Genomic DNA, 55066 nt, shown 5'->3' on the forward strand with positions numbered 1-55066 from the left:
AAACGCCGGGAATTCTGAAGCTGATTTGCAACGCCGGTTTGGGCCATCAAATCTCGGGCAAAGTATGGACTATTATACATTACTGGAAAGCCCAGGATGTCTACTTTCCAACGCCGTTGAGAGTGCGCCAATTGGGCTTCTGTAGCTCCAGAAAATCCACTTCGAGTGCAGGGAGGTCAGAATCCAACAGCATCTGCAGTCCTTTTCAGCCTCTGAATCAGATTTTTGCTCAGGTCCCTCAATTTCAGCCAGAAAATCCCTGAAATCATAGAAAAACACACAAACTCATAGTAAAGCCCAGAAAAGTGAATTTTAACTAAAAACTAATAAAAATATAATAAAAACTAACTAAAATATACTAAAAACATACTAAAAACAATGCCAAAAAGCGTATAAATTATCCGCTCATCACTCATTAAGAAACTATGACCCTACAAAGTGCAACTCAATAGCTGCAACACTAACCAAGTCTGGAAACAGCTGACTCGAGCTCGTGTATGTCTGCCTCCCCTTACCGTCTATATAACTACTAGACCCTCCAACAAAATAATCCCCACCTCCACCACCATCAGCTCCACCAAAACCATCTCCTCCACCAAAATTAGCTCCACCAAAATCATATCCTCTACCACTATTAACTCTGCTTCTACCATTAGCACCACTACCGTCATCTCTGCCTCCGCTATTATCTCCACCCCTACCATCATCTCCACTTCCACCATCTCCGCCTCCACCTTGACCTCCACGACAACCTCTACCTTTACCTCCACCTCTACCTCCATGTTGGCCTTGACCCCTACCTCATCTAAGGGGTCAACCCCTCCCCTCTAGCGCAGCAAGCTCATCCTTGACCTACTTCTACTTACGATCACTCGCTCGTATCTCAACACAACATTTCCGCTCAACATGACACATGTCTGGAACATCAGACACCTACTCCATAGGAGGTGCTTGTCCTGGATCTCTTTGTGTCATCTCGGCCGAGATTGCAACTACTCTAGGCTCACCGAGGAAGAGCTTTGGTGACAAGAACCTCCGCCCATGTTCATGCCACCATTCCAATTATAACTATGGTGGTCCTAAATCCAGAATGGCATCAAACTGAAGTACATGCTGGCCTTGTGAGTCCAATGGAGTTACAAAGACTATAACGTAATATGAAACTAATGATCACCACCCCTACCTTCCTTCAACATAAAAAAATTTATGTCGAGTACTACATGAGGTCGATGTTGTACTCCACCTGGCTGTGGTAGCACCCTATCCACCTGATGCCACTCTATCTCACTAAGTATTGCTAAGATTTCTAATCTAACTTGTTGAAAAAAATTCATTTACTAACCTCTTCATTGATGCTACCAACAATGTGAAAAACTCTATCCAATCGGTAGATACGATTCGGATTGTCCACCATGTCCGTAATTTTGAACCTTGTCATTTGGAAACTTGAGATTTCTCTCTCGTGTGGCGTATGGTGGGAGGAGTGAAATGTGGTTGTAAATCGTATCAAACTAATTTGATTCTTATATAGAGTATGATAACACTAAATCGAATCAACTGATTTCGATTTATATAGAGAGGTTTCCTACTAATTCGAATCTATTTGATTCGATTTACCTTGCATTTCTTTCTTATAAATCAAATTCAATAGCTTCAATTTACTATGGGTTGTATCAAGGGTAAATTGAGTTTACTTGTTCGATTTACCATGTGCTACCAACCTGTACTAAATCAAATTTAATTTATTCAATTTACATTGAAAAAGTGTAAATCAAAGTTAATTGATTCGATTTATATAGTAAGTCAAACGAGCATGCATGTAACTAAATTTAGTTTATGATATCTGTGTAATTTTTATCCTCACTCAATTTATCTATGTGATTTATACATATTATTATGAAGTTTATAAATCGCTTTTACTAAAAGAGTAAACTACTAAAATGGTACATGAAAGTTTGCATCGCTAACAAAACAAATACTAAAAGATGCTAACGACAAATAAGCCACCGAAAGATTTAAAAATATGACAAAAAGAACTAGATATTAAATATATATTCTAAAAAATAACTATAGAGGTCAAATTTTTTATGCAACTTTTTGCAATCATTATTACAAAAATAAGATATTTTCATCCTTAAAATTTAGTAATTTTTTGTCAAGTGATTTTTTTTTAAAAAAAATATTATTGTAAATGACCATATTTTTTCGAAAAATAAAAAGAAAAATTTTTGTTTCAAATTCTTTTGTACACTTTTTAAATATTTATTCAAATATTGTCACAAAAATTTAAATCTAATGGATAAGCCGTTTTTTTAAATATGAAAGTTTTTTTACTTACAAAAAACATAATATTTGTTAGTTCTATTTCTCATATTTTTAAATCATTTAGCAATTGTTTTGTCAATATCCTCTTTTGTCAACAATTAAATCTTTCGGATACCAAATTAATAGTTAAACCTTACTAAAATGTTTATTTCTCAAGACAACATGATGTGAAGAATGTTACCTTAAAATATATTCTAGGTCATATATGTAGTAGTTATTTAGATGTATTTTTTTATGTCTTGTATATTTTGTTTGGTTTTGGGATTTTACTATATGTAGTGGATAATATATTGTATCTAGACTTATGTTGTTTGAACAAAACATTTTTAGCCTATAATATAAATTTTATTATTTGGTTGAGTTGTATTTATTTATATTGTCTTTTTTTAACTTATTTTGTAATAGATCATGTTATTAAATAAAAAAGTTTAACAAAACTCATAGTAATGAAAGAAAAATTTCATATGTCACCTTTATAATTTTTGGATGTGATTATGTTTAAAAAAAAATAAAGAGTAAACATTCACTCTGGTCTCTGACCTTTACCTCGACGGACAAAGTGATTCCTGAAAAATTGAAAATCTCAAATCGGTTCCCATCTTTGCAACTTTTGCATTGGGTCAACGCAATTCTTTCATTGAGTCCAACATTAAAGGCTAACAAAGAATGCCTATATGAATTGTTAAGTGAGTGAGTTGTCTGTTTTGTGCTATGCTAGTAACCCCGAATTGGATGGAGACCGATACGAGGTATAGTAAAATTGGATAAGAACTTATTCGTCCAAAGTTGTTAAAAGAATCTGCCAACCTTGCAGCACGTAACCTATAGGTTTTGGCGAGGCGGGTCAGCCCATCGGGTCAAAAGTTATTTTATTTATTTTTTATTAAATAAAAAAGTGATTAGTACTATAAAAATTAATAATTATATAATTTTCAAATGCGTGTTTTTCATTTTATTTTTTTATTCTTTTGTTAGTTATTAACTCTATTTATTAGAGTTAACTACCAAATTAGTATTCAAAAGTTTCTGGTACTGACAAAAACATCCTTAAAAGACGCAAAAGACCAATTAACTCTCGAAAGATTTAAAAGTTTGACAAAAATATCCAAATGTTAAGTCAAAGGATTGACCAACGCAGTTCTATTCTATTCCTTGAGACTTCAGGTCGCGGTGAGGTCTTTTAAAGGGTTTGACCAACGTGGACAAAAAATCATCAACGATGGAATTCACATCTTGATCAATCTCCCTCAACTCTCCCTTTCTCTCTATTCTCTCCTCTTCACTACAATCTTTAGTTGACCCTTCATATTCTTCAAGAGGAATGCCTTGATCGGATGAGCGAAGTAGGACCAAGTGGCTCACCACTTCGGCTATGGTGGCCATGAATTGCCCTTGTGTTCTTCGGAACCCTTCTTGCTCTTTGAAGAATGCTTGAAGGTCTTGATGGTCTTGGGCCAAGGGTAGAAAAACTTCACATTGTGGTGAAAGATGGGTTTCATTGATTGGGAGGAAGGTTGTATATGTGGGAGGTAGTTCATGTTGATGAGTATCTTGAGGTAGTATGTAAGAATATGGTTGTTGGTATTGGTGTGGTGTTTGAAAATGTGGTGATTGAGGATTATGTTGGGGCCTTGGGGGTATGAGTCATAGGTATATGGTGGTGGAGGTGCATAATCAAAGTGAAATCCACCATATCCTTGGTTTGGGTATGCATATTGGGGAGGGTTTTGCTCATTGTAGTATAGAGGAGGTTGCTCCTTCAAAAATTAGTGCTCCAATCCCATGATGCGATCCAAAATTGAAGTTATCAAACCCTACAAAATGATCACAACCATACTCCAAACCAAGAGGGTGATAACTCATAGAGAAAAATAGAAAATAAAAACAAAAGACATCAATTAACAAAAGAAACAAAAATCATCTATTCACACTATTCACATATTCACAACAACCAAAATTATGGCATTCAATTGCACTAAGTTCCCCAGCAACGGCGCCAAAAACTTGATAGAAAGGATTTTGCACCGGTTCGGAATTTCTCAAAAACAAGAATCACTTTGTCGGTAGCATAGTCCAAACCGGCAATTAAATCCCATCAATCAAAGTTTAAAATTTCTAATTCAAATTAACCGAGAGTAATTAAACCTCGAATCATTTTCCCTATGAACTAATGCCTAAGAGCGCACAATTTTGGTTGTGGAAAGCAAAGGGGTTTTCGATGATGAAAGCAAACAATTAAGAGATAAAAGAACGATTCAAAATTGCAATTAATAAACTAATAAAGGAATAAAAAAAACTATGTAATATGGACAAGTAAGACTCAAAATTGAGAAAATTGTGGTTCAAAACATAAATGGAACCTTGACTTGGGATGAGTTATGGAATTTCTTCCTTACCATAACCATAACTATGATAATTATGATAGATTAATCTCACTAAGTCTACCCTTAACATTGAAGAGTAAGTCAAGTGAGTATAATTGTTATTAATCCACAAATCCTAGCTAACTTACTAATTACCTTAGTAAGAAGCTAGCGTTAGTGGACACAATAACAACTAACGACCCAAGAATTATCACTAAATGTCGAACATTATGACTCTAGTAATCCATATACTCATTTCCCCAAGCCAAAGGGTGAAAATCTGCCCCATAATCAAAATTGGCATTTCATCAAATACATAGTGGACATAATCAATAAAACATGACAAAATTAGGACAATGATAAAAAAATGAACCACAAATGATCAAAATCAACAAAGGTAACTCAAACAAACATATAATAATCATGGATCATCAAATTCATCAACTAAAAATTCAAAATTGTAAAACTATATATGTATTGATAAAGGAAATTAAAATATAAGAAAGTGTAGAACAAGTAATGTAATAAAAGAGAAATTAAAGAAATACTTACAATGGAAAATGGCTAGAATCAAAGATCAAAACTTGAACTATAAAATTCTACAAAACCCTAATTAATTTTGAGAAAACCTAAGGAAAACTAACCTAAAAACTACCCTAAAAACTAACTAAGTGTGTAATATAATGTATGGTAGTGTATTGTCCTATATGGGTGTGTTGCTAGCCTCCTTATAAGCTCCAAAGGCATCAGAAAAATGGGCCAAAAAGCCCCTCAACGTGCAGGGACTTGTGCGTACACACACCTTCTGATTTTTCTCTTGTATGTACGCACAGAGAGTTGTGTGCACTCACACATGGCTGTGTGCTTCTCTTTTATTTTCTTCATGTTTCCTCCCACTTACATGCTTCTCTTCCACTCTTATCAAGCCATTCCTACCTCTTACACCTGAAATCACTCATCAAAAGCATCAAGACTTCGAATGGAATAAAAGTGGAATAAAATTAGTTAAATTAAGCATAAAATAGCATGTTTTCACAATTAAGCTCAACTTAGGGAGAGAACACAAAAGTATGCTACTTGGATGAATAAATGTGGGTTTATATGATGAAATCCACTCAAATCAATCCAAAATTTATCGTTAAATATGGATTCATCATTCTTCATCTGAAAATGTGGAGCTATATCCTGATTGGTTTAAGTTTGATTTGCATTTTCCATAGAATTGTTGGCTCCATCATCATCCCGATCATCTTCCAAATCCAATTGATCTAATGTTTCACAAATCAACATAAAAAATAATATAAAACATGTTATAAAGCATACTAAAATCTTAGTTGATCATAATTCATAAATAAATAAAAGCATACCTAAATCATCTAAAGGTGATTGAAGAGACATATTTGCTAGATCATTTCGTAAAGATCAACTTCTTCAGGAGTTAAAAAATGTGGTGAATCTTCCAATATCTTCCGAATGATTCTCAAATGCATCAAGACAAATTGGATCATAAACTTGCTTTCTCATTTGATCTTCCAATATACTTTGTCACTCTTGTGGTGATTAAAATTTTAAAATAATGCTTTCAACTTAAAATAATCAAGAAAGTACCTTTGTGGTAACCTTAAGTTGTAATGAACATAAACAAGATCATTAATTTTTGATGCTCTAACCGCTTCCTCTTCTTTGAGTGAATGTGTTCAAAAATACTCCAGTTACACTCACAACCTGAAGAACTACAAGTTTGGCTTAAAATACGAATCATCAACTTTTTGCAAATTTGGCGCTCCACAACCATAAGATTTCCACCATTGATCTTAACATAAAAAACAAAAAATAATTTATCACAATCATAAATATCAAATCATAAATACATCACAATCGTAAAGGACCAAAATTTATGAAGAAATTCACCTGGCATAACAGTGTTTCGTTCACGGATTGCAGACAGTCTTCCCAAATTTTGTTCAGCATTCTTAAAGATCCTCATCTCACTTGTCACCTTAGAATTCAAATTAGGATCACCATAAGCATATTTGTCAATGACATCAAACAAGCCAGAAGTCGTTTGCCTGTGCTTTTCAAATTCTTCAGCATTAAATCGAAAAGCTCGATTTAACCAATAACCAGCGGCATGAATATTTTTCTTAAGTTGTGCATCCCAACGGGTATCTAAAATCTTCAAATAAGGATCAGCAACCTTCTTTCTTTTTTGAAACCTCTTCACCATTTCTCCTTTAGCCTTATAAATTTCTTGATAAAGAAAATCCATGGCATCTCTGTCTTCATTATCCACAATACGTAAAACACGAACAAGTGGCTCAGTAAGCTTAACAATATCAGTGCATTGACTCCAAAATTCAGAATCCAATACTTGATCCACAAATATCTTAGCTTTGGCTTCTTTGGAGTAAGTTGAGCTTGTCCATTCTTTAGAGGTCACCATAGCTCTCAAAGGATCCTTTTGAGCCAAAATACTTAACAAAGCAATGAAAATAGTGGCAAATTGAGTTGGAGCCGGATGCAGTATTTCCCGCCGACCTGTAAACTTTCTCATCAAGAACAGCGGATAGCAATGATTATAGATATACTTGGTGATTATTGAAGCTTGTGATACAGTTTCACTCACTTCTTGTAACTTTCCAATATATTGAAACATCAGATTAACAGAATGAGCTGCACAAGGAGACCAATACAATTTAGGAAACTCAGCCTCCAACAACCTTTTCGCAGCAACATAGTTTGCAGCATTCTCTGTTACAATATGCACAACATTCTCAAGACCAACAAACAATACGGCATCCCTAAACAACTTAAACAAAGCATCAGCAGTTTTTGAGACATTAAAAGCATCAACTGACTTTAGAAAAATAGTTCCTTTAGGACAATAAACTAAAAAATTAATCAAAGTACGCCTACAATGATCAGTTCATCCATCGGCCATAATAGTACATCCAGTTTGTTTCCAAATCTCACGATAACCATCAATTATTTTCCTCACATCCTCAACCAATTTACTCAACAAATACCCACAGACTTTTGGATAATTTAGCCCTTTATACCCTGCACCCATGCTTGCAATAGCATCAATCATTGGCTGATAATAAGCTGAATTAACCGCATTAAATGGAACAAAGGCATCCATCATCCATTTCGCAATAGCAATATCACACTTCTCCACAATTTCTTTGCTTTGAAGAACGTTTTTGATAGTTGGTTGAGCTCTGGGTGTTGTTGCTGATGGAAAATAGGATTGTAATCCTTTGACTTGTTTTCCTTTTCTAGAGCTAGGTGCTGGAACTCCGGATTTTTGTTGTTGTTGCTGTATCTCATTACGTTCGATCTCGTCAAATTCTCTTTCAACTTCATCAAAAGCATTATAACTTTTTGCATATTGTTCTTGAGTTTTTCTTTTCTTGCTTCGAAGCTCTTCAATGCTTTGATGGAATCGGTGTCTCACTACAGCTGGCACCTTTCGACATGACTCAATATCTCCTCCTTTTTCAGCCAAATGAAGCTTAAACCGATGAATTCCTCCACCCCTAATAAGCTTCTCACAATATATGCATAACAGAATGGTTTTTCCAGATTCCACAACTTGTTTACAATGACCCCATACATGATCGATTTTTGCTCTATTATTGTTTTTTAGGGTTCCAATTGATGCATCAGGAGTTGATCATTGTTCTTGCGAAGATGGTGTATTCGCAGAAGCCATTCTAAAACAATATGGAGTAGCAAAAGTATAAAACAACAGTAACCTTAAATTTCCTATTTCTTATTCCCTATTCAGCAAGACAACATTATTCATAACAGCTTCATAATTTCAAGTTTTAACAAACAACTATTTCAACAACAAAAATGTCACCTATTCATCCTAGAAATTTCAAGTTTTCATAACAGAACAGAACAACAGAACAACATAACAACATTATTCATAAATCATAACAGCTTCATAATTTCAAGTTTTCAACAAGCATTAGAAGAACAGAGTAGAACAAAGGAGAACAATATTCAACTAATTTGTTTGACAGAGTAGGCAGCAGAGGACGAAGACGACGGCGGTGGCGCGGCGGCGGCGACGACAAATATGAGAGACATGGACGAAGGTGAGACGAAGCACTGAAGCAGAGTTGCGGTTCTATTCTATTCCTTGAGTGACGTCGCAATGTGAGGAGGTGGAGGAAGGTTAGCCGTTGTGGATTTGTGGTTATTGGTTAGGGAATTAGGGTTGGGGACTTGGGGAAACAGGAATTTTAGGGGGGGGTTATTCCTTCGAGCTTCGAGTCTCTTTTTCTTCTTTTTTTTTTAACCAAAACGACGTCGTTTTGGCAAGTGAATAAAAAAAAGTCTTTTAAACCGGCCGGTTGAACAAAAACCACAAATTCTCTAATTTTTATCAGAATTGGTTAGTTTAAACCGATTCTCAACGATTCTATTCTTTGTCCGGTCATATTCATTAACCGGATCAGTCAAAAATTCGGTTCATCGATTTTTCGATCGAACCGGCCGATTCAATCCGGTTCTTATAACTATGTTTAAAATTGTGACTATAGAATAAGTTTTGGATACAGCTTTAAACGTAATTATAAAGTAGGCTAATATCACCATTTAAAATCGTAACCACAAAGCAAGCTAAAATCACGGTTTAAAATCGTAGTCTAAAATATTTGATAGAAAAAACGACAATCGAGATAAAAAAGAAAAAAGAAAAAACCTGTAACCTTAGACTAAAAACTGTGGCAAAGGATAAAAAAATATTACATTGCAATAATTAAACTAATATATATAGCGATCATAAAGGGTCACCTGGCCTTTTATTCACTCAAAGGGCATATTTTGATACAATCCTTTGGCCTAAGTCCACCTTCAAATAATCGAAGTCATGCTAATTATTATATAACACGATAGTCATTATCATTTATCAAACATAATATATATCTGCAGCGAATTAATTAGGCGTGTTTCTTAATGTATCACAATATCGTATCGAATAAATGTTCACATTGGTCCCACAAAAATTTAGATAGAATATTTTAGTTTTTAATAAATTTTTTATTTTTCAGAAATTTTTAATAATTATTTTTGTTGGATATTTGATCTTTTTATTATTTTAAAGAGAAATTAATTTATCTTATAATAATATTTTTTCGAATCAAATTATCTTTTAATAAAATTTATTATTAAAATTTATTAGAGAATTATTTATTCAATACACATATTAAAATTTTAATTAAAAGCAAAAAAGAGACTAATATATCTAATAAAAATAATTCTTAAAAATTTTAGGATATAAAATTTGTTAAAAATTAAAATATCTAATCTAAAAAAATGTTGGGACTAATTTGAATATAAATACATTTTTTTCATTTAAGATTCTAAAAACTAAACTATTCATTAAATTGTAAAGTTACTAAGTTAGATGTTCAAAAATTTAAAGATTCGCCTTGTGTTGATAGATCAGGATTGGAACCGGAATGTCCTTCTTGGTTAGTTAGGGATTTCCAAATTCCTATCTTTCTTTATTATAAAGCAATGTAGTGCCAGATTTTTAAAATGTCATCGATCGCTGGACCAACTATTTAATCTTTTATTTTTGATTTCTTGTCTTTCTAGCAAAAGAATTGAATTTCGTCTACAAATATCAAAGTATGTTCTCATGAATCATTAACTAAAAATCTTACAAGAGAAGAAGAAAAAGCTTATGATTTACTGTCCTTCTTCCATTCAAGTCAGTAAGTGGATCGAGAAACTACCGCCCAAGGGTGCTCATAGAGCGGGTCTCTGTTTGCCTAAGATCCTATTATGAGATTGGAAGAAAGTAGAATAACATTCTAGGACCAACGACCAACTGTAGATTTAAGGTCCAATAGGTAAGTAATTAACCACTGAACATTAAACATACAGTGGACACTCCTGATTGAAGACCATTCACAGCAATAATCTATATGCCAGCGACAAACCTTTAAATAGAATTCTGATCCGTGACGGATTAGTTTTTAGTCTGTCGAATTAGGAGATACCGTGAATAACCAAAAAAATTTTAAATTCAATTGAGATTTAATCCGAATTAAATCAGATATAATAAAATAATATATTCATGTATCAACTATATATCTTTTAAAAAATAGTTAAAATTTTTATATTTTATTACAGTCCAACTACACATCCAAACATTTTTGTATCCAAATCAAATCAAATATACCTAAACTCAACAAAAACCACTTTCATTACACTCGCGAGTACACACGCGCGTTTCAATAACGCTTCTTCGTCTTCATCTTCGTCTTCGTTTTCATCTTCATCTCTCCGTTCTTCCTTCTTCTTCTTTGTTTTTCTCTTTCTTTGTCTTCGTATTCTTTCTTCTTCTTCTTTTTCGCGTTCTTCCTTCTTCTTCTTCGTCTTCCTCCTTCTTTTTTGCATTCCTTCTTCTTCGCGTGTTTTCTCTCAATCGTCATTCTTTTATTGTTGTTGTTGTTGTTGCTGCGTTTTTTCTTTTTCTCCTTTTAGTTGAGGTTCATTTGGATCTAAAAATGAACTGGATTTGGTTCAGATTTGGTGAATACTTAATAGTAGTATCAAGTGAACCTAACTCAATTCACAAATGAACCAAATTCGGTTTAGATTTGAACAAAAAGTGATAAACATTCAATCAGCAAGAAAAGCACATTTCAATTCATTTCTGCATGCAAATGAACTCAATTAAACTAAAAAATGAACCGAATTTCTTAAGGAATAATAGATTTGATAAATACTTGATAGTATCAAGTGAAACTAACTCAATTCACAAATGAACCGAATTTGGTTCAAATTTGAACAAAAGTGATAAATATTCAATCAGCAAGAAAGCACATTTCAATTCATTTCTACATTCAAATGAACTCAATTAAACTAAAAAATGAACCAAATTTCTGAAGGAATAACATATTTGGTGAATACTTAAAAGTAGTATCAAGTGAACCTAACTCAATTCACAAATGAACCAATTCGATTCAGATTTGAACAAACAGTTAAAAAATTACTTAAAGAATAAAAATTTTGGTCAGTACTTATCTGCAACATTAAGTGAAGCTCAATTAACAGACAAATAAACTGAAATAAATTAAGAAATGAATCGAAATTATTTAATGATGGCATCAGAAAAAATCAGAACTAATAAAGATGTTAGTAAAATATTGGTGTTATTGTTGTTATGACAACGAAAAAAAAAAGAAAAAGAAAAATACGCAACGATGGGGAATAAGAAGGAGGAGGAGGATGAAGAGAAAGAAGAAGAACCTGTGTGTGCGAATTTGGAAGAAGAAGAAGAAAAATCTGCGTAAATTTAGAAGAAGAAAAAAAAGGAAAAAAAAAGAAAAAAAAACAGATGATAAAGAGAAAGAGAAGGAAGCAAAAAAAAATTGAAAAAAAAAAATAAAGAGATGTGTTATTTAAAAAGTTGTTATAACAATTTAGTTAAATTTAGTTAAATATTTTACTTGAATATAAAATTTTATTTATTTTATTATTTTAAATCGATTAACCGTTAAAAAGAGTCTCATCATTCCATCAATTAATAAATTTTTTTTCAGTTTTTTATTCAATTCGTTGCCAATTAATTTTTTTTATCTGAATCAGACCGATTTAATAATCAATTTTTAATTCATCCGATTGTACTGATTTGTTCGATTTGATGCACCAATTAATGACTCAATAATCGAACTCCATCTATAAAAGACTACCGAGTCAAAGCTGACTTGTTAAACCAATACTGAGTTTATAGTAGAACACATCTTCTTTATATTTTCTCTTATTTTTAATTATTACGAGTTATAATTGAGAGATATATGAACATGACATATATATTAAATAGAAAAGATTTTATAGATAAATTATGATCTCTTACCATTTATTTTATAGGTGAGATAAAAAAATATAAAAAAATATTCAAAACTAAAAAATTACACTTAATTATTTTTTTAAATAAAAATTTAAAATTTAAAAGATTCAAATTCATTTTTAATATAATTTTATAAATATAAATAAAAAATAAAATTAGACACATTAATAAGTATTTAGTTATGTTAAAGTATACCCAAAAAAATATTTTAATTTTATTTAAAATATAATTGAACACAAATACCACATGAGTGTCATATTCAGGATATATCTTGAGACTTAGACACATTAATTTAACAATGTTCTTGCTTCAAAGAGAGGAATGAGGAAATAAAATACTAATAACAAGGCATACTTTAGAGCACTAAATCTAATGTAATCTTGGAATTATTTTTTTAGTTGCATTTCGTTGACTTTCGGTATATGCCTTTTTTCGGCATCTCATTTCCCATTTCATAGAGTTTATGTTACATTCATAAGATCCGTCCATATGCCTGCCCTGTTACATGATTGAAATCGCTCATGATTAATTAATCGTTACTCCTTTTAATTTGTTCCAAAATAATTATTTAGAATGGGACTATTGGTACTCCAAATTATATATAGATACTCTCGTGATGACATCTTTACGTGAAAGATAGTATTGTAAACTATTAGATAAGTTGATAAAGTTGATTAAATATGTTTAATTAATCATCTAAAGATTTATAATGTCATCTTTATATAAAGATGTCATTATGTGAGTATTCTTCTCTATCTATATCTATGTTGTACGGATTCTGATATGGACACGGAACACAATATAATACGGAACACGTCAACACGCAAATTTTAAAATCTTATTAGGTACGAAAATACGCATATCTTATTTTAATTATATAAAATATTTAAAATATTTTTTATTTTAATAAATAATAATATATACTATTTTTAAATTTATTTTAAGAATACATGTTAAAAATAAGATTGGATATGCTGACATGTAATGGTATTTAGGTGTGTCCAAACGTATCTAAAAAAAATTTATTTTTTATTAAGACACAGTTAGACACAACAGGTACGCGTGTCAAACAAGTGTCAATAAATATCATGTCCAAAATGTGTTTGACACGCAAACACAGCAACTTAACAAAATGTCCGTGTTTTATAAATCTATACTTTATAGTTTATATTAGTAACTACAAAATAATTTTAATTTTCTATTCGACCAGAAATTTTCTCCTTTTCTCTATTTCTTCTCTCTTCTTTTATTGTTGATTTAAAAAAATATTTTAATTTTTTTATTAAATGAAAAAATTTAAAGATCGGTTGGAATTATTTTTTAATTAAAGTTGGAGCTATAATTAGTCATAAAAGATAGTTTCTTTTAAAAATTATTAAAAAAATAAATTATATATTTAAATTAATTCTCAACAAATTTTTAATCAGACATTTTAATTTCTAATAAATTTTTACTATTTTAAAATTTTTTAAGTATTTTTTTCTATCAATTTGATCTATTTATTACTTACAATAAATTATTTAATATGTATATTAAACAAATAAATTTTTAATAAATTTTATTATAAGATAATATCATTATATTTTCAATAAACATTATTTTTTTATAAAGAGACCAATTCATTTTAAAAAAATTTAAAATAATAAAAATTTGTTGAGGATCAAAATGCTAAATTTAAAATTTTTAAGGACTAATTTAGATATATATTTACTCAAAATATAGTTAGTCATTTACATTTCGAATTATCAATTACTTCATAATGTTTTTCATATAGTCAGTCAAATTTGTAATATTAATTAAAAACTTGTTAATTGTCTTTCTTTTTGATGTTTCATCAATGTAATATTGTGGAAGAATGTATATTTATTGTAAACAAAAGTCATTTTTGATGAACTAATTGGTTCTACAATTATTAATTTTAATATTCTTCTTTTTCTTCTTCCACTTCTCTCTTTCTTATTCTCCAAGAATAATCCCTCTGTTTTCGCTTTGCAATATTTATATTCAATTAAAAAATCTTATACAAATAAAATATGAAATTATTTAGGTGCGCATAAAAATATGAAATTATTGTTGTCAAGTTGAATTGTATATTTGATTAAAATTTTGAATTAGAGTAGTTTAGTTTAGGGCAATTTTGGAAATCAAAACTATAGTAATTAATAGAATGTAGATATAGCCAAATAGGTGACAGTGCTAAAAGCCAACCTGGTTCTTTATTTAGACAAATTGATAGATTAAATATTTAAATATATACCGTATAAAATAATCAATGAACAATTAAAATAAGTTAACGAAATATTCCGTGACTGGAATTTGCATTAGCTAGGAATATACTCTAATTAAATTAACTGACCCATCATTATATATATGTATACATATGAGATGATAACTAATATTTGGAATTGAATAGGATTCTATATCCAAACTAAATATTTAATTAAATTTAATTAAATTATTATAATTATTTTTTAAATTATACGTTTTTTTTACTATCAGTTATTATTTTTTTGTTATTATCATCATTATTTTCTTCTCTTCATCTTCTCTTTTTTTATTTGATTTCTTTTATTCGTTTTTTTCTCTTCTTTCTCCATCATCATCATCATCATCATGTCATCGTTATCATTTTTATTATTTTCATCATTATTATTATTATCATTAAATTTTTATCATATTAATGAAGTTGTCTGATCCAAAATTAATTTAGATGTGTTTTTGTTCATGATTTAATCTTGTTTGTGTGCTTATTTTTTAACTAAATTTGCGTGTCGCAATCATTAAGTAATTTTGGTGTAAAAACTAAAATTTATGTGTATTCGTTAAGAAGTTTCGGTGTATTTTTATTCTAATAAGTTTTGCATAACTCAAAACTCAACACAACAGAGAAGTTCAACCATTCCTTCTTCAAGGTGAGGGAGAATATTATCTACAGCCCGATCAAAAAGCACATAATATATCCAATTATTCCTGCACATTAACTTGCTAATGAGATGTTGCAGTACTAAAGTGTTAATCATTCCATAACTACTTACATTAGGTCATGATAAATTACTCTAGGTCTTGCAACTGTTTCTTCTTCTTCTTTTTCATCATCATCATCATTTTCTTTTTTTTTTCTTATTCATCTTTTCCTTCTTGTTTTACCTTATTAAGTTTCTTCTTGTTTTACTTTCTTAACAATAGTAAAAACAATGAACATACATTCATTCAACTAAAAGAAAGAAAAAACTAAAGAAAAAAAAAAGAAAAAATGCAGCATTAAAAAAATATATTTTTGTGCTTTTATAGCAAAATTTTGGTGTAAAAACTAAAAAATTTATGTCTATTTGTTAAAAAACTTCGGTATATTTTTATTCTGATAAGTTCTACATAATTTAAAACTCTTCATCTTCCTCCTCCTCATTTTCTGCTGCTACTTCTTCTTTTTTGCCATTATCATCTTTTTTTCTTATTTATTTTTTTCTTCTTGTTTTACCTTCTTAAGTTTCTTTTTGTTTTACTCTCTTAACAAAAATAAAAAAAATCAAACAAAGAAGAAGAAAAAAGACATAATGTTGCAAAATTATTAGGAAGAAAATAAACCTACGTTTATTCAACTAAAAGAAAGAAAGAAATAAAGAAAAGAAGAAGAAAAAATATGGCATTAAAGAAGATATTTTTGTACTTTTGTAGCAAAGTTTCGATTTAAAAACTAAGAAATTTATGTGTATTTGTTAATAAATTTTGGTATATTTTTATTCTGATAAGTTCTGCACCATTCAAAAATATTTCTCTTCCTCCTCTTCTTCATCATCTCCTTTTTTTTTATTATTCATCTTTTCTTTCGTGTTTTACATTTTTAAATTTTTTCTTATTTTACTCTCTTAACAAGAATAAAAACAAAAAAATCAAAAAATAAAAAATAAAAAACACATAATGTTGCAAAATTACTAAGAAGAAAATGAACCTACATTCGTTCAATTAAAAGAAAGAAAGAAATAAAAAAATGCAACATTAAAAATGACATTTCTGTGCTTTTCTAACAAAATTTCGGTGTAACAAATGAGAAATTTATGTGTATTTGTTAAAAAATTTTGGTCTAATTTTATTCTGATAAATTTTGCATAATTCAAAACTCTTCCATTTTCTCTTTCTTATATTCTGCTGCTTCTTCTTCATATTCTTTTTTTTATTATTATTATTTCATTTTCTCATCATTCTTCTTGTTTCACTTTCTTAAGAGGAATAAAATAAAAAAAAAGACAAAAAAATCAATGCTGCAAAATTACTTAGAAGAAAAAGAGAAAAAAAATACAGCAATAACAGCAGCAATAAAAGAACGACGATGGAGAGAAAATACGCGAAGAAGAAGAAGGAACACGAAGACCTACAATAATATGTTTGCGTTAGTGAAACGTGCATGTGTACACGATGGGTGTAATGAAAATCATTTTTATTAAGTCTTGACTAACTTAATTAGACTTGGTTGACAAAAAACTTAAATGTGTAACAAAATTATTTGAAATTTTGGATTAGTAATTATGGATAAGTTAAGACTTTTGTTAGTAGAAATTCATTAATAAATATATTAAAAATTTAAATTTTATAAATTCTTAAATTTCGTTTCGACTGATATTTTAATATTTATTTTTAAAATATATATTAACTAAATTTTATTTTTTGAAGTGAATCATGGATGGGTACTACCACTAATTTATTTAAGAATACTATATGCACAAAATTTTTTATAATCAAATTCAATTAAGTTAGTATCAGTTGAAAAAAAATATACAAATATATAATGTAGTAGTTTTTTATTTCCGTATTTTTGTAACATAAAAATTTTATTATAAAAAATACAAATTTTTATACATAATACAAAAAAATTTTGCAATAATACATAAATTTATGGATATAATATAAAATTTTTGTATTGTATGTGTATTAATTTTTTTGTTATGCATTAAAATTTTTATGTTGTGTATTAAATTTTTTGTGTTTAATATTTTTGCTGAATGATGATAATAATAAAAAAAAATGAGAAAAAAGAAAAAGACAGTAATAATAATAATAATAATAGTGATGATAATAGTGATAACAGCAATAGGGATAATAGTGATGGCAACGAAAATGACGAAGACCATATTAAAAAAAAGTGCATAAAAATATATAATGAATGATGAAAAAAAAAGGAAAAAAAAGTAATACGTATAAAGAAGAAAAAGCATACTTAATTGGAATTTGGTTTAGAAAACGTTTGGAAGCTTAATTTTATTGTTTATTTAATTAAATATAATCTCTCAAGCGATATGGAATTGGAATCTAAGACGAAGGTTAGGCTAGAGAAATCGGATCAAATAGTTTTGGTCGCTGGTCATTACCCAAGAAGATAATATAAACAAAAGAGAATATTCTAGCACATTCATTAGCTAACTCTCGAAATTAAAAAATAATATACCCTTTGTCCTGGAATATTCGTGTGTGGGGCACTATTATCATTATTATTGCCTTGTCTTATATGCAGAAGACTCCAATTGCAGTTTTAATCCTTTGTTTTTCGTATATCGAGTGTGAATATATAATAATTTAGGCCAGTGATGATGCAGAAACATCAATATAAAATCTAACACCATCCTCATGCATGTAAAAGTAAAGTTTCTTTATTTAAATAAAATAAAGAGAGATCTAATTTACTTAATTCTTTTAAATCGTATTTTATCACGTAAATTTCCTATTTGAATTAATATATAATTCGTTCTAAGATTATGTGGTTTAATTAATATATTAAATCTTACACTTTATTAGAACGATTTATGTGTAGAAGTTCTCTCATATAATAAGTATAAATCATTCTAAAGTATTGAAATTCTCAAAATAAATGTAAATCGTTTTATCTTAGGATGATTTATACTTTTACACATAAAAACATAACAATTTGACACGATTTATGTTTAAAACATAAACCTTAGAATTCTGTAATAATTTATATGTAAAGAGCTAAATTCTTAGGATCCTGTGATGATTTATGTGTAAAGAATTAATCCTCAGGATCCTATGATGATTTAAGAAGACAATAACTCTATAAATAAATGAGAATACACTAACGCGAAGTTAGAATTTTAGAAGAGATGACTGAGTGTATCTTTACTAGTTTATTACCGAAAAAAAATTGACAAAAATACAAGTAAGAGTGTTACATTTTCTAGTAAAATGTAGATTAATCTGTTTGTCAATCTGTCAATGAGATTGATGAATTTACAAAATAGTATATTACAGAAGTTAAAAAAGTGTGGCAAAAAACGTGTAAAGCAAGTTTTTTTCTAAATTCCTATTTTACTTAAGTAAGGGTATGTCAAGTTTGGAAAATATGAAATTATAGGTGATGACGACGTGCGAGTTATATTTCATAGTCAAGCTAGATTTTTAGATTTGGGTGCTATGGAGTTATTTGCGAGAATGGTTGATGTAAAGGGTAGCTCTGGTGGATCTGCTCCAAATCCGCCAACCGGCGGAATAGAAGGGAGTTCTAGCGCCATTCTAGCAGTTCAACCGGTTACTGCCTATGTTTCATCTCTATCATTTGCAGTAGATTTGCCAGTCCAGGCAGATAATACAGATGACTTGGGTGATGTGCGTACCTTTGGAGAGCTTGCAGCTGCAATGAGAGCAGCACCTGTATTGAACGGTGCACCCATATTCATGGAGGTTGGAGAAAGAAATCCAATTACAGAAGTTATAGGAGATGATGGGTCAGATCGGAACCACACATCATTGGTGATGGTAGCGATGGCGAGGAGAACACTACACTTGGTGGAAGGTCGCAAGCCTAGTCAAACTCTCAGACACAACAGTACCCTCCAGACTTCTCTAACTTGGATCTTGAGGCAATGAATAAATCTACATTTCCATATCAACAACTTCATGCTATTCATGGAGATGGACCTAGGATGCTTGGTGTAACACCCTCACTATCAGAATGTCACGCTTCTGGCTGCGCCACTCTGATAGCGATAATATTACGACGACTTTCATATATTTAATAATAAGATATGAGCCTTTAACTCAAAACCGTATCACTATTTTCTTGGAAAAACTGAAAATTTTTACCAACATGCATATACATATATACAATACTTATATATATTATATACATATATAAGTAACTTATATATATTATATACATACAAATCATACAACTCCTATCCCTCTTACAAAATTATAATGATAAAGGCAAGGGAAAAACTATGACTAATATATATACAAACAGAAACAGTGCAGCTAAGGAATTAGCAAAAACTTCATTAGCTTCCTCGTCCGTCCTGAAAAGAGAAGTCTGTAGGGGATGAGAACATCGTCCTTGCTAGTTCTCAGTAGAGGATTTTTAAGAATTGTCATAAGAAGATATTTTAAATAAAACTATTTTCAATCGCAGTAATCATCAGTTCATTATCCAAATCTAAAACCCATATTTTTCTTATAAATATTTCACGCAAAATAATATTTCATACATTTCACCACTTACTAAGTAACCATTTTAACCAGAACTTACCACTAATCCAACTAATCATGGCATCCGGCCCAAACACAATCAATTCACAGCATTTGACCCAACATATAATCAAATCAATAATCAAATCAACACATTAAGAAATGACCTTCAGTGTCACCACCACCAGCATAAGGGATCTCTCAGTTGTTCAAACATATACAAAGCATTACAAGAAAAACACAAATAGAGAGAGCAGGTACGGCAAATAGATCAAGTAGCAGTTAATTACAGTTAAGAAAATAGGCAAGCCAAAATAAATACATACTCAAACAAATCATACAAGTAGGGGTGTTCGCGGTGCGGTTTGGTTCGGTTTTTTAAGAAAAAGTCATCCGATCCAATGTTATATTAATTATGCGGTTTGGTTTGGTTCGATTTTTTTATTAAGACCATCCGAACCGAACCAAACCAAATAAATTTGGTTTGGTTCGGTTCAGTTTGTTCGGTTTTTATATTATTTTGAAAACCTATCCTATTCTAATCATCAAATGATATCTAGGGTACTAAAATAATTAACAATTTTGCAAAATCAACAAGGGAACAATGATCAACTTGACTCATAAATCACTAAAAAATTAGCAGAAGCACAACAAATTAAAATCATTAGCAAGTTGCAAAAACATGGGAAACAGATGGAACAATAATCAACCTGAACTGAATCAAGAAAGTAAAGAAATACAACCAAACTAATTCCAAAAATTTTGCAAAAATGGTGCACCAATTCCAAACTAAATCAAGAAATAGAACCAAACTGAATAAAAAATACAACCAAACTAATTCTAAAAATGTTCATGTGGTGCATCAATTCCACAAGTTCTTCCTCTTTCACTTTCTCCTTTCCTGCATTAACATTAAATAAACAAAACATTCAGAATCAACCCAAACCAGAATTTTCCTAAATCAAAACAGAACAAAAATTTCAAAATTAAAAAAGCAAAATCAGAAAAACCCTATACCAGAATTTTGCAAGAAAGTCAAGAAATACAACCAAATTAATTCCAAAAATTTTGCAAAAAAGGTGCACCAATTCCAAACTAAATCAAGAAATAGAACCAAAAAACCAAAATCAGAATCAACCCTAAACCAGAATTTTCCTAAATCAAAATAGAACAAAAATTTTAAAATTAAAAAAGCAAAATCAGAATCAACCCTAAACCAGAATTTCCCTAAATCAAAACAGAACAAAAATTTCAAAATTAAATCAACTCTAAACCAGAATTTCCTTAAATCAAAACAGAACGAAAATTTCAAAATTAAAAAAGCAAAGTCAGAATCAACCCTAAACAAGAATTTCCCTAAATCAACCTAGAACAAAAATTTTAAAATTAAAAAAGCAAAATCAGAATCAATAAATTAAAATCAATAAAAAGACTAAACCAGAATTAATAAAAATAGAATCGGAACAAAAAAATCACCTGAGACTTAGGCTCCATTGCAGAGGACGATGGAGGTGCAGGATGGTGAGATGGCGGCGACGACGAACCAAGGACCAGAGAGACTGGACAGATAAACGGCGGTTGCTTCGACTACGTCTGGTGCGTGCTGCTGCGGTTTGTCGAAGAAGACAGCGGCTGTTGGTTCGTGGAGGTGACGGCTGCTGGAGAGGTGGTGTGTGGAGCTGTCGAGGTTGAGGGAGAAAGAGAAGCGCTACAAGCTACGAGGAAGAGAGAGAAAGAGAGAGAAAGAGAGAGGAAGAGAAAAGAGCCGTGCCGCCACGATGGTGCTGTCCAGCGGCGTCGATGGCAGAGAAGAAGAAGGAAGAGCTTCCGCTGAGATTCAGCGCTACAGAGGTTGAGAGAGAGGGCTCGAGGGAGTTAGAGTTTCTGCTAGGGATGGCTATTGGCTGCGGCTGGTTTAGGAAGGAGGCTGCTTTTATAGCAGGGTTTTTAATAACACCGGTTCGGTTCGGTTCGGTTCGGTTTTTCTACCAAAACTGAAAACTGAACCGAACCGCAAAAAAATTGCACAAATCATTTTTTCGGTTTTTTTGGTTTTTGGTTTGTTCGGTTATCAGTTTTTTTCGTTCGATTGATCGGTTTTGTTTGGATTGGATCAGTTTTGAACACCTTTGCATACAAGTGCATATGATACATATCTGCCCTATGGCCAATGATATGATATGTCGGTTATACATCCAAAACCGACATGTCCGGTTGCGAACCCTGGACAGACACACCATATCACAGAGCACTCATTCTTCAACATGGTAAATAGGATGATCAGTGTCAATCAGCTCTGTTCATCATACTAGGATTGCGTGCCTGACAACCACCTGTGTCTACTTGGGTTCGTGTGAATACGTGACTGGAAAGCGCGAACCGCCAGCTTGATTATAAATCTCTCAAACGGCTAATCCACGACTTCGTTGGGGACTTCTCAAGACACCAGTTCAGCCGATTTTCGGGGAGATTAAGGTCTCTGTGGTAGAAGCTAGAACCTAAAGAAGCAGCATTCTCTGATCCGGAAGATTCAACCTTGTCCGTGGCATTTTGAGTAGGATCGCCAAGAGAATGAACTGTTAGAGCTTCACCCTCGTTTAGATTGGATGACCACGGCCAATGGTGTTTGATCTGAAGCAGAGGAGATTGATGACCATGGCCAATAGCGTTGATCACATGTAGCCTGCCATAGAAGAAATCACTCACAAGCAAAGGAGACAGTATTACTAGAGTTAATTCAGAAAGACAAAGCAACTCCAATCCTTAACTATATTCCTATTATAGATTTCATTTTAATTTACAAAGTATTTTATGCCTTTCATCTCAACCTAGTTTAGATCTCACAAATCCAACAACTTCTGATTTCGCCTGACTAAGACCTGCAAGATAAGCATAGCTTGTCTCAAACCAAAATCCTCGTGGGATCGACCCTAACTCGCTCAAGTATTACTTGGAGGACCCAATGCACTTGCTGGTACAGTTGTACGAAAGTGTGGGGATTCGTGCACCAAACGCTAACCGGGTTGGGAATCGCACGGAACCCATGTAGAACAAGGGTGATTGTCACGGGTCACCCTCAATTCATAAGATGAGGAACAAGGTTGCATAAGAGAATAGAATCAGACATATTGAATGAAAACAGTAATATTATTGATCTATGAAACTCAGCAGAACTCCTAACCTTAACCTTAGGAGGTTAGTGACTCATACTGATAGAAAATACAATGAAAGATTCGAATGGGCAAAGATCAAAAAGTTCTTTACAATGGTGATCTTTGTCATATTTATACTACTCTTAATGACTAAGGATTACAGAAAATAAGATAAACTAGTCTTGTAATGCGAAAATCCACTTCTGGAGCCCACTTGGTGAGTGTTTGGGACGAGATTGAGTGTCACCCACGAGCTAAACGCTTCTTGGGCATTGAATGCCACCCTTGGTCTCCCTTTTGGGCATTTCGACGCTAGTTGCTCCCCTTTGGGTGTTGAACGCCAGGGATGGGACTGAAAGCTGGCATTGAACGCCAGTTTTGGGCTTTCATTTCCAAAGCAAAGTATGAACTATTTTATATTTTTGAAAAGCCCTGGATGTTAGATTTACATAGCCATTGAGAGCGCGCCATTTGGACCTTTGTAACTCCAGAAAAGCTCCTTCGAGTGCACAGAGGTCAGATCCTGATAGCATCTGTAGTCTTTTCTCTGTTTCTGAATCAGACTTCTGCTCAAGCTCCTCAACTTCAACTAGAAAATACCTGAAATCATCATAAAACACACAAACTCAAAGTAGAATCTAAAAATGTGAATTTTACACTAAAATCCATGAAAACTTAATAAAACTTAAACAAAACATACTAAAATTAATATGAAAATAATGCCAAAAAGTGTATAAAATATCCGCTCATTATTAATCCTCTTCAATTTCTCCTAATCTCCAATCCTTTAAAATACTTAAGTTGATGATTAAAGTCTAAGCACAGAGCCCATGATTTGAAACGTTAATTGACAAATATGAAGAATTACCTATAGCTTGACTTGAGATGGAAAATTATTGGATAAACATTGATTAGATTAGATTTTATCCTATTTTATTGTTGATTTGTTTTGGAATTCTAAATTAGGTTTAGGGTTAGCATATATAAAGGGTGTGAGACACTTATGTGACTCGAGTCCTTTGGCCGTTTTTCAATTCATAGTTTTTGTTTCCTTGTATCATGCGTAACTAATCTTTTTTGTTAAGGTTAGGAGTTCTATTTATCTTTTTATATATGGAGTATTAATCTAAGTATTTTACTTTATTTGAGATTTATACTTTGATCTATTTTATGATTAAATTTTTGTTCTTCATTCCTAAAGATTTAGAATTGTTGAAAAATATTCTAACTCCATTTTGAATTCTAAATATTGTTTTGAAAAAAGTAATATTGGAATTAACTTGAAAACTCTTGCTCACATCTTTTTTATTTAACTAGGAATAGTGTTTCAAAAAGTGTATAATACTTATGATTTCAAATTGCTCTAATTTGAATAAGTGACATAAAATTTGGATTAAAAAACTTTTGAAACCCATTATTTCTTGTAAGTTTCAATTGTTTGGGACTAGCTTGGATAAGTGACAAAAAATTCAACCTAAGAACTATTCTTGAATCTTATTTGAAATTAAATCATATTTGTGCTTTATCTCTTTTCTTAAATAATTGACTAAGAAATTAGCAATTAATTAGATTAAAGAGAAATTGAAATTTGATTATTTATTATTTGTTGTGATTGATCCTGCATGCCTCAATTAAATGAACACAAGGATTATTTTTCTAAAGAGTGGATATCTATGAAATTTTAACATTTTCACCATCATTGTCTTCACATTTACTGTACACATTTTCCTAAAGAGTGAATCTCATTCATCCCTCTATTTTTTGAAATGTCTAATTAGAATGATCAATTAATCATTGTTGCTTAGTCTTTAATCCTCATGAAAACGATAACTTACACACCATGGTATTACTTGATACGATTTGGTGCACTTGTCGAGTTGTGGTTTTGAAAAATTGCACACCAATTTAGCGGCAAACATTAACTTTAATTGGCAAAATTATGGAGTTTGTTACCGTAGAATTTATCCCCGAAAAATCCTATAGGTTAAACTTAAATTTTATCTTTTTTAAATGTTTAAATTCAATCATTTTCAAATTAACAAAATTTAAAATTTTATAATTTTTTATAATAATTTATCTATAATTTTTTGTTAAAAGTTCATAAATAAGTTTACACAAATTTTAAGACTAAAGAAGAAAAATAATAATTACTCATGTAAGAAAAAAAGTAGCATTATAAACATATATACTCTAAATGGTATATATATATTTTTCAAGTAACATATCATGACATGTTAAGATTTTAAGTAATCCACTAATATGTAACTATACATATGTATATCTCTCAAATGGTATATTTATTTAAACTTATACAATTTTAATAACTTATAAACCTAGTTAGAGATTTTGCATGAGAAACCATTAATCCATGAACAAAGAATTACCAGCACAGCACCAGAGACCTACAGTCTACAAATATATTTTTTGGAATAGCAGGCTGTACACCTTCAATTACAAACTATAAACATAATTAACACACAAACTATAAACATAAACAACATAGAAATTATAATTAAATAAACAAATCAAAATTCATATATTCAAATGAGTAAATTATAACAAATTCAGTAAAAGTAACAACAATCAGCCAACAAAATTAATTCAAAAAATAATTAATTTGGACAACAATAAACTCAAAAATTTAACAACAATCAATAATAAGTCAATAATTAACTTAGAGAATTAATAACAATCAATACTAATTAACTTAGAAAATAATTAACTTAGTTAACAATAAACTCAAAAAATTAACAATCATTCAAAATACCATTAACTCAGAATAAACCCAAAATTATACCCTACCTAACCTAACATTATTTAATTTCTAATTATACTAAATTAATATAACAAACTCTAACAACACACTTCATTAAAAAAATTAATCAATAATTTAATAAAATACCTAACAAAATTCTAAACAAAGAAACAAAAAATCTAAAATAATACAAAAACTATAGAAAAATTATCTCTGATGGTCGCTGCAAGATGGTGGAAGTGTGGTGGTGTTAGGAGGTAACGATGAAATTTACGGTGATGGAGTTAGAGTTTCATAATATAACAAACATCTAAAAGAAAAAATGGACAACAACCTTACCTTTGGTGCGGTGGACTTTAGCCGCAGTGACGGCGACAAGGTGACGATCTCCAACGGCAAGGGACACCAACATCGGCGGCACGAAAGAGGCTTTCCATGGAGACTTGACGATTGGATTTTTGACGGTTTAGAATTTCACTAATAAAATCTCGTTGTAAAGTATAGTCTCTAAACCAACAATAATCCTTTCATACAAAAATTTGTTTGTCACAAGTACAAACCCCCTAAAATCTATAAACCGAAGTATTTAAACCTCGGGTCGTCTCTCAAAGGACTTGCAGGGTAGTGTTCTTGTTATTGGTTATGGCCTTGTTTATTTTGGAGTTTTGGATGAGAAATATGAATAGTAAATGGTAAGAAAACTTTATTAACAAAATGGTCTTGGCAAAGTTTGGTTGTCAAGGGTCTTCATCATTATCACTAGCCACAAGTATGGTAGTTGCAAGGATTAATCCCACTTAGTCATCCTTAAATCAATTAACAAAGGAAAGTCAAGTGAGTTATATCAATCATAGTCCATAAACCCTAGCTTTCCACTAATTGGATTAATGAAGGCTAGAGTTAATGGCTATCAACTATCAATCAATTGGACACTAGTGACTCAAGAAATCCTAGGTCACCTTCTCAAGCCAAGAACATAGAATTCTACTCTAACATCCTCTCAAGCATTTCATCAAACACTTGGAGGGTAATGAAAGAAAGCATTTTTATTTGTAAGAATAAAAGGAATCAACAACTAACAATTACAAAGAATTAACAAAACAACAATCAACAACATCACAATCACATGAATTATCTCAAATTGCATTATTAAAAGAAAACAAAAGAACAAAAATATCTCAATTACAAAACCTAGAAACAAAATAAGAGAAATTACAACAAGAGGATAGGGATAGAAAGAAGAACCAAAGTGTAGCAATCATCAATTGAAGGTAGAAGTAGAAGGAGACTTGAATTAAACCTAGAACTATGAGATCCTAATCTAACCCTAATTCCTAATCCTAATTCTAGAGAGAAGAGAGAGCTTCTCTCTCTAACCATACGTGTAGCAACTATGGCAAATCTTATATCGTTTCGAAGCCCCGGATGTTAGCTTTTCAACCCAACTGGAACCGCATCATTTGGACCTCTGTAGCTCAAGTTATGGTCAATTAAGTGCGAAGAGGTCAGGCTTGACAGCTTTTTGGTTCCATCATTTCTTCATGAGTTCTCCAACTTTACATGCTTTTTCTTTATTCCCTTGATCCAATCTTTGCCTCCTAAATCTGAAATCACTTAACAAACATATCAAGGCATCTAATGGAATCAAGGTAAATTACATTTAGCTATTTTAAGACCTAAAAAGCATGTTTTCACTCTTAAGCACAATTAAAGGAGAATATACAAAACCATGCTATTTCATTGAGTAAATGTGGGTAAAAGGTTATAAAATCCCCTAAATCAAGCATAAGATAAGCCATACAAATGGGGTTTGTCAAGACTCCAGCAGCAGTGACGACAACGTGCTAATCTGCAACGATAATGTGGCTTACTGGTGCCAACGGCAGTTCCTAGTGGTGGCAGCGCAAACTTTTTCAATGGAGAAGAGGGAGAGAGATGAGAGAGACAAGAGAGAGAAGAAGAGAAGAGAGAGAGAGTGTTTGCAGAAGTGAGAGAGAGGAGTTTTGTGTTTGAATTTTACCTAAATTTACCGGTAGATTTATTGATGGAAAAAAACGACGGCAAGGTGTTCGTCGTTGCCTAAACGCCGAGTTTCAGTAAATTCTGTTATCGTCAAAATTTTTCGACAAAAAATCCAACACCTAAATCCGTCAGTACTCAATGTATTTTTTATAGTGTAATTAATTATATTTTCTTAAAATATTATTTTATATTTTTTACGCATAAAAATTGTTCAGATGAAAAAATAAAATTGTAGAATTTAAAAATAATTTTTTTTGTGTAAAATAATTTAATATTCTATTTATATTCTACGATTGCATGCATGAATACATATCCATATTCATGATGAAAAGATCCCTTTGAAAGGTTATGACTTTAATAAATTACAATTCTATAAACAGATGCAACCTGATAAATATGATTTTTTTCATATATTTTGAAAATAATGTGACAGCAATTGTTTTAATCGAAAATTTTTTGGGAAATCTTATTCAACGATCAATCTGACGATAATAAACTTATTCCTTGTAGTGCTTATGTTTGAGTTCTATTTTACTCAAGAGAGAGACAGATGTTTCACCTTCCTATCACGAATAATACGTACTAGGTTAATTTTATAATGGGTCAAAATAAAAATACACTAAGTATAAAGTCAGATCAATATAATTTGTATAAAAAAAATTGAAATTTTGTGAGCAATCCCTATTTGAATAGAAAAGAGGAGATATATAACAATAAGAGAGAATGAGAGAATTTTCTTTCAAATGAAAATGTTTATATAGAGCACCTTAAAAATTTTATAACCAAAAGTGAGTGATATAAGATTATTAATTACAACTAATAACAGATTACATCTAACTAAATTTGTTACACGGAATAAATTTACTACACGTATTATAGATTTTTCCTTTGGCCAAAGATATGTACGCCTACCTTGTTGGTCCTATGCTCCATGTATATTGGATGCAAAATAAAAATCAATCCAAATTCAAGTAACCAAGACACATATTCAGAGTTAGGACCACGGGATTCACCAATATTAGTGGCTGCAAATCTATCAATGACATGTATGTCTTATTCATATTCATATTGGTGAAAATGCCAAAATGGACCCCTATTCCTGTTCTTGATAGACAATACCAATAATTTAGGGCACATTGAAATATTTGGTGTCTATTTGAAATAGTTGAAATGGTTATTAAGAAGTAGTGTTACATAAACATTATTAACTATAAATATAATCTAATTAAAAAAAAAAAACAAAGTGAAAAAAAGTATAGAAAAGTATATGAGTGGGACAAATTGCATAATTAAATAAAATGTATTGTAAAATTATCTAAATACAATAATTAAAAAGTAGTTATATTTTAGTCTTGTATTTATGCTATGAAAAATGATTACTAATATAATATAAACTGCTATAGTCAATAATAGTTTATATAAAAAAAAATATATAATTACATAAAATGTGACAAATTATAGTGGCTTACATAAAAACTATAATCCTTAAGAGAGTGTAGCAGTTTATAAATGATTGATGTGCTTGTATGACTTTTATATCATAATTTATTTATTTTTTGATGTCTTATGATTCTTTTATTTTGAATTTGATACTTTACTTATAAAAATTATTAATTTATTTCGTAAAATAATTTAAGTATTTTAAGTATTTAAAAAAGAATTTAAGCTAAATTTATATTTTAACAATTATCTAAATTTATTAAAGGATAAAATATTTTTCTAATAATAATGTTTTGAAATAAGTAACTGTCCTGATAGAGAGTATTGGAGATAACTGTGCATGGTTTGGTGGTGTTTGACATAATGGCAATATATTTTTATTATGGCCTCCCGTGAATTTTATATTTTGATCTTTTTTTTTTTAAAATATTTTATACTTTATTAATGTGTAATTAAGAATTTATAATAAAAATAGGAAATACTTAGTGTTAATATTGATATATTTTGCAATTTTTAGTTAAAGTAAATTGTGATGCTAATAAATTTAATGAATCTGTTAGTTTTGGGTGTGTATTGCGTGACTATAATGGCTCTTGGTTGCGTGGTTATACTGGTTCTTTACCACCTGCTACTATTCTTCGAAGCGAGCTTTTTTTGCAATCTGGAGAGGACTAATTCTAGCATAGAAAACTGGGTTTAGCGATATCACTTGCGAGACGAATTGTTTGAATGCTTTTATCTTTGTTAATGATAGAAACAACCAAGTGCAAAGTTCTGATAATGATTTAGTGACTAAAATCAAAGAGATTTTAAGTTAGAATTGGAGAGCAAAAGTCAATCTAATTCAAAAAAATGCCAACTAAGTTGCTGATGTTTTGGCTAAATATGCAACATCTAATTGCATACAACAATTGAAATGGGATGAGCCTTGAAAAGATTTAATAGTGTTGTTGTAACGGGACTAGTCTTTGGTGTTTAGTGTGTTTTCTTTTGTTTTTTTTATCCTTTGACACAAAAAAAAATGACGCACTAGTTCTTTTTAGATTTTTTTTTACTAGATTTTTTATATCAAAATTTTAAATGTATTCAATAATAAATACATTAAATTATTTTATTATCATAATGAAATGATTAAAATACACCATAAAATTATTAATTAATTATTTTTCCTTAAAAAATTTTTGATCCCACGTGGAGAATAGTCTAGGTTTGTCTAGGGGTGTCAAATTCTCAGAAGACGGGGATCCCTACGTGGACCGTCTCGAATGAGGTTCCGATGGTGGGAAATTTTTTTCGTGGGGATGGGAATGGGAGCAAAATTTTTCCAAGACAGGCGCGGGGGCCGGAGCGGGGATCCCCGCCCCATCCCTGATAATTCCTCGAATTTTTGAACTTAGTTAAATACCTTTTCTTTATTTCTAACATAGGATTTTTTAGTAATTTCATCCATTAAAATCCTAATCCTATTATTCAGTGTCTTCCCTTCTCACTTTGTTGCTGCGCCGTCTACTCTCTATTCCCAAACTCCAACTCTCTATACTCTCCACTTTATTCAAACTGCAAAACTCCCACAGCATCATACACCCTTGTCGGTTGCCACTCGCCACCGGCCACTCCTGCGCCTTCACCCTGATAGCTTCACCACATCGTTCTCTCTCTTCGGGCACGGCGTCCTTCTCCTCTCCACTCCTGCGTCTGCGTATTTGCTTCCATCTCTTCGCTGCTCGCCGCGTCCCATCCCATTGCTCCACCATCTCTTCACTGCTCGTCGTCTACTACAGAGCATCGTTGCTAACGCTGCAATAGCCACCAGTTGCCCCTCTTCCATTCCCCGTCCACCTTCCTATAAACTTGACTTCAGGTTTGATTTTCTCTCCTTCTATGTATCTGAAGAAATTAGACATATAGAGTTTATAATTATGAAATAGTTAGGGTTTGATTTTGTTAATTATAATTTCTGTGATTCTGAGTTGCTAGATTTATTTAGGATTTTGTTAATTTCTGATTTTCTGCATGTACTTATTTTGCTCGTTTTGAGTTGATTTTGTAATTCAATTTGAGTTGAAAACTCTGATTATGTGGTTCTGAGTTGCTAGGTTCAAATTTGCTTGTTTACAAAAATAAAGTATCTCCTGATTTCTCTACTAAGTTTCATTTCCTTACAACACTTCTTGCAAGCAACACTGTTCTGGCTCCTACCACGTTAAGAGACAAAACCTCAGTCTTTACAATTTCTACTCAAAGTACTTCAACAGAACGCAAGGATTAAAAGCTAAATAAAAATGAGGCTAAGATTCAACCTCCCCTTTTTTTAGCCACTGATAACTATCATCACTGTTTTTGAAAACATGTTTATTAGGTCTTAAAATAGCTAATTTTAATTCACTTTAATTCCTTTCGATGTCTTGATATGTTTGTCGAGTGATTTCAGATTCATAAGGCAAGTATTGGATGGAAGAGAAAAGCAAGCAAGGTGGAGAATTCATGAAGAAATGAGCATTTGGAGAATTGAAGGCCGCGCGCACGCGTCACCCACGCGTACGCGTGAGTAGGAGATCTGCAAGCCACGCGCATGCATCACCCACACGTACGCGTGAGGAGGAAATTCGCCAACGACGTGCACGCGCCGTCCACGCGCACGCGTGACGCTGATCACGTGACCTCCTTAAAGTGAATTCGCTAGAGGCGATTTCTGAGTTTCCTAGGCCCAAGTCCAACTCATTTCTGAAGCTATTTGATGCAGAATTCAAGATTGGACAAAGGGGGAGCAATTAGATTTGGTTAACATCATGTTATAAGTAGTTTTCTAGAGAAAGAATCTCCCTCTTCTCTCTAGAATTAGGGGTTCTTAGGTTAATTTTCTTCTTAAATTTAGGTTTAATTTATTGTTCTTACATCTTCATTCTCTTAGTCTTTCTTGTTAATTTCCCTTTTTATGTCTCTTTTATGTTTATGAGCACTTTTGTTATTTTAATTTTCATTTAATACAATTTATGTTTTATGTTTCTTTTCTTGCTTAATTGAGTTGTTATTGTTATTTTCTTGCATTGGGTAGTTGTAGAATTTATGTTTCTTGCAATTTACCATGCTTTCTTTTTATGCCTTCTAAGTGTTTAATAAAATGCTTGGTTGGATGTTAGAGTAGTTTTTGAGCATTCTTGGCTTGAAAAGAGAAATTAGGTGCTCTTGAGTCATTAATACCCAACTTATGTTGGTGATCTAGAGTTGTTAGTTAATATTGTTTCCATTGACTCTAATCTCTTACTAATTCCATTAGTGAGTTGATTAGGACTTTTGGATTGAGACTAACTAGTCTTATTTGACTTTCTCTCAAGTGAAGATATCATTATACCTTCTTCCTATGTTGGAGATGACTAAGTAGGATTAGCTCTTGATAATTATTGTAATATTATTAGTGACTAGGATAGAAAGCCTTAATTCTCAACCCTCGCCATGAATGTGTCTCTCTTTGTTACTTGCTTTTTTTTAATTGTTTCCTTTACATGTCTTGTTATTTAATTTTTTATTCCCTTATTTGCAAACCACCCATTGGATACCATAATCAATAATGTGCACACCTCATTGCAATTCCTTTGAGAAACGACCCGAAATCTAATACTCTCGGTATTTTTATTGGTTTGCATTTGTGACAAACAAAATTAAACTTTGATTGAGTGCTACTTGTTGATTTAGAACTATACTTGCAACGAAGTTATTTCCTCTAACCGAGAAAAAAATTTTATCCGACAATAATACTCTTTCACATACATAAAACAATACAATTTATTTTTTAAAAATAATTTAATATATATGCTAATTAATTACTAACCAAAATTACTAAAATCTGCTAGTCCCACAACTTTTTGAAATTATAATAGTTTCAAAAAGTTTGTAAACACCTATACGCTTTAGAAAAATAATTGATAATTCATTTCATTACTCAGAATAAAAAATGGAAAAACTATAGATAAACAATGAAAATACTAAACAATGTGAATAATGGATATGTCGGATGTTCAATTCAATAAGTATGCAAATGATTATATTCAATATTTTTAATCGGATGATTATTTCTTTTTATTCAATTTATTCATACACATTAATAATGGTTGAATATTTAATTCACTAAATGTGCAGATGGTTATACTAATATTAAAGTTTAAAAGATAATTTAAACTTTAGGGTGGAATATTTTTTTATTTTATTCTGTTAATTTTAGAACCCATTATACAAAAGTCATTGTCTACCTAACAAAATCCAAAAAAATAACATCGTATATCCAACTAAAATTGGGTGACTTATTTATAGATCAAAATTGTCACTTTCTATGTATTTCTCTTCTATAATTAAATCTCGGACAACCAAAAAAATAAAAATACTGAGGGATAGAGGACTTTCTACAAGAACTTGGTAACAAAACTTCTGTTTTTATTTTTCATTTTTTCGCTCTCTACACACATCTTCAAAATCAACAGCCAGGTGAAGTGGTGCCATGTGTGGATGATGATGAGGCAGGAGAATTTCCTTCACCGTGATTAGCCCTTTCTTCTGAATGTGAATGATCTGAAACATCTTCTAACTTGTTGCATTTTGGTGAGTTCTTCATTGAAGGATGAGTTTGTGTGCGGGGAACAATGGTAGTTGGATGTGTGGCCACAGGTGCATAAATAGCAGCGTGTGGTGCAGTTGTAACCGTGGTTAATTCCCCTGATGACACTGTTGAGGTAGCTATGGCAGCAGTAGCAGCAGCATATTCTTGTGGCTGAACAAAAATGTTGCCAACAAGAAACAACGGAGCAGTTTGGGAGTTTGCACTGTTTGGAATCATAGTGGTTGGCCTTCTTGTGTGGAGACGAAATTTCTGTCCAAGACAAACACGGAATAAACACTTTTAGACCTATGATTTACAATACAAGATCAACTAACTCCAATTGTTATGAAAGTTAAAGAGGATTGATACCAATGACTTAGTTAAACTCTTATATCATTTCTCAAAGAATTTAATTTTGATATAATGTCATTGTAAAATAACTTTATACGTTCAGTCATCCAAAACAGATGTCCTGTGTCTGTGTGTTTCAAAACTACTCCATTTATGTCTGAGCTTCAAATCCAATTGAGTCATAAAGTTAGAAATGACCAAAGAGTAGTTTAGTATACAAATTACTAACCTGTAAGTGACTTTTGACTTCATCATTTGTAAGGCCATCAACCTTCATTAGCTCCCTTATCTGTTTTGGGGTGGCAGCTGCAACATACACCAAAATATTCAATATCAAATACAATACACACAATTCAAATTGTAATATATAGGTGTGATTTTCTTCAAAAACACCTTTTTTAATTTCATTCAATTTTGCCCCTAATATTTTTTATTTGTGTAGAAATTATCCAAAGATGATAATTCTATCTAAAATATTAGGAACAAAACTGAAAACTTAAGAACAAAATGTTAAAGGAAAAAATTGAACGACTCGAAAATGTTAGCTACAAAATTGAAGGAGGGAAATCTCAAAAGTTAGGGAGTAACAGAAAATTGACAAGGAAATTATGTTATGCTTCTTAAAATACTTACAATCTGCACCACCAAGCTGCTGAAGGGCATGAAGGAACCGTTTGTGTAGTTCCTGTGACCAGCACCGCCGCTGCTTCCTCTGACCCTGTCCTTTATCCTCTCTTTTACCGCCGCTTCCAGCATTGCCTCCGGTCGATACAGGTCCTGTGGAACTTGTTGCTGGTACCGGCGGAGAAGAAGGCGTTTTGGCAGTTGGCAATGATGATGATGATGCATTAACCTTTCCAACAGTGCTCTCCTCTCTGTGAAATGGCTGAAAAGCACCACCAATGCTTCTCTTCACTTCCACAACAGACGCTTTTCTAGGAACATCCTGATCAACAAAATTTCAAACAGAATCAGATTCCCACACTATTTCAGTTAGAAATTTTGAACTAAGTGCGTCTAACTAGGTGAGGATACATCAAATAATTTTCTAAACAGAGCAAGTAACATAACTCATTACTAAAAACGACACCAAGAAACAGAAACTAAAACAGTTCAACTAAGTTGAACCCAAACTTTTTTTTTCTTTATTTTCATACCTCTTTAGGTGGTTGGGGATCAGGGTTCCACAATTGAACAGATCTGAGCCAGTCAGATTTTTTCTTATCAGTGCTGCAGCTGCTGTTATTATTATTGTTGTTGGTACTATCCTCCTTTTGAATCTTGTTTCTATGAGAATGTTGCTCTTCACCATCATCATAATATTCTTCATCATCTTCTTCATCGCAATCAGGTGAAGCCCTTTTCTTGATTGGAATGAACTCCTCAAAAACAGGATCGTCCGTTGATGTCTGCTCCGAACACTCCGATTGGCCATTCAAATTGTACTCTGTCGTTGTTCCAGATAACTGCTGCCTACAGGCTTCAATTGCTGCATCAAACAGGAAAAAAAAAAATTGGAACATCAGAAAAAAGAGCAAACAAGTAAAAATAAATAAACAAATAAAATACCCAGAAACAAAAGGAACAAACTTTAACATGTTTCCCCAAAAGGGTGTCTGAAAATGTTTTCCTTTTTCGGTTTCATATTTACCTTGCGCGACAAGTTCTAAGGACAGGGGAAGCTCTCTGTGGAAGACTTGGATTTTTCTTCTCTCGTCCTCCAATGCTTCGATGTACTCGCGAAACCCCATCTTCTGGGGTTGGATTTTCTCAGAGAATTGCATCGCAAATTAACAATACAAGCCTCTTCAAAATTCTTCTCTATTCTTTTGTTTTCTCGTGAGTTCAGGTTTTTTTTTTCTCTTTCCTTTTTTGTTTGCGTGAGGGGGGAACTCTTAAAACTGTTTGAAGAAGAGGGTGAGAAGGAATATATATAAGGAAATGGCGTTTTGTACAAGCAGAGAGAGAGAGAGAGAGAGAGAGTACGGATCCAACAATGAAGAATATGGGATCTAAGTAGAATCAAAATTCGGAATAAACTTTCTAAACAAGCAAGAAAGAAAGAGAAGGTAGAGAGAGAACGTGGTATTGTGGGTTGGATCGGAGGGTGTAGAAAAACTTGGGAGGAAAAAAACACACCGAGGTCGGGGCGTCGCATAAGAAAACGAATCTTTGATGCGTTTTATATTCTCAACTTCTTTTTTTTTTTAATTATTTTCTCTTTCTATCACTAGTAGTATCTCGTTAGTTTTCTTTCCTTGAAGGTGAGGGGTAAAATAATAGAAAGAAAAAGTGAAAAGGAAGAAAATGCGGTAAGAGACAGAAGAAAGAGAGTATGATATTATGAATGAATATTCCAGGCTTTGATTCGCTTTTAAGTTCATTGTGAGTTGGCAATTGCATCAGCGGGTTCTATTCTCTCCTCTTTATCTCTCTCTCATCGGATAAGATCAAAAGACACTTCTTTTATTTTCTTCTCTCCTTATCTCCAGCAATTTTATCTTTGAAAAGTATAGAGTGCAGAAATTATTTTTAGAGGTAGGGTACTTAATATATTAAAATTAATTATTAATATAAAATATATATTAAAGTATATTATAATATTATAAAAATATAAAAAAGTATTTAACATATATTCTGTGTTATATTAAAATAATGACACGTATTCAATATATATTTTGTGTGTTGTTAGAATAATAATACATATTTTAAGTATTACATATATCTTATGTGTTGATTTTTATATACAAAATTTGTCCACATATAATTATATAAAATAACTATATTTTTAACAAAAATATCAATATTTTTTATTTAAAAAATTAGCCTATAAAATGTAATTTTTTTAAAAAAGATTTATTATTAAAATCATTAAACAAATTAGTATATCTATATTTTTGTTATTATATAAAAATAATTAATCTGATTAGTAAGATTATTTTTCTATATTTGAATCACTAACATAAAATATAATAAATAAAAAATTTATATTTGTTTAATAAAAATATAGTTAATAAAGAGTATTTTAAAAAAGAGTTAGATTAATGTGCTGCGTATATTAATTTGATTTTTAAAAAATAAAAATATCTTAAATAGATTTTTTAAAAATATAATAAATTATGTTTAGGATAAATTTTTTTTAACGTTTCACTTTTAGTATGGATACTTTAAAAGTTTCTTTTTATAATTTACTAACGAAAATGTCATTTTGGTAAGTAATTAAGTATTATACACTTTTAATCTTTTATTAGTAAATTAAATAAAAATATCTTTAAAGGCACCCAAGTTATTTTTATATAATAAAAATCATACGTTTTAAAAATATTATAATTATATAAGCAATATATTCAATATTTATCAAAATTTTTATTTTTAATAAAAATATTATTGAGTAGTAATTATTGTATTTGTCTTCAATATTTACATTTTATGTTAATTTTATTCTTAATATATAATTTTAATTTTATCTTTAATATTTTAATATATTTCAATTATATTCTTGATAAAATAACATATAATACGAAAATCCTATACTATTGGCACGTTAGCCAATGATTATCACATGTTAGTTAATGCATCACACTACAAGAAAATAGCTTAAAATCGTCAAATTTATTGTCAAATTCTATTTGTCTGTAATATTGTTGAAATTTTTGTTGAATTTTCTGATGGTAACACTAATTAAAAAAGTTATGATTTTTACCGTTGGATAAAAATTTTTATCCTACAGAATCCAACACTAAATTTAGCAAACAATAAAAACTATTATAAATAGCACAAATATTTCTTAAATATACAATTAGAAAATTTGACTGAAATATGAACACAAAAAAATATTGTTGGTAATATTGTTATTGTCAGATCGAATCTGATGATAATTAAAATGTTTTATTTTCATCAATAAATTTAAATTATTGTCAAATTTTTTCGAAGCAGAATCCGATGGTAATGATTTCCTAAATAAATCAGGCGCGATCTTTTTCACCTATCTCAAAAACTCATCTTCTTTCCTTAACCCACCAAACACCCTCTAAAACACCCCCAAATCCCCCCAGACACTCCCACCTCCTCCATCGTGCCCCCTGCCGTCGTCCCTAGTCCCTGTCCTATACCACCAAGTCTCCACTATTTTTGTTGTCGCCATTAGCATTTCCTCTAGCTTCTAATATCATCGTCACATGCACCCTTTTAATAGAGCAAACTTTTTGTGCTGCCGTAAAATTATCATCTCCTGACCCTCTACTTTAGTGGTTGACTTTCAATTTTTCAATAGAGCAAAGCAAAGCATTGATCTTAGATACTGGCTTCCTTTCATTCTCTCTATTTCAATTTGTAATTTTTTCTGTTCTAATTTTATTTTAATTTATTTTAATTGAATTTAATATTTTTAAAAAATGGTTTTAATTTTTGTATGTTTAAAGAAAAAGAATTTTGATTTTATTTTTTTTAGCTTGAGGATTTAAATGTTATGACGTTAGATGTGTTAGGGTTTCTTGCTACTGATTCTGTAAAAAAATATTGAAAACTGATTTGTTTTTGTTGTTTAATTGTTAAATGGTTAAATTTATTGATGTTTCCCAATTGGACATAAATGTTAGGATTCTGATGTTCTCATTTCAGTCGATCAAGCATAGATTTACAAAGGACTTAAGACTGCGATTGATTGTTGCTTGGAGTTAAAGTTGAATTTTAACAACTATGTTTAAATGCTACCCATTGTTTAGTTTTTGCTAGAAACTTAATTTTTTTAGGATGGATTTGTCGCACAAAAATGGGAGAAAGATGTCTAGTGACACCTTCTTGACCCTTTATTTGCTGGAAATTATGATATAACAAAAGAGTGTACAACATAATGGTTATGGCTTGATTGATTATTTGAAGTATTTACTTCGTGAAAAATGCAAATGATGCTTGGTATATATCTCTAATTTAAGAAAAAAATCTGCCAAAATTTTGTTAAAAATATCTAAAGTTTTGATGCCATTAATGCTTTTATTTTTATTGAGCCTATTTATATTGAAAAAATTGAGAATGTTGTTTAGTGGAGGCCTCTAAGAAAAAATTCTAGCAAAATTAAAAAAATTATAACTTGGATTGTTTACACTTTGTGGCACAATGATTCTAAATCATCATTTGTAGCTGTTTGAGGCAGAATTAGAGGCTCAGACCCAGACATCTCAGCAAAGTGCTAAAGAAGTCAACGGGTCGAACAGTATTATCGGATAGCCATACAAGAACTACATTTATAGAAAGGGATACTATTTCGCCAACACTCTTCGATTCGATTCTCTGGCGGCATCCTCCATGGCTATGAGTGTTCCACTGATATCTCAAGAGACCATGGCCAAGTTGCGTGAGCAGATCCACAACCTCACTCTAGGCTTGGATGAGCAAGGTCGACAATACAACAAGGCTGAATACCATCAAATTTACCGTCCGATTTTGTGTTGAACATTAGCGGAGAGTTTATCGATGGATTTGGCAATAAATTCGTCGGGTAAAAATATTACCGTCGGATTGAATTTTCTGACGGTAAATTCGCTAGTAATAATTGGAGGAAAAAAAAGAAAAATTGTCGCGATCATTACCATCGGATTTACCAGTGGATTTATTTGCTGATAATTCGAAATAGTGCAAAGCTGCATTTTTGTCATTCACAAAGCGTTACCGTTGAATTTATCCGCCGGTAAATCCGATGGTAATTTTGCACTAAATTCGAATTGCGAACTCTCTCCCCCCTCATTTTTAAACTACTCTCTCTCTCTCTCTCTCTCTCTCTCTCTCTCTCTCCACAAACCACCTCCGACAGTCTCTCCACCAATGTCGGTCACCACCAACAGCATTCAAAGACTGCGTGGACTACTTGTGTTGTATTCGTCACTTTATCACCGCCTTTTTGTTGCTCTCGCTACTATTGTCGTCGCCGTTGCTGCCACCGCTATCGCCGCTGCTCCTTGTGTCACTGGAGCTGCCTCTTACATCCCTCCAGGTGTGTTGTCCTTCTACTTCTTCTTATTAATTTTTTAATTTATTTAAAAAATCCTAACGCAGTCATGCCGGTTAGTCATTGTCGGCGCCACTTTGGCGTTTGTGCTGTCACCACGCCAAAAAAGTCCTCTGCACCGCCAATGTCTCCAAGTAACTCACTAATTAATTTTGGATAGTTAAATCCCAAAACATAATGTATCTGATTTTAATTTGTTGTGTATAAGAAAATTTGTAATTAGGATGTTTATATTAGAGATTTAACTGTTTTTCTGGGTTTGCAATTTAGGGTTTTTAATTCTGTTTTTATTTTGGATTTTTTTTAATTCTGTTTTGATGATTCTGTGTTTGAAAGTTTGTTTATGATTCTAATTTTGAATTTTGTTTTAATGATTATGTGTTTATTATTATGATTTCTATTTAATGTTTTGATTTCTATTTTATTGTTCTGTATGTGTAAGATTTCCAACTGTATTGTTCTAATTTCTGTTCTAGTGCTGTTTGAGTTAATTATTTTATGAGTTAATTAGTTGATTATTGTTAAATATATGAGTTAATCTTAACTTATTTTATTTTCTGAGTTATTATTGATTTATTGTTTATTGTTGTTAACTGTCTAAATTTATTATTATTTGAGTTAATTAGTTGATTGTTGTTTATCGTTTGAGTTAATCTTAACTTATTTATTTTTTGAGTTAATTATTGACTTATTATTTATTGTTGTTAACTTTCTAGGTTTAGTATTATCTGAGTTAAGTATTTTCTGAGTTAATTAGTGTTATATTTTCTAATTTACTAGTTTAAAAACTATTGAATTTAAACATTTAAAATTATATATTAATTTTTAAACATTTTTTAAATTAAAATTTTAAGTTTACCATCGGATTTACTGAAAAAAATTCTGATAGTAAAAATTACCAGCAAAAATTTTCTAAAGGTAACTAATAGCAAATGAAGAAACCCGCCGATAAATAATTACTGATGAGTTTTATACCGTCAAATTTATTCTGACTGTAAACATATTAAATCTGATGGTATTCAACATTTTTCTTATAGGAAGTATGGCTAGAGAAATGACAGAAGATAGAGGCAACTTGTGTGAAGATTAATAAACCCCAAATTTAGAGTTTATCTTGTGTTGAATTTAGTGAATTTTATCAACTTATCTCACATTTATCCAATGAAATAGCATGGCTTTGTGAGATTCTCCTAAATTGTATTTAAGATTAAAAACATGCTTTTTAGACTCTTAATTTGCTAAATTTAATTCATTTTAATTTTATTTGATGCCTTGATGTGTTTGTTAAGTAATTTCACGCTTAGAAGGCAAAGATTAGATTGAAGAAGTGAAGAAAAAAGCATGCAAAGTACAGAATTCGTGAAGAAATGAGGATTTGGTGGAATTCATACCCATGCGTACGCGAGAGGGAAGATTTCTTCAAGCGACGCGTACGCGTGACATTGCGTGTACGACGTGAAGAAATTAAAGGCCTAAAAAGCATATTTTCAATCTTAAGCACAATTTATGGAGAATTTACAAAATAATCATGCTATTTTAGTGATTCAATGTAGGAAAGTTGATAAAATTCACCAAATTCAATACAAGATAAACCATAAAATTGTAGTTTATCAGTGACAAGCAAACTTTTAAGTTTGGTGTTGTAGAGTGTGCTCTCTGTTTATCTCATCATCAATGACACCAAAGGGAGGTGAATCATCTTGAAAAAGGAGCACAGCATGAGGAATGAGATGGTCACCAGAATAACTAAAGTGGTTGAGTTCTTTTTATTCTATTTTTTCTTCTATTTTCATTATATTATATTCCTATTTTCTGTTACTTTTCTCTATCTGTTGCATGACCTGCAGTATTTTCAATTTTTTAGGTTTTAGTCTGATTCAGCTATTTATTTTTAATTTGAAAGGATGTCTCATGTACTGCTCATTGAGCTTGAATCTAAAAGGAAAAAGAAAAGAAGTGATGTATTGCATGAGAAATTGAGTTTTTATTTAAGAGTAGTCTTATTTACTTAGATGTGGTGGTATTTATCTGTGACTTTAAATGGATGATATGAACAATGCATATTTGAATTTGGATCAAAAGATGTTGATGCATGATGAATAGGAATTTAGAGAACTATTATGAATTCTCTAAATTAAACATGAAACTAATCCTTGAAGCAAAAGAAGCATAAAAAAAATAAAAGGCAAGGCCTAAGGTTTTGAGCATCAATAGCTAAGAAGGTTAAGAATCATCAAAAGCTCAAAGAGTTGTTTTGCTAGTCATATGCTTGTGGTGTGACTATGTCAAAAAATTCTTGAGACAGAGCACTTAGAGTCAAAGCCAAGTGCAATAAAGAGTATGCCAAAGGCTCTAAGCACCACTGACTGAAAAAGTTCAATAAAAAATATTCGAACTCAGAGAGTTTTCAGTTAAGTGCTTGTGGTGTTTCTGTGTCAAACAAAGCTTGAGACAAAATATTTGCAGTCACGTCTAGGCTCAAGGTGCAAAACACCAAAGAAAAAATAAGAAATGTTGTGTTCAAGGATTAATCCGAAGTAAAAATCAAGAGAATTCATAATATTATCCGGATTCTAATTCTGAATAAAATTAACATTCCTAAACTCCAAAGGATAGTGAGATGCCGAAACTATTCATCGTCGCAGTATTGTTAAACCACTCAGAAAATAGACAAGAGCTTAATTGAAAAACTCAACTCTCATGCAAATTCACATCTCAGGTTTATATTATTTTCGGTAGCTTGAGGACAAGCAACAATTCGGATTTGGTGTTGTGATGCGTGAACATCTTTCTTATCTTTTCTTTGTAAAATTGCATGGGAAATTATTGAATAAAATCAAGATTTAGGTGCTTTAAGTCACCATGAATTCTACTTTGAGTTGTTTTACAATTTGATATATTACAGGTGGCATTTGGGCGAGTTTGACAGAGTCCGTGTAGAAGAAAAGGAAGAAAGTGGATGATGTTGTCAACCCTGACCTCCTCGCACTCTAACGTGCATAACTTAAGTTACAAAGGTCCAATTAACGCAATTCTAATGGTATTGAAAAGCCAACTTTCAGAACTTTCCAACGATATATAATAGTCTATACTTTTCTTCTGACATTACGGCGTCAAATGCCACCAAGGTGGCGCTAAACTTCATCCAACCCAAGTTTGGCGCCAAGACTCATAATATGCCACATTTGATGCGGCCTTGGTGACGCCAAACTTGATCAAGCTCAAATTTGGCACCAAGAACTCATAAAGCTCTTATTGGATGCGGTCATTGTGGCGCGAAACTTGAAATTCTCAAGTTTGGCGCCAGACTCCTAATAACGAATAACACCAGCGTGATCTTTATGATTTCGTTTGATTTAATTTGGTTTTAGAATTTTTTTTTTAATTTAGAAAAGATATTTTAGGTTTTAGAAAATATATTTTACATTTATTAGGATTAGATATAAAAGAAAAAGATATATTGGCCTAGTTCTTCTTCTTCTTCTCTTCAGCACTTTACACTTTTCTCTACTAGGATTTATTTTCTCCATGAGCAACTAAACCTCCATTATTAAGGTTAGGAGCTCTGTTTATTTTATGGATTAATACTATTGTCACTCTATGTTAATTATTATATTAATTTAAATTCAAGGATTCCTTTCGTTTTTCATCTTATGAATTTGAGTATATTAGAAGATAATTCTTGTTCTACATGAATTCTTGTTGATTCTTGAAAAAGTTAACTATCTTAATAATAGCTTGAAAAAGTAACTTCCTCCTAAATCATTAATTGCTTGAACTTAACGGGATACGTGACATATAATCGTCTTATATTTGGGTAATTAGGATTTTTGTAGCTAATGAACTAGAATTAGACTTAAACCTCTAATCAAAATTAAGTGACCAAGAAATTGGCAGTTGATTAGCTTAGAGGAGACTAAATCACTAAGGAATTAGGGTTTAGTCAATTACAATTTATCATGAATTGAATCTTACATGATTAAAATAGTTGGTAAGAACTACTAATCCAGAAAAATAAATACCTCTAAAACCTTAACTGCTCTCTCATACATTTTTCACACCAAATCTTTGCTCGCTTTCTTGAACTCTCTGAAATGTTGTTTAATGCAATTTAAACCCAAAACACTATTTTTCGCTTGTCTGACTAAGTGAATCACTCAATTATTGTTACTTGGACCATCAATCTTCATGGAATCGACTCTCACTCATCTGAAGTATTATTTGATATAATCCGATACACTTGTCAATTTAATTGTTGATTGTAAATTCTGCACTAATCTTCCACCAACTTAGCATAGAAGTTTTCCCAGAGTTGCATGTAAGTGTTGTTCATCGTCTATTGTTTCCTTGTGATGATGTTGAACCTTGAGAAGCCATGTTTTACAATTTTTTTTCTTTTTTGATTTTCAAAGAGAGTGATCTAAGATTTACATTGGGATTTTAGGTTTTTTATATTTTTTTTAATTTTTAATAAAAAGATAAAATAAAATGATTAAAAAAAGCTTTTTAACTGACTAGGATAATGTATTGCCACATCAGACACTAGGGTAAAGTACTTTTTTAGTCCCTAAGGTATTGGGTCAAAATTAAAATCGTCTTCGACATTTTTTTCTTATTAAAATCATTCTTAACATTACAAAACATTATAAAATCATTCTTTTGTCCATAAACAATATTTTTTGACAATTTTGCCCTTAAAAAAATCCTTTCCTTTACCACTAACCTCTCTCTCTCTCTCTTTCTCTCTCTCTCTCTGACTCTTAATCTCCTTCATCACTAACCCCATAACCACAAAATAAATCACGGAGGAGTTGAAGGAAAAGTGTTATCATTTGATGACACATGTAAATGAAACAAAAGATAGCACCAACGAATATGACGCCATATTCATCTTTAACCATGAAGAGCATTTGGAGGGGCTTAGACATCATTTCTTGTCTCTAAGGCCCGGAGAAGATGTAGATAACATAGTAAATTCTTTTTCTATTGCCTTAACATTAATGATTTTTCTAAAGACTCTTATACTGTATATCTCAAAAATTTTCTTCCTGTAGGTGGTCAATGCACAATGTATGATTCTCAATGATAGAAAATGTCACCGATTTCAGGAAGAAATATACTGTGTGCCGATGGAAATTATGGTAAGCCAAATTTTTTATTCCCTGAGTAATTTACTGGTTTTGATAAATAATTTGGTTCATTTGTGATTTAACTAAGGTTCATTTTGCAAATGTTTATGTTGGGTACCCATGGCGAGAATTACATTGATCCACATACCAACAAGGCCTACCGGATGGATATCGATCAATATGCACACTACTGCCGTTTTTTTGACAAAAAAATAAAAAAAACTGGCATCGCATCCATTTGTAAGTTGTGATTTCTAAAATTTCTTTGATAATTCTGTTGTTTGCTATTTGGACTGAAATATTCTATTTTTTTTCCAAACTTCAGCTATTTGTGCCGATTTGCAACGGAAGACACTGGTGGATGTGGATTGCCGATGTCCAGAAGAAGGCTTTCTATGTGCTTGACCCTGTCAACAAGAAGAAAGATCAAATACCTGACTTGAGAATTAAACTGAACAAATTTGTTGTAAGTTATTTAAATCATACATATTTTTTTGTAATTCAAACATAAGTAGAATTCGGTTCATTAGAGTTGGTGATTTACATTCAGTTCATACTTAAGTGTTCAATTGAGTTCTTTTACATGCAGAAATGTTTCCCTTGTTGATTGAATATTTATCACATTTTATTCAAACATGAACAGAGTTCGGTTCATTGTAGTTGTTGATTCACATTCACTTCATCCTTAAGTGTTCACTTGGGTTCTATTGCATGCACAAAATGTTTTTCTTGCTGATTGAATGTTTATTATGTTTTATTCAGACCATGAACAGAGTTCGGTTCATTGTAGTTGGTGATTTACATTCACTTCATCCTTAATTTTTGTATGCTTTTCAGGGATTAATAGTCTCCCAGATGAGGGTTTATGCTGGGACGGAACCCTTAATAGAGGACGAAAAGGGATTAAAAGCAGAGTATATCAGGCTCAATAGACAACGAACAAAGTAAAAATCTTTCTCTGCTATACTACTATTTTTAATGTGCTTTATTTTGTATACTGTTAATCATATTTTACTTATTTCTTGCTTAGCTATGATTGCGGGATATACGTCATGAAATGGCTCAAAACAATTGATCCCCGAAAGATCAAAAAAGGGAAGAGGTATTAATATAAAAACTGGACACAAGTAAGTAATTTCTAAATTAATGAAATTCGTTTCACTTCTTATTTCGGTTGGGATTCATTTCTTATGTAACTAATTTCTTTCAATTTAATTGTAGGAAGAAATTGATGCCTTCAGGCGCGAATATGGTCCAAACATTCTCTTGGACAAAATGAACAAAATTAGAGAACAAATGATTCGAGAATCTGAAGCCATAAGACTCCCAAAGCCATCTGCTGCCTTCTCTAGCCCTTTTTGTAAATTCATATATGGGGACATATATAGTAAATAAGATATACTTTGTTTGACTAGTTGTCATTAACACTATTTTGTTTAACTTGTTTAAAATGGTAAACACTGCTTCTTTAATGTATATATGTGAATATTAATGAAATTTTATTGGAAATATAATGTTAATAGAAAATATAATGTTATTGTATATATCTGTTGGAACTCTCTGGTTGCTGTTTCTTTCTAGGTTCACAATGAATCGATTCAAGGTACTTATCAAACGTTAAGATCCCCCAAAACACAAATGAACCGAAATTAATACATTGGATGAATAAAAAAAGTGCATATATCACTATAGTAGAGAGCTAATTTGAAAAAAAATGTATATATCAGTATTCAGTTTCAGAAACACCTGAACCCTTTGACATAACAGAATAAAGTAACTATTTAATAAACTAAAAAGTAACTACTCAATAAAGAATTTCAGTAATCTAATATGAAAAATAAAAAAGTGACTATTCAATAAAGACTAACACCAGTCAGGAATCAACCCTCCTATAACTTCAATGAACCAAAATTTGCTCATATATGAATGCAAATTTATGTTAATAAAAACTAAAACTCCTATAATCCTCTCTGAGATAATTCATATCCTATGCATTATAAAGGCTGTAGCTTGACTGAATCATTGATCCATCGTCTAAAAGGTTCAATTACAAAAGAAAAAATAAATCTTATATTAGCAAAATGCACAAATGAATGTTTCCCTAATCAAAATCAAATCAATGTTACCTCTTTTGTTCTAACACGTGGCGGACTTTGAAGATCATTCACATCGCTCAACGTCGCTTGTTCGTGGCATAACAAACTTTTTCCTTTGCTTCTTACTTGATATTCTTGCATCTGGCCCATGATATTGTCAAACGCCCGGTCCAGAATTCTGGTCAGCTCCTCAGACTTTGACGCAAATTCACAAATATTGTACGGTCGAAATACCAAATCGTCGAATCTCTTACTTTTTGGATCCAATAGAGGCTCATATTGGCTGCTCTTGATGTGTGTATGCCTCCGCTTTATGTTCTTACTCCAGCGTTCTAGTATGTATTTCGGTGCCACGTTATCTACTCGCTCGAAGCTTAAGATGCTTAGAGAATGGTGGCACAGTTTGCCCCTTGACTCAAACAATAGGCACTGGCACTTTACCTCTCATGATACTGTGTTGTAGGTGACGAAAAAATTGTTGAATGTGGATTTAGAAACATGCTCTATGACTTCGTATGTTGTGAAACCTAGGGTGGAATGCATTGACCTTGTGATGCAATTTACCTTTCCTCCGAATTATCCTTGAACTTTCCTAAACTTCTCATGGGTATACACATGCTGAAACTAAGCCTCCATTGCTGATTTTGTTGCGCACGGTATCACAGTGTGAAAATCTGTAGCATCAAATTTTCTCTCTCTTTATCCTCTGCTTGCTAGGCAATTGTCGTATTGCTTCACGAATTAACTCAAGGAGCTGTTGCGTGTGATGAACTTGTTGAGAAATACGCGCATGCTCTCGCTGCTTCTCATCCCATACCAGAAGTGGTGATCTAGGTAAACAGGAATCTATATATGGTGATCTTCATATAGCTCTGCAGAATGAACCGAAAACATGAGCCAACATAAACCAAAATCTGTGCACATTTTAACCCAAAAAGTAACAGCATGAAAATAATTCAAATTAAAATCTCGGTTGCCTGAGAGCCACTTATTGCCTTTGAGACCGTACTTTGTGATGAAATCGTTCCAGTTTCTGTCGAATGCGTCTTTTGTGAACGAGTTCCAAACGACGTGGCTCATCTCGATGGCCCTTTGCATCGATGCGCATTGGTTGGTTAGAATGCCTTTTGGTACTTGCCCTCCCATGCAATGTAGCCAACACTCAAATAGCCGTTTGAATGATTAGATGTCCTCGTTTTTCATCAGGGCGCATCCGAGAAGTGTCGACTGACCGTGATGATTCACGCCTACAAAAGAACCAAAAACTAAATTGTACCTGCAAAAATGGACACTCTCACAAGTTATGAACCGAAATGTGTAGATTCAGTGAACCTAAAAACTTAATTTCGGTGAGTCGAATACCTGTTTGTGTTGTAGGTGGTGTCGAATGAAACCACGTCTCCAAAATACTCGCATGCAGCCCTGCTTCTTGCGTTGGCCTAGAATGCATTTTTGATGGAGTGATTGCATTCGAAGTTGAGCTCAGAAAAGAAATTTTGGTTCTTCTCTTTCATTCTTAATAAGTACTTCCTGAATTCTTTGGCATCGTCTTGTTCGAAAATATTTTATACTTCCCTTCTGATGTAATTTCTCATATGTCTTTTTCCATATAACTTAGTTCCCGATGATTGCCAACTGTTGCTACGAATGATTGGTAAGTTTTGCTCGATCTTATTCCGGCATCCTCGTTGGTTTCGATGGTGCGACGTACAAACATGCTTAGCTTCCTGTGTTGTTTAAGCATATCTACCCGGTCTGGATAGCAGGAGTGTGAATGATTCAGAACAACTTTGAAAATTATTCAAAAGACCAACGTCCTTCAATACATGTACGTAGATCCTAGCTGGACAGTTTATGTCGGCTGAGAGATTTCTCTTCAGAGTTTGAGATATCTTGGATTTTCACCTCCCTCTTTGCTGTATACGATTAGTTGATTCTTAATCTCGTCTCCCTTTCGAGTCGTGTTTCTTATTTTGGTAGAAAACCAGCAAGTTAAGAATAATTTTTGTAGAACATTCCAGCTTCTTCTAGTGTCTTGAAAGTCATCCCAACCTTTGAGACAAATTGTTCATCCACAACACATCTGATATGCATAATGAACATAACATATTATTAAGGTGAAACAATTGTATAGTACTAAATGAACGGAACATTATCTATTATATAAATTCAAATTTGAACAGCTGTCTGCATAATGAACCGAACATGTTATTAAGGTGAAACAATTCTATAGTACTAAATGAATGGAACATTATCCATTATATAAATTCAAATTCAAACAATTTTTTGCATAATGAACTGAACACGTTATTAAGGTGAAACAATTGTATAGTGCTAAATGAACGGAATATTATCCATTATATAAAATCAAATTCAAAACACATGTATCTACAATTTAGAGATTATCAATTAATTCAATTAAATTCAATTCAGAACACCTGCGTCTATTCAATTCAATTCAATTTAGCAATTGCATTCCATTCAATTCGATTCAAAAAATAATCCAAACCTCGTCTGCTTGATTCATTTTAGAAGAATAATCCAAATTGTTTTCATTCAATTTATTTAAAGTTGAATAATCCATTGTTTTGATAGCCTATTGAAATATGAAGAAGATAAATCCACAGATCGAAGAAGAAAACGAAGAAGAATAGGAAGAAGAACGACGAGCAACAGAGAAAAACAACGAGCAGCAGAGAAGAAAAAAGAAGAAGAACGATGAGCAGCAGAGATTGTAGATCCAAAAATTACAATGCAAATTGTTAACGTTGAAAAATATTTACATTGAAGAAGAAACTTTACGTAATTATGTTACGTTAATACGAGGAAGAGGAGGAAACGCGTGTATTTCACATAACTTGGGGGAGAGGGGAGGAGACGCGTCTAAAAAAAATGCTTGGATAATTTGGTTAGATTTTTTCGGTGTCTATTTAAACATCAATACTTGAAATATTAAGGCCTACTTCCTTTCATGCATGTAGTTGAACATTTGAACTTGATGACACATTTGTATCATAGAGTCCATTAACTTGAAACTCAGGAGGCACATCTTCATATTGAGGTAGAGCAAAACTATATGGCTGCACAGATTGTATATTCCCATTGTAATAGCATGGCGATGAAGAGTTCTGGTTGTTGCTTCCATCTCCAGTGTAATTTAGAAAATCAACTTGTATATCATGAGTGCTAAAAGTACCAACTGGTTGCTCCCAATCCAAAGTCCCATTTTTTCCCATAAGTTGCATACTATTTTGGTCAAAATGAAGAGTGGAAGATTGTGATGAACTTCCCCCTAATTGCGAAGGGTAGAATGGTAATTGGGTGGTATAATCAATAATGGGTGTCATGGGAAGGTGAGGAATAAACTGTGCTTGCTGAGACTTGTTTGGCATAAAATTAAGGTAGCTACTAGGGTTTGATGAAGCCAAGTAAAGAGTAGCAAAAACATTCTCATCAACATTGTCTTTTGATTCTACCATTATTGCTTTTCCCTTGGGATTTTGCTTTAGCATGTTGATTCTTTGATTGCAAGACACAATCTTAGAATCCAAAATTCCAGCAAACATTATCAGTTGGTCTTCCCTAAGATCATTGAATGAGGTATCCCAAGTAGGATATGTGATCTTGGGCTTAAGCTTCTCCTTCTCCTTGTGCACCTTAGAAATCTCACCTTCAACTTTCTTAACCCTATCTCTATAATACTTTTCAATATCATAGATCCTAGGAGGTCTATCACTTGTTGTGTTATGGTACTTTTGAATGATTCGGCGTACCTGGTCGGTGTCTTGGGGCCATGTCTCAGGTTTGGTGGGTCTTTGACCATCAAAGTTGGGGCCATAGATAATTAAACAAACATCAACACCACAAAGAGTGGAGAACTCGTCCACTTTCTTCATTAATCCATTCTTTCTCTTTACAAATGTTGTCTTCCTAGCTTTTTCTTTCTGAATTAGCTCCATTGATAGTCTTCCACGACCCATTTGCTGAAAATTATACATTCTAACATTCTTAGAAACAACGTCTTTCCTCCCCTATAAATAACATATTGTTTTAAAAATAATACAAACACATCCAATTCTTTTTGTTAATTAAATTTAACTAATTAGTCTAACATAACAAAAATCAGTTATGACGAGTTTATTCTAAATTTTATTGTTTAATTTAGTTAGAGTTAGTTTATAAAAAGACTTTGAAATTGTAAAATTACTCTTTTTTTATTTAAGAGATTGATTTAATTATTTTAATTTTTATGTATAATATTAGTTATTGTTGAATCAATTTTGAACAGTGTCACGATAATTATATTAATTATTTTTTTAACACAAAAATGACAAATATGGTGAATGAACAATTGTGGAGCAATGTGTGAAGTCCAATTAAAAATATGAAGAAAAGAAAAAAGAAAATAAAAACCATGAAGAGGACAGAAGCTAAAAAACTGAAACCAAATGTAATAATGGATATCAGAAATGTTTACTAACAAAAATTAATAAAAAATAGTTAAAATTTATTTTCTTTAATATTTATTAATTATTATTAAAATTAATAAATATTAAATAAAATTAATTTAATTTATATTTTTTTCTTTCCAATTAGTATTAACGATTCATACATGGTTGGTCCATTCCTTCAGTCTTACGTAGAGTGTTTTGTTTTTCATCTAATAATATATTTTATTAGATGTCTTTTAGAAAAGATGCTATTATTTAGAAACAATATTTACATCTTGGACTAGTTTTAGTTTGATTTTTTCTTTGATTTTATTTACCTATTTATTATTTTATTTTGAGTAAATTTTAAAATTTTCTGATCATATCTTTATTTTCAATAAAATAAGATATTTGCAATTATTATGGTCAACAAGTAATATATTGAATATATTATGTGTACATAAAAAATAACTGCGAAAATCAATTATAAGTATAAAATATATGTTAAAATATAAATATATATTAAAAATAAATTAAACTATACATATATTTATATATGAATATATTGGTAACTAATTTTAATAGTTAATTTTGATGTACAAATAATATTTTGGTGCATTCTACCATATAGATCAAAATTGTATAGAGAAAATATAAATTATTTTGTGATTATTTTTTATTATATGAAAAAAATTTCTTCTAGGGATTAAACTCGTTAATTATACTATTTGATTCCATAAAAAAATATCTACAAACTTATATCTTTATCGTATAATTCACCTAACATTTTTATATATCTAAATATGAAGGTGGCTATAATAAATAATAGAGACATTATGATGAAGTATGCACAAAAGACATGAACACATTATCACACGTTGAATTTTGTTTTTTTTACGTGGAGAAAAAATCTAAATGTTAGGATCTAGATTTATGAGAGCGAAAGAGGCGAGTCTCATTTTGTCAAAAACATAAGTATTGAGAGAAAACACTGTCCAGGTTTTTCAGGAGAACAACATACTTTGAGCATTTATTTCTCACTCGTTTACCATTGGATCAGTATGAATTTTGGACTGCATATTTAACTCATCTTATTTTTCATTTTGAACGGTGAAGATTTTGATTATAGATATACAATTGGAGAAATTGAACTCGGATAGAGATTTTTTTTGGTATCTTCATCTTATTTGTTCTTGTTTGAGTTTTGAAACTTTAGTTATTTGACTTGTTTATATACACTTTAGTAAAACTATTTTTTAGATTTAGGTGACTCGTGTTTTTACTTTTTACATTTAAAAAGTTTTTCACGTTAAAAAATTTTGGGATGATAGCTTGCTTTTATTTTTTTTGTTTATGTAATTTTTTTGCTGTTATTTAATATTATTGTACTGCTATTATTATTTATTATTAGTGAAAATTATTACTCTTCTTATTCTTATAAGTAAAAAATTATGTGTTTTATTCCTATCACACACGTAATGGCTTGAATCGCTTGCTACAGGTGAAGCGGAGTTGCTGATGAATTTTCTTTTATAATAGTATACATTATTCTGTTTTATGAGTAGTACAGTGTTAGGAGTGGTTGGTTTATCTTGTGTATATGTGCTCTTTTGTATATCATAGTTGTTGTGATTTAAAGTGTAATTATTGTGATTTGATAAAATCATGTGATTCGTGGACATTATCCAAAAAATGAATAATGAATCAAAGGTTTTTTGTTTTTTGTTTTTGGGTTGAGTTTGTACAGACTATCTAAGAAAAACTTGTAATAGTCTAATAGGTTTTAGTTGAATATTCCATACATATATTTACTCAACCTTAGTTTTAAACGAATATGCAGTTCATAATAGAAACATACCTGAATATGTAGCTAGATTGTGGATCAATAATATATATAACTCCTATATTCTCTAGGAACCTGTAACAATACAGCACATAGAAAAAGAAAAAGAAAAAAAATTATTCGATATATGAAGGGAGGATGAGAACAAGGACAAGGAATTGAATGGAAATAATGAGAAATTGATACCTTAAGAAAACTCAGAAGACTCGCTCTATATTAGTTTCTGGTTGTCCTCTGAATGTCACCTATTTATGTAATTTTGCTATTGAATAACATATTTATAAAATCTCCTATTCATTATCAATTAATCATTACTTGATTGTGATTAGATTATAGGATGAGATTTGATATGAATTTAAGTTGATTGCTGCTATAATAATCAGATTTTTAAAAAAAAAAAAAAGTTTCTATATTATTTCATCTGTTTTCTTACTTATTATCTATTATCTGATTTCGCAAAGCGAATGGAACGCTCCTGGTTAATCTTTCAGGTTGCCTCTATTGTTCCAGTACTCTCTAAAAAATTGGAGGTATATTATTCCTGTATTTTTAATGTGTAAAATAATGAGATCCTAAATGGATACAACCTTTTTTTCTCCCGAAGATTTATCAAACAAAAGATCAGGCATTTTAGTTTTAATCAATGAAATATGTTGAGAAAGAAAAAGAGATTAGTGACAAAAATGGGTGATTAGACAGATTAGTGTTTCATATTTCCTGTGTTTTACTATTATTTTAGTTCTAGTCAATAGTCTTCGTTGGAAAAATAATGAATTTTTTTCTTGGGTCAAGAACAACAGTAATATTGTTTATGGTAAACAGCAAGTGTTCTTTGGAGTGGAACGTGATGAAATCTGCTTAAAGCCTTTTTCTTTTTTCTTTGAAACTGAAGCCTTTTCTTATTTATATTGTTAGGGAATAGGCCTAGAATAAATCAGAATACCAAAGCCCAATAAGACATGACTGAGAAAAAACCAACGAAGACAAAACAAAAATAGTCCGACCAAAAATAAAATATGAAATTCGGGTGAATAGTCAAATTAGTCCCTAAAAGATAGGACATTCTTTAAATTCATCCCTGAAAGATTTTTTCAATCAAATTAGTTTTTCAAAGTTTGTGAATTAATCATATTTGTCTTCCAATCATTCCATTAACAATTTTCTTCAAAGATTGATGTTATATAATGTTAATTGACAATATATATATATATATATATAT

At 31.3% G+C, this 55066-nt stretch overlaps 3 protein-coding genes across 3 annotated transcripts; all 3 read right to left on the reverse strand.

Annotated features, from left to right (window-relative positions):
- Nucleotides 1-5882: 5882 nt before the first annotated feature.
- On the reverse strand, nt 5883-8786 carry LOC107490924 (uncharacterized). The gene is made up of 4 exons (XM_021143999.1): nt 8718-8786; nt 7638-8235; nt 6600-7577; nt 5883-5956 (listed from the first exon to the last, which is right to left on the reverse strand). The coding sequence occupies exons 1-4, from the start codon at nt 8784-8786 to the stop codon at nt 5883-5885; spliced, it is 1719 nt and encodes a 572-aa protein (XP_020999658.1).
- A 24895-nt stretch (nt 8787-33681) lies between these two features.
- On the reverse strand, nt 33682-36508 carry LOC107491291 (transcription factor HHO3). The gene is made up of 5 exons (XM_016112121.3): nt 35997-36508; nt 35503-35834; nt 34979-35291; nt 34575-34651; nt 33682-34264 (listed from the first exon to the last, which is right to left on the reverse strand). Exons 1-5 carry the CDS (start codon nt 36127-36129, stop codon nt 33872-33874), a joined length of 1248 nt encoding a protein of 415 aa, XP_015967607.1. The 5' UTR covers nt 36130-36508; the 3' UTR covers nt 33682-33871.
- A 14321-nt stretch (nt 36509-50829) lies between these two features.
- Nucleotides 50830-51554, reverse strand: LOC107490923 (agamous-like MADS-box protein AGL82). Its single transcript, XM_052261866.1, has 2 exons — nt 50956-51554; nt 50830-50866 (listed from the first exon to the last, which is right to left on the reverse strand). Exons 1-2 carry the CDS (start codon nt 51552-51554, stop codon nt 50830-50832), a joined length of 636 nt encoding a protein of 211 aa, XP_052117826.1.
- Between the last annotated feature and the right edge of the window lie 3512 nt (nt 51555-55066).

This window comes from Arachis duranensis, chromosome 5 (assembly GCF_000817695.3).
Source record: "Arachis duranensis cultivar V14167 chromosome 5, aradu.V14167.gnm2.J7QH, whole genome shotgun sequence".
Taxonomy (NCBI): Eukaryota; Viridiplantae; Streptophyta; class Magnoliopsida; order Fabales; family Fabaceae; genus Arachis; species Arachis duranensis.

What these genes read in the sequence shown, in the direction of transcription:
- LOC107490924 (XM_021143999.1), bottom strand. Translation starts at nt 8,786, where the DNA reads ATGTCTCTCATATTTGTCGTCGCCGCCGCCGCGCCACCGCCGTCGTCT. An exon ending in CGTCCTCTGCTGCCTACTCT is followed by an intron (nt 8,236 to 8,717) that starts GTCAAACAAATT and finishes TATTGTGAGAAG; the next exon opens with CTTATTAGGGGTGGAGGAAT. An exon ending in GATTTGGAAACAAACTGGAT is followed by an intron (nt 7,578 to 7,637) that starts GTACTATTATGG and finishes TTAATTTTTTAG; the next exon opens with TTTATTGTCCTAAAGGAACT.
- LOC107490923 (XM_052261866.1), bottom strand. Translation starts at nt 51,554, where the DNA reads ATGGGTCGTGGAAGACTATCAATGGAGCTAATTCAGAAAGAAAAAGCT. An exon ending in CTTAATTTTATGCCAAACAA is followed by an intron (nt 50,867 to 50,955) that starts GTCTCAGCAAGC and finishes CTTCGCAATTAG; the next exon opens with GGGGAAGTTCATCACAATCT.
- LOC107491291 (XM_016112121.3), bottom strand. Translation starts at nt 36,129, where the DNA reads ATGCAATTCTCTGAGAAAATCCAACCCCAGAAGATGGGGTTTCGCGAG. An exon ending in CTTAGAACTTGTCGCGCAAG is followed by an intron (nt 35,835 to 35,996) that starts GTAAATATGAAA and finishes TGTTTGATGCAG; the next exon opens with CAATTGAAGCCTGTAGGCAG. An exon ending in GCAGCTTGGTGGTGCAGATT is followed by an intron (nt 34,652 to 34,978) that starts GTAAGTATTTTA and finishes TGTATGTTGCAG; the next exon opens with CTGCCACCCCAAAACAGATA.